Genomic DNA, 72,089 nt, shown 5'->3' with positions numbered 1-72,089 from the left:
ATAGTCATAGTCATGGAACTGTAGATAGTAGTCACAGTTTATTGTACAGCTTTTCTGTGTTTTAACGTCCTTAATTTGCAGATTGAGCCGGAGTCACAAACGCAACTTCTGGATGCCACTATGAATATGGAAGGTGTTCTACTAGCTGGTGTTCCTGGAGCCGGTGGCTTTGACGCAGTTTTCTCACTGACCTTAGGTGAAGCAAGTGGTGCTGTAGCAAATGCTTGGAGCTCGGTCGGTGTCCTCCCACTACTTGTTCGAGAAGACTCTCGGGGTGTTTCACTGGAAGCTGGCGATCCAAGAACAGAGGAGGTGTCAACCGCTGTGTCGTCCATACAGATTGGCTGATACTATTTGTTGATAAATTCTGTAACTTTTCTATGGTGTATCTTTGGTATCTCATTCATTTAGGAGTAGCACAACCAGACAAATTTTGAACACTCTCATGGTTAGAATAAGTGCTGAGCACGGAGCAAAGATGGTACGATGTAGTTTGAGGACAATGCAAGAGTGGAAAATGGGAAGCCCTTGTAACTCCCATGGAATGGAAGTATTGCCTGTGGCCATGAAAATGGACGTGGCGTGATGTGTAGCTTTTTCAATAAACTCGGGACCTGAATTTTGGTACATTTTGAAACTCGTTATTACAGTTCGCCATGGTATGTGTTGGAAATGGAGGTAATTTGTGGCAAATTTAATCGTGCTTTTGTTGTGGAAAGGATGAGAGCATAATTGTGAAAGGATCACGACAAGAGAACTGGAGTATCTAATAAAGTTGGCTTGTCTTTTCGGAAATGTCCAGGGTCATGGAATATTTCATAGCGTGCTCTTCCTTCGGCCAAGTATTCACCGGCCAATTTGTTCATATAGTAATGAAGATATTTGCTATTGCATAGGTCAGTGGCATCAAGGATCAAGACTAGAGGCGGCAGAAACCCAGTGGCACTAACAAATTGCTCCTTTTTGCATTGCAACCGTGAGAGCGTGAAAGTCACTCTCTTTGAAACTATTCAGGATGGGAAAATATCAGGTGCTTCCACGCCCCATGCTCCCTTGACACGGGAGCTTTTGGAATCCAACGAGCGCAGGGGAGCTTGCGTAAAATTGAGAAAACCCTTCGAAGAGGTCTGAAATTTCGGTCCATAGGCTGCGACGCTCATCGTTCAATTCATGATTCTAACGGCCCAGGAGCTCCGTATCGTGGGTGCATGGGAGTGCTAGGAGCAAAATCTATTATTATAAACAAGGAAATTCTATGAATCTAGCTGAAAGAAGTGGTCACGGTCTCCTTAATAAAAATCACAACCGCACTCTCGTCCTGTAGGCTGCAACACTTTGTAGCCGAAGCAAAAGGGAGTAATTTCTGCTAACGAACGATCATGAGCTTATCATGCTCCAAATGAACAAAGCCGTTTTTCTGCTCGCTAAGCTTACCAATCTTAATAAGCCGACCAACTTGTTAATCCACCAACATTTCTAGCTTCCGCTCCGCTCCTATCTTTTTTTTTTTTTTGCGAATACGCTCCTACCTTTTCTCTATTTCTAGTTGAGCACACTCATTTCTAGTTGAGCACACTCTTGAGTGAGGGAGACAAATGTGTGGGTCCGGGTTAGTGGTCAAAACAATGCGACCTAATCACTCTCACGCCTCCTCTTTTTTTTTTGGCCCTCAAAGAGTGCCCTTGATTTTATTTATTTGCAACCCAAACAGTGTACAGAGATAAACTTTCCAAAAGGAAAGGAGATAGAGTTTAAAGCTTGTTGAGCTTTACATCCAGAAGATTTGCTGCATAAGATTGAAGAACTAGAGACAACTCTTTGCATAAAAGCTTTCTTAGCTAGGGAATGAGCAATGACATTCCCATTCCTAGGTATAGACCTGACTTCACATGATGAAAGAAAAGAAGTGTGATTAAGAAATTCAGCAAGCATAGGTCTTATCCTCCAATCTCCTGAACTCTCTAAAAGGTTTCTTGCTTTAGCCACCTGGACAAGATTCCTACAATCAGATAAGAAAATAGCAGTATTCCATCCTAGAGCTTTAACCACCTCAGCCGACAGTGATAATCCAATAGCTTCAGCCTGCAAAACAGAGCAAACATTTTTTGCAGCAGCTTGAACAAATACAGTATGGTTGTTACTAACATTTCTAAGAAGAACTCCAAGACCAGCTTCTTCTTTTGCAATTTCCGGATTGTACGCAGCATCACTGTACGCCAAAAGACCTGCATTTTGGAACTGTATATTTTGAACGTGAAAAGGAGAAATATTATTGTTTGCAGGGTTGATGTGAGCCGCCGCCTTCTCCTCCATTAGCTCCGCATTTAGCATAGCGTTTGTAGCATATATAACCTGCATAATACTCCATTTTTTCTTATTAAAAAGAAGATCATTCCTCGCTTTCCAAATATTCCAAAGCAACGTGAAACTGGTATCCAGATCTAAGTCAGCATGATGAGAAGATAAAATCCTTTGAATCACATCAGAAGGATATAAGTTATGATTGAACTCATCAGACTTAAGACCAAATAGGAACCAAATAGCTCTAGTGAAATTGCAAGTAAAGAAAAGATGCAAGTCTGTCTCCGTCTCGCCGCACCTGCAACATTCCTTTTTAATGTGAGTAGAATACCTGGATCCCCTAAGCCCTGAAGCTAAAGCTCTTCTTAGAATTCTCCATGCAAAGGTTTTGACTCTTGGAGCCAGGTTTTTGCTTTTCCAAACCTGATTGAGAATAGAAATTTCAGAATCTAAAATAGTGTGACTTTGAGATTGTAACTTGGGTTGGGCCTCCTGCATCAAAGCTTTATAAGCACTTTTAGTGGTACACTCCGCATTAGGGGTATGAATCCAACATAAAGTATCGTCCATATTAGCATTAATGATAGGAGTTTGTAAAATATTTCTCTTGAAATTATCATCGAAAAAGATATTAATTTTATCCTCATCCCAACTCTTACAATTTGGTTTCCAAAGATCACTAACAACTTTAGGACAAGGGATACCTAGATTAGGTTTAAGGTGATCATAAATATTGTCCCAATCATTGCACCAAGGACTAGTCCAAATACAAGTATTACCATTAGCAATTTGAGTATGACTAGCCTTGCTAATGAAAGGAAGAACTTTGAGAATAGAGGACCAGAAAGCAGATTTAGGAACATTGCCATTCACTTTCCAAATTGAAGAGTTATGAAAATATTTGGCTTTGAGAACTTTCATAACAAGAGAATTAGGACTCTTAATAACTCTCCAAGCCATCATAGCAACCATAGACTTATTCATCATATAAAGATCTCTAATGCCTAGACCACCTTGATGCATAGGTTTGCAAATATCATCCCAAGCCCTAAAGCAGATAGGTTTGGAAGCATTATCCTTATCAATACCTGTCCACCAGAATTTTCTAATTATGGAAGTGAGTTTATTAATGGGGGATTTACTTAAAAGGATATTAGACATGTAATACACAGGAAGGGAAGCAAAAACAGATTTAATAAGAGTGAGTCTTCCTGCATGAGACAACCTGTTAGCCTTATAGCAATTAAGTTTAGCTCTAAACTTATCAATAATAAAATTATAAGCTGCAGGTCTATTTTTACCAGGTAAAATAAGAGGATGGCCAAGATGAGTAGTATTACAATCCATATTAGGAGCAGGAAAGATATTCTTAATTTGGTTCCTCAAATTATCATCAGTATTTTTACTAAAAAGTATGGCAGATTTATTCCAATTAGGAGTTTGACCAGAAACAGCACAAAACTGATTAATAATAAAAGCAGTCGTATTGGCATCATTATTATCTGCTCTGCCACAGACAATCAGGTCGTCCGCAAACATGAGAGAGTGGATAGGGGGGCAACCTGGGCCTAATTGGATACTGCTGAAATGATTGGCATTTAAAGCCTCCTGCATTGAAAGCGACAATTCATTGACTGCAAGAATAAAAAGATACGGTGACAGGGGACAACCTTGTCGAATGCCTTGGGATCCCTTAAAACTGCCAAACGGTTGCCCATTAATGTTAACAGAAAAGGTGGCAGAGGAGATACATTCCATGATTAAATCTATGAAATGACAATGCAGCCCTTTTCGGAACAATGCCCTTCTGATAAAGCACCATTCAATTCTGTCAAAAGCTTTGGCCAAATCTATTTTAAGCATAAAGGCTTTGTGCTTCCAGGATTTAAGCAGAAAGGAGTGAGTGATTTCTTGAGCAATAACAATATTATTAGTAACCCTCCTGCCTTGTATGAAAGCTTGCTGAGACTCATGGATATAATCAGGTAGAAGATCTTTGAGTCTATTGGCCAAAGTTTTGGTGATAATTTTATAAACTACATTACAAAGACTAATGGGCCTGAAATCTTGAGGAATTTTAGCATTTTCTTTCTTTGGAATTAAAGTGATACAGGTTTTATTAAGCTGAGGATGAAGCTTACGCCTCCTCTTGTTAGCTCGCTTTGATTTCGATCTAGGACCGGTCCGAGGGGAAAATAAATCGGAGCAAACCGCCTCCCTACCATGAGTAGTTGCTTGGTTGGTGGATCCGAGGTGTCAGAAACACTCTCAAATGTCCTAGTAATTCACAAGATAGTTGGAGTTCCATTATAAAATTCTCTTCGGCTGTGTTTCTGTGAAACCCTAAACCCAGTAGTTTTGATTTTAAGATAGTTGCCCCCAGCTGGAGCTCACTATAACCGCGGATGGTTGGACAACAGGGTACCTCACATGTTTTAAGGTAGAGTGTATATATTTTTTGATAAAGGGCATTTCATTGAATTGAAATATCGAGGTGATACAATCGCATCGTAAGAAAGCCCGGCCTCTGCATAACCAGATGCACACAGCCAACAAGTCCACAAGTCCGAAAAAGCAAAAAAGTAGCTAAGGAAAAAACATAAGCCAATCTAGAACGTGACAGATCTTATCCGAAGATCACACCGCCATCCATGGGGGTAAAAAACCTCCCTGGCCGTACGCTCCAGCCGTGTAGACACCATCATAAAAAGGTTCCTGTCCTCCGGTCTCTGCAAGATAGACCAAGTATGGAGCCATCGCGAGCATGCATGGATAACCTGCATAGGAGATGAAACACTTTTATTATTAAACACTACATCATTCCTGGTAAGACACAATGCCTGACATAAGGCAACAACCCCCACTAGAATGTGTGCAGAAAATTGTTTTTGAATACCCCTCAACTAATTGCCGAATATATTCAGCGCAGTACGTGCTGGGTAAAGATTTGAGGCTATTTGAGCAACAGACCACACAGACCGAGCAAACTTACACTCAAAAATTAAGTGTTTAATAGACTCGTCGTGCTGACAGAAGACACATTTTTTGCTCCCTTGCCAGTTGCGCCGTGCCAAATTATCCCTAGTTAATATGACCGCTCTATTAAGAAACCAGAGAAAAATCTGAAGGAAATATGCCCTAGAGGCAATAATAAAGTTATTATTTATTTCCTTATATCATGATAAATGTTTATTATTCATGCTAGAATTGTATTAACCGGAAACATAATACATGTGTGAATACATAGACAAACAGAGTGTCACTAGTATGCCTCTACTTGACTAGCTCGTTGATCAAAGATGATTATGTTTCCTAACCATAGACATGAGTTGTCATTTGATTAACGGGATCACATCATTAGGAGAATGATGTGATTGACTTGACCCATTCCGTTAGCTTAGCACTTGATCGTTTAGTTTGTTGCTATTGCTTTCTTCATAACTTATACATGTTCCTATGACTATGAGATTATGCAACCCCCGTTTACCGGAGGAACACTTTGTGTGCTACCAAACGTCACAACGTAACTAGGTGATTATAAAGGTTCTCTACAGGTGTCTCCAAAGGTACTTGTTGGGTTGGCGTATTTTGAGATTAGGATTTGTCACTCCGATTGTCGGAGAGGTATCTCTGGGCCCACTCGGTAATGCACATCACTATAAGCCTTACAAGCAATGCAACTAATGAGTTAGTTGCGGGATGATATATTACAGAACGAGTAAAGAGACTTTCCGGTAACGAGATTGAACTAGGTATTGAGATACCGACGATCGAATCTCGGGCAAGTAACATACCGATGACAAAGGGAACACCGTATGTTGTTATGCAGTTTGACCGATAAAGATCTTCGTAGAATATGTGGGAGCCAATATGAGCATCTAGGTTCCGCTATTGGATATTGACCCGAAACGTGTCTCGGTCATGTCTACATTGTTCTCGAACCCGTAGGGTCCGCACGCTTAAAGTTCGATGACAGTTATATTATGAGTTTATGTGTTTTGATGTACCGAAGGTAGTTCAGAGTCCCGGATGAGATCGGGGACATGACGAGGAGTCTTGAAATGGTCGAGACATAAAGATTGATATATTGGACGACTATATTCGGACATCGGAAAGGTTCCGAGTGATTTGGGTATTTTTTGGAGTACCAGAGAGTTACGGGAATTCGCCGGGGAGTATATGGGCCTTATTGGGCTTTAGAGGAAAGAGAGAGGAGAGGCTGCACCCCCCCAATGCCTAGTCTGAACTGGACTAGGGGGAGGGGCTGCACCTCCTCCTTCCTCGCTTCCCTCTTCCCTTTCCTTGACTCCTACTCCTACTACTTGGAAGGGGAGGAATCCTACTCCCGGTGGGAGTAGGACTCCTCCAGGGCGCGCCATAGGGGCCGGCCATCTCCCCCTCCTCCACTCCTTTATATACGTGGCCAGGGGGCACCCCATAGAGACACCAATTGATCTCTTGATCTCTTAGCCGTGTGTGCCCCCCTCCATCATAATCCACCTCGATCATATCGCAGCGGTGCTTAGGCGAAGCCCTGCATCGGTAGAACATCATCATCGTCACCACGCCGTCGTGCTGACGAAACTCTCCCTCAACACTCGGCTGGATCGGAGTTCGAGGGACGTCATCGAGTTGAATGTGTGCAGAACTCGGAGGTGCCGTGCGTTCGGTACTTGATCGGTCGGATCGTGAAGACGTACGACTACATCAACTGCGTTGTGCTAACGCTTCCGCTTTCGGTCTACGAGGGTACGTGGACACACTCTCCCCTCTCATTGCTATGCATCACCATGATCTTGCGTGTGCGTAGGAATTTTTTTGAAATTACTACGTTCCCGAACAGTGGCATCCGAGCCAGGTTTTATGCATTGATGTAATTTGCAGGAGTAGAACACAAGTGAGTTGTGGGCGATATAAGTCATACTGCTTACCAACATGTCACACTTTGGTTCGAAGGTATTGTTGGATGAAGCGACCCGGACCGACATTACGCGTACGCTTACGCGAGACTGGTTCTACCGCCGTGCTATGCACACAGGTGACTAGCGGGTGTCAATTTCTCCAACTTTAGTTGAACCGAGTGTGGCTACGCCCAGTCCTTGAGAAGGTTAAAACATCACTAACTTGACAAACTATCGTCGTGGTTTTGATGCGTAGGTAAGAACGGTTCTTGCTCAGCCCATAGCAGCCACGTAAAACTTGCAACAACAAAGTAGAGGATATCTAACTTGTTTTTGCAGGGCATGTTGTGATGTGATATGGTCAAGACATGATGAGATATAAGTTGTTGTATAAGATGATCATGTTTTGTTGAAGTTATCGGCAACTAGCAGAAGCCTTATGGTTGTCTCTTTATTGCATAAGATGCAAGCGCCAAATAATTGCTTTACTTTATCGCTATGCGATCAATAGTTGCAAGAGCAATAGTTGGTGAGACGACCATGTGACGACACATTGATATAGATCAAGATGATGGAGATCATGGTGTCATGCCGGTGACGATGGAAATCATGACGATGCTTTGGAGATGGAGATCAAAGGCACAAGATGATGATGGCCATATCATGTCACATATTTTGATTGCATGTGATGTTTATCTTTTATACATATTATTTTGCTTAGTTCGATGGTAGCTTTATAAGATGATCTCTCACTAATTATCAAGGTACAAGTGTTCTCCCTGAGTATGCACCGTTGCGAAAGTTCTTCGTGCTGAGACACCACATGATGAATGGGTGTGATAGGCTCTACGTTCAAATACAACGGGTGCAAAACAGTTGCACATGCGGAATACTCAAGTTAAACTTGACGAGCCTAGCATATAACAGATATGGCCTCGGAACATGGAGACCGAAAGGTCGAGCATGAATCATATAGTATATATGATCAACATAGTGATGTTCACCATTGAAACTACTCTATCTCACGTGATGATCAGACATGGTTTAGTTGATATGGATCACGTGATCACTTAGAGGATTAGAGGGATGTCTATCTAACTGGGAGTTCTTAAGTAATATGATTAACTGAACTTAAATTTATCATGAACTTAGTCCTGGTAGTATTAGCATATCTATGTTGTAGATCAATAGCTCACGTTTAGCTCCCCTGTTTTATTTTTGATATGTTCCTAGAGAAAACTAAGTTGAAAGATGTTAGTAGCAATGATGCGGATTGGATCCGTGATCTGAGGACTATCCTCATTGCTGAACAAAAGAATTATGTCCTTGATGCACCGCTAGGTGACAGACCTATTGCAGGAGCAGATGCAGACGTTATGAACGTTTGGCTAGCTCAATATGATGACTACTTGATAGTTTAGTGCACCATCCTTAACGGCTTAGAATCGGCGCTTCAAAGATGTTTTGAACGCCATGGAGCATATAAGATGTTCCAAGAGTTGAAATTGGTATTTCATACTCATGCCCGTGTCGAGAGGTATGAGACCTCTGACAGTATTTGCCTACAAAATGGAGGAGAATAGCTCAACCAGTGAGCATGTGCTCAATTTGTCTGAGTACTACAATTGCTTGAATCAAGTGGGAGTTAATCTTCCAGATAAGAGAGTAATTTACAAAGTTCTCTAGTCACTATCACCGAGTTACTAGAACTTAGTGATGAACTATAATATGCAAGGGATGACAAAAGTAATTCCCAAGCTCTTCGTGATGCTGAAATCGACGAAGGTAGAAATCAAGAAAAGCATCAAGTGTTGATGGTTTACAAAAACCACTAGTTTCAAGAAAAGGACAAAGGGAAGAAGGGGAACTTCAAGAAGAACGGCAAGCAAGTTTCCACTCAAGTGAAGAAGCCCAAATCTGAACCTAAGCCTGAGACTGAGTGCTTCTACTGCAAAGGGACTGGTCACTAGAAGCGGAACTGCCCCAAGTATTTGGCGGATAAGAAGGATGGCGAGGTGAACAAAGGTATATTGAATGTACATGTTATTGATGTGTACTTTACTAGTGTTTATAGAAACCCCTCGGTATTTGATACTAGTTCAGTTGCTAAGAGTAGTAACTTGAAACAGGAGTTGCAGAATGAACAGAGACTAGTTAAGGGTGAAGTGACGATGTGTATTGGAAATGGTTCCAAGATTGATATGATCATCATCGCACACTCCCTATACTTCCGGGATTAGTGTTAAACCTAAAATAAATGTTATTTAGTGTTTGTGTTGAGCATGAATATGATTGGATCATGTTTATTGCAATACGGTTATTCATGTAAGTTAGAGAATAATTGTTGTTCTGTTTACATGAATAAAACCTTCTATGGTCATACACCCGATGAAAATGGTTTGTTGGATCTTGATCGTGGTAATACACATTTTCATAATATTGAAGCCAAAAGATGCAAAGTTAATAATGATAGTGCAAGTTATTTGTGGCACTGCCATTTAGGTCATATTGGTGCAAAGCGCATGAAGAAAATTCATGCTGACGGGCTTTTGGAATCACTTGATTATGAATCAGCTGATGCTTGCGAACCATGCCTCATGGGCAAGATGACTAAGACTCCGTTCTCCGGAACAATGGAGCGAGCAACAGACTTGTTAGAAATCATACATACTGATGTATGTGGTCGATGAATATTGAGGCTCGTGGCAGGTATCATTATTTTCTGATCTTCACAGATGATTTGAGCAGATATGAGTATATCTACTTGATGAAACACAAGTCTGAAACATTTGAAAAGTTCAAAGAATTTCAGAGTGAAGTGGAGAATCATTGTAGCAAAAATAAAAGTTTCTACGATATGATCGCAGAAATAAAATATTTGAGTTACGAGTTTGATCTTCAGTTAAAACAATGTGAATAGTTTCACTACTCACGCCACCTGGAACACCACAGTGTAATGGTGTGTACGAACCTCGTAATCGTACTTTATTAGATATGGTGCGATCTATGATGTCTCTTACCGATTTACCACTATCGTTTTGGGGTTATGCATTAGAGACAGCTACATTCACGTTAAATAGGGCACCATCTAAATCCGTTGAGACGATACCGTATGAACTATGGTTTGGCAAGAAACCTAAGCTGTCGTTTCTTAAAGTTTGAGGTTGCAATGCTTGTGTGAAAAAGTTTCAACCTGATAAGCTCAAACCCAAATCAGAGATGTGCGTCTTCATAGGATACCCAAAAGAAAATGTTGGGTACACCTTCTATCACAGATCCGAAGGCAAGATATTCATTGCTGAGAATGGATCCTTTCTAGAGAAGGAGTTTCTCTCGAAAGAAGTGAGTAGGAGGAAAGTAGAACTTGATGAGGTAACTGTACCTGCTCCCTTATTGGAAAGTAGTTCATCACAGAAATCTGTTCCTGTGACTACTACACCAATTAGTGAGGAAGCTAATGATGATGATCATGTAACTTCAGATCAAGTTACTACCGAACCTCGTAGGTCAACCAGAGCACGTTCCACACTAGAGTGGTATGGTAATCCTATTTTGGAGGTCATGTTACTTGACCATGACGAACCTACGAACTATGAAGGAAGCAATGATGAGCCCAGATTCCGCGAAATGGTTTGAGGCCATGAAATCTGAGATAGGATCCATGTATGAGAACAAAGTGTGGACTTCGGTTGACTTACCCAATGATCAGCAAGCCATTGAGAATAAAAGGATCTTCAAGAGGAAGACGGACACTGATAGTAGTATTACTATCTACAAAGCTCAAATTGTCGCAAAAATGTTTTCGACAAGTTCAAAGTGTTGACTACGATGAGATTTTCTCACTCGTAGAGATGCTTAAGTCTGTCCGAATCATGTTAGCAATTGCCACATTTGATGAAATCTGGCAAATGGATATCAAAACTGTATTCCTGAATGGATTTCTGGAAGAAGAGTTGTATATGATGCAACCAGAAGGTTTTAACGATCCAAAGGGTGCTAACAAAATGTGCAAGCTCCAGCGATCCATCTATGGACTGGTGCAAGCATCTCGGAATTGGAATATACGTTTTGATGAGTTGATCAAAGCATATAGTTTTATGCAGACTTGCGGTGAAGCCTGTATTTACAAGAAAGTGAGTGGGAGCTCTATAGCATTTCTGATATTATATGTGGATGACATATTGCTGATTGGAAATGATATAGAATTTCTAGATAACATAAAAGGATACTTGAATAAAAGTTTTTCAAGGAAAGACCTCGGTGAAGCTACTTACACATTGAGCATCAAGATCTATAGAGGTAGATCAAGACGCTTGATAAGTTTTTTCAATGAGTACATACCTTGACAAGATTTCGAAGTAGTTCAAAATGGAACAGTCAAAGAAGGAGTTCTTGCCTGTGTTGCAAGGTCTGAAGTTGAGTAAGACTCAAAACCCGACCATGACAGAAGATAGAGAGAGAATGAAAGTCATTCCCTATGCCTCAGCCATAGGTTCTATAAAGTATGCCATGATGTGTACCCTGCCCTGAGTTTGTCAAGGGAGTACAATAGTGATCTAGGAGTAGATCACTGGACATTCATCAAAATTATCCTTAGTGGAATAAGGATATGTTTCTCGATTATGGAGGTGACAAAAGGTTCATCGTATAGGGTTACGTCGATGCAAGTTTTGACACTGATCCAGATGACTCTAAGTCTCAATCTAGATACAGATTGAAAGTGGGAGCAATTAGCTAGAGTAGCTCAGTGCAGAGCATTGTTGACATAGAAATTTGCAAAATACATACGGATTTGAATGTGGCAGACCCGTTGACTAAACTTCTCTCACAACCAAAACATGATCACACCTTAGTACTCTTTGGGTATAAATCACATAGCGATGTGAACTAGATTATTGACTCTAGTAAACCCTTTGGGTGTTGGTCACATGACGATGTGAACTATGGGTGTTAATCACATGGTGATGTGAACTATTGGTATTAAATCACATGGCGATGTGAACTAGATTATTGACTCTAGTGCAAGTGAGAAACTGAAGGAAATATGCCCTAGAGGCAATAATAAAGTTATTATTTATTTCCTTGTATCATGATAAATTTTTATTATTCATGCTAGAATTGTACTAACCGGAAACATAATACATGTGTGAATACATAGACAAACAGAGTGTCACTAGTATGCCTATACTTGACTAGCTCATTGATCAAAGATGGTTATGTTTCCTAACCATAGACATGAGTTGTCATTTGATTAACGGGATCACATCATTAGGAGAATGATGTGATTGACTTGACCCATTCCGTTAGCTTAGCACTTGATCGTTTAGTTTGTTGCTATTGCTTTCTTCATGACTTATACATGTTCCTATGACTATGAGATTATGCAACCCCCGTTTACCGGAGGAACACTTTGTGTGCTACCAAACATCACAACGTAACTAGGTGATTATAAAGGTTCTCTACAGGTGTCTCCAAAGGTACTTGTTGGGTTGGCGTATTTCGAGATTAGGATTTGTCACTCCGATTGTCGGAGAGGTATCTCTAGGCCCACTCGGTAATGCACATCACTATAAGCCTTACAAGCAATGCAACTAATGAGTTAGTTGTGGGATGATGTATTACGGAACGAGTAAAGAGACTTGCCGGTAACGAGATTGAACTAGGTATTGAGATACCAACGATCGAATCTCGGGCAAGTAACATACCGATGACAAAGGGAACAACGTATGTTGTTATGCGGTTTGACTGATAAAGATCTTCTTAGAATATGTGGGAGCCAATATGAGCATCCAGGTCCCGCTATTGGTTATTGACCAGAAACGTGTCTCGGTCATGTCTACATTGTTCTCGAACCCGTAGGGTCCGCACGCTTAAAGTTCGATGACAGTTATATTATGAGTTTATGTGTTTTGATGTACCGAAGGTAGTTCGGAGTCCCGGATGAGATCGGGGACATGACGAGGAGTCTCGAAATGGTCGAGACGTAAAGATTGATATATTGGACGACTATATTCAGACATCGGAAAGGTTCCAAGTGATTTGGGTATTTTTCGAAGTATCGGAGAGTTACGGGAATTCGCCGGGGAGTATATGGGCCTTATTGGGCTTTAGAGGAAAGAGAGAGGAGAGGTTGCGCCCCCCCCAATGCCTAGTCCGAATTGGACTAGGGGGAGGGGCTGCGCCCCCTCCTTCCTTCTCTTCCCTCTTCCCTTTCCTTGACTCCTACTCCTACTACTTGGAAGGGGAGGAATCCTACTCCCGGTGGGAGTAGGACTCCTCCAGGGCGCGCCATACGGGCCGGCCCTCTCCCCCTCCTCCACTCCTTTATATACGTGGCCAGGGGGCACCCCATAGAGACAACAATTGATCTCTTTATCTCTTAGCCATGTGCGGTGCCCCCCTCCACCATAATCCACCTCGATCATATCGCAACGGTGCTTAGGCGAAGCCCTGCATCGGTAGAACATCATCATCGTCACCACGCTGTTGTGCTAACAAAACTCTCCCTCAACACTTGGCTGGACCGGAGTTCGAGGGACGTCATCGAGTTGAACGTGTGCAGAACTCGGAGGTGCCGTGCGTTTGGTACTTGATCGGTCGGATCGTGAAGACGTATGACTACATCAACCGCGTTGTGCTAACGCTTCCGCTTTCGGTCTACGAGGGTACGTGGACACACTCTCCCCTCTCGTTGCTATGCATCACCATGATCTTGTGTGTGCGTAGGAATGTTTTTGAAATTACTACGTTCCCCAACTAAATCTTCACTCTTAGAGGTATTTTGAGCTTCCACAATTTTCTGTTGTCAACCGGAACCTCATTATGAACCAGTGCATCATACATGGATTTGACTGAAAACATGTCATTCTAATGCATCTTCCATCGAAATATGTCTGGTTCATCCAGCAGATGAATAACCTTCAGACGGGTCCCTACGAAAAGAAATATCCGGGTTTGCCTGTCCCAACACTTGTTTGATTGTAACAAATATATGTGTGACAATCTTGTACAAGTTTGGGTATTGCACATTGAGCGGGGTGGTCCTTAGCCAGGTGTCTTCCTAGAATCAGAACTGAGACCCATCCCTGACCGAGAAGGTTCCGAATTGGAAAAAGAATTCCTTAGCCTTGATAACCCACAAGTATAGGGGATCGCAATAGTTTTCGAGGGTAAAGTATTCAACCCAAATTTATTGATTCGACACAAGGGGAGCCAAAGAATACTCTCAAGTATTAGCAGTTGAGTTGTCAATTCAACCACACCTGGAAACTTAATATCTGCAGCAAAGTATTTAGTAGCAAAGTAATATGATAGTAGTGATAACGGTAACAAAAGGTAACGGTAATAAAAGCAATGTTTTTGGTATTTTGTAGTGATGATAGCAAGCAACGGGAAAGTAAATAAGCGAAGAACAATATGTGGAAAGCTCGTAGGCAATGGATCGGTGATGGAGAATTATGCCGGATGCGGTTCATCATGTAACAGTCATAACCTAGGGTGATACAGAACTAGCTCCAGTTCATTGATATAATGTATGCATGTATTCCGAATATAGTCATACGTGCTTATGGAAAAGAACTTGCATGACATTTTTTGTCCTACCCTCCCGTGGCAGCGGGGTCCTTACAGAAACTAAGGGATATTAAGGCCTCCTTTTAATAGAGAACCGGAACAAAGCATTAACACATAGTGAATACATGAACTCCTCAAACTACGGTCATCACTGGTAAGTATCCCGATTATTGTCACTTCAGGGTTAACGGATCATAACACATAATAGGTGACTATAGACTTGCAAGATAGGATCAAGAACACTCATATATTGATGAAAACATAATAGGTTCACATCTGAAATCATGGCACTCGGGCCCTAGTGACAAGCATTAAGCATAGCAAAGTCATAGCAACATCAATCTCAGAACATAGTGGACACTAGGGATCAAACCCTAACAAAACTAACTCGATTACATGATAGATCCCATCCAACCCATCACCGTCCAGCAAGCCTATGATTGAATTACTCACACACGGCGGTGAGCATCATGAAATTGGTGATGGAGGATGGTTGATGATGATGATGGCGACAGATTCCCCTCTCCGAAGCCCCGAACGGACTCCAGATCAGCCCTCCCGAGAGGTTTTAGGGCTTGGCGGCGGTTCCGTATCGTAAAACGCGTTTATTTCTTCTTCCTTATTTTTTCTCCCCGAAACTCAATATATGGAGTTGGAGTTGGAGTCGGAGAGGCAACAGGGGGCCCACGAGGTAGGGGGCGCGCCCCCACCCTCGTGGGCAGGTGGTGGGCCCCCTGGCCTTCATCTTTTACAGGTATTTTTCTTATTTTCTGAAAAGTGGCTCCGTGAAGTTTCAGGTCATTCCCAAAATGTTTGCTCCTGCACATAAATAACACCATGGCAATTCTGCTGAAAACAGCGTCATTCCGGGTTAGTTCCATTCAAATCGTGCAAGTTAGAGTCCAAAACAAGGGAAAAAGTGTTTGGAAAAGTGGATACGTTGGAGACGTATCAACTCCCCCAAGCTTAAACCTTTGCTTGTCCTCAAGCAATTCAGTTGACAAACTGAAAGTGATAAACAAAAACTTTTACAAACTCTGTTTGCTCTTGTTGTTGTAAATATGTAAAGCCAGCATTCAAGTTTTCAGCAAAGATTATAACTAACCACATTCACAATAACGCATAGATCTCAAGTTTACTCATATCAATAGCATAATCAACTAGCGAGCCATAATAATAAATCTCGTATGACAACACTTTCTCAAAACAATCATAATATGATATAACAAGATGGTATCTCGCTAACCCTTTCTGAGACCGCAAAACATAAATGCAGAGCACCTTTAAAGACCAAGGACTGACTAGACATTGTAATTCATGGTAAAAGAGATCCAGTCAAGTCATACTCAATGTAAACTAACAGTAATGAATGCAAATGACAGCGGTGCTCTCCAACTGGTGCTTTTTAATAAGAGGATGATGACTCAGCATAAAAGTAAATAGATAGGCCATTCGCAGAGGGAAGCAGGGATTTGTAGAGGTGCCAGAGCTCAGTTTTGAAACATAGGTGAATAATATTTTGAGCGGTATACTTTCATTGTCAACATAACAACCAAGAGATGGCGATATCTTCCATGCTACACACATTATAGGCGGTTCCCGAACAGAATGGTAAAGTTTATACTCCCCCTTCCACCAACAAGCATCAATCCATGGCTTGCTCGAAACAACGAGTGCCTCCAACTAACAAGAGTCCTAGGGGGAGTTTTGTTTGCAATTATTTTGATTTAGTTTGCATAAAGCATGGGACTAGGCATCCCGGTGACCAGCCATTTATCTCGTGAGTGAGGAGCGGAGTCCACTCCTCTTGAGAATAACCCGCCTAACATGGAAGATACAGATAACCCTAGTTGATACATGAGCTATTCGAGCATACAAATAGGATATTTATTTGAAGGTTTAGAGTTTGGCACATACAAATTTACTTGGAACGGCAGGTAGATACCGCATATAGGTAGGTATAGTGGACTCATGTGGAATAACTTTGGGGTTTAAGGGATTGGATGCACAAGCAGTATTCCCGCTTAGTAGAGGTGAAGGCTAGCAAAAGACTGGGAAGCGACCAGCTAGAGAGCGACAACAGTCATGAACATGCATTAAAATTAATCAACACCGAATGCAAGCATGAGTAGGATATAATCCACCATGAACATAAATATCGTGAAGGCTATGTTGATTTTGTTTCAACTACATGCGTGAACATGCGCCAAGTCAAGTCACTTAAATCATTCAGAGGAGGATACCACTGAAGGAAATATGCCCTAGAGGCAATAATAAAGTTATTATTTATTTCCTTATATCATGATAAATGTTTATTATTCATGCTAGAATTGTATTAACTGGAAACATAATACATGTGTGAATACATAGACAAACAGAGTGTCACTAGTATGCCTCTAGTTGACTAGCCTGTTGATCAAAGATGGTTATGTTTCCTAGCCGTAGACATGAGTTGTCATTTGATTAACGGGATCACATCATTAGGAGAATGATGTGATTGACATGACCCATTCCGTTAGCTTAGCACCTGATCGTTTAGTATGTTGCTATTGCTTTCTTCATGACTTATACATGTTCCTGTGACTATGAGATTATGCAACTCCCGTTTGCCGGAGGAACACTTTGTGTGCTACCAAAAGTCACAACGTAACTGGGTGATTATAAAGGAGCTCTACAGGTGTCTCCAAAGGTACATGTTGGGTTGGCATATTTCGAGATTAGGATTTGTCACTCCGATTGTCGAAGAGGTATCTCTGGGCCCTCCCGGTAATGCACATCACATAAGCCTTGCAAGCATTGCAACTAATGAGTTAGTTGTGAGATGATGTATTACGGAACGAGTAAAGAGACTTGCCGGTAACGAGATTGAACTAGGTATTAAGATACCGACGATCGAATCTCGGGCAAGTAACATACCGATGACAAAGGGAACAACGTATGTTGTTATGCGGTCTGACCGATAAAGATCTTCATAGAATATGTGGGAGCCAATATGAGCATCCAGGTTCCGCTATTGGTTATTGACTGGAGACGTGTCTCGGTCATGTCTACATTGTTCTCGAACCCGTAGGGTCCGCACGCTTAAGGCTTCGATGACAGATATATTATGAGTTTATGAGTTTTGATGTACCGAAGTTAGTTCGGAGTCCCGGATGTGATCACGGACATGACAAGGAGTCTCGAAATGGTTGAGACATAAAGATTGATATATTGGACGGCTATATTCGGACACCGGAAGTGTTCCGGGGAAGTTTTGGATAAAACCGGAGCACCGGGGGGTTACCGGAACCCCCCGGGGGGTTAATGGGCCTCATGGGCCTAAAGTAGAGAAGAGGAAGGGGCTGCCAGGGCAGGCCACACGTCCCCTCTCCCCCTAGTCCGAATTGGACAAGGAGGGAGGGGCGGCGCCCCCCCTTTTTCCTTCTCTCCTTCCCCCTCTCCTACTTGGACAAGGAAAGGGAGGGGAGTCCTACTCCCGGTAGGAGTAGGACTCCTGCGCGCCTCCTACTATGGCCGGCCGCACCCCCCTTGGATCCTTTATATACGGAGGCAAGGGGCACCCCTAGACACACAAGTTGATCCACGTGATCATATTCTTAGCCGTGTGCGGTGCCCCCTTCCACCATAATCCTCGATAATATTGTAGCGGTGCTTAGGCGAAGCCCTGCGACGGTAGTACATCAAGATCGTCACCACGCCGTCGTGCTGACGGAACTCTTCCCCGACACTTTGCTGGATCGGAGTCCGGGGATCGTCATCGAGCTGAACGTGTGCTAAAACTCGGAGGTGCCGTAGTTTCGGTGCTTGATCGGTCGGGTTGTGAAGACGTACGACTACATCAACCGCGTTGTGCTAACGCTTTCGCTGTCGGTCTACAAGGGTACGTAGATCACACTCTCCCCTCTAGTTGCTATGCATCACCATGATCTTGCGTGTGCGTAGGAATTTTTTTGAAATTACTACGAAACCCAACAGTGGTATCAGAGCCTAGGTTTTATATGTTGATGTTATATGCACGAGTAGAACACAAGTGAGTTGTGGGCGATATAAGTCATACTGCTTACCAGCATGTCATACTTTGGTTCGGCGGTATTGTTGGACGAAGCGGCCCAGGCCGACATTACGCGTACGCTTACGCGAGACCAGTTCTCCCGACGTGCTTTGCACAAAGGTGGCTAGCGGGTGACGGTTTCTCCAACTTTAGTTGAACCGAGTGTGGCTACGCCCGGTCCTTGCGAAGGTTAAAACAGCACCAACTTGACAAACTATCGTTGTGGTTTTGATGCGTAGGTAAGATTGGTTCTTGCTTAAGCCCGTAGCAGCCACATAAAACTTGCAACAACAAAGTAGAGGACTTCTAACTTGTTTTTGCAGGGCATGTTGTGATGTGATATGGTCAAGACATGATGCTAAATTTTATTGTATGAGATGATCATGTTTTGTAACCGAGTTATCGGCAACTGGCAGGAGCCATATGGTTGTCACTTTATTGTATGCAATGCAATCACGCTGTAATGCTTTACTTTATCACTAAGCGGTAGCGATAGTCGTGGAAGCATAAGATTGGCGAGGCGACAACGATGCTACGATGGAGATCAAGGTGTCGCGCCGGCGACGATGGTGATCATGACGGTGCTTCGAAGATGGAGATCACAAGCACAAGATGATGGTGGCCATATCATATCACTTATATTGATTGCATGTGATGTTTATCTTTTATGCATCTTATCTTGCTTTGATTGACGGTAGCATTATAAGATGATCTCTCACTAATTATCAAGAAGTGTTCTCCCTGAGTATGCACCGTTGCGAAAGTTCTTCGTGCTGAGACATCACGTGATGATCGGGTGTGATAGGCTCTACGTTCAAATACAACGGGTGCAAAACAGTTGCACACGCGGAATACTCAGGTTATACTTGACGAGCCAAGCATATACAGATATGGCCTCGGAACGCGGAGACCGAAAGGTCGAGCGTGAATCATATACTTCCTCTGTTCCGAAATGTAAGTCGTTTAAGGGTTTGACGTGTAAATTTCGTAACGCTACGAGAATTTTTCACTTTCCAGAAATGCCCTCCCACCACCGCTCGCTCTCACCCACTCAAGCTCACTCTCTCGTTCCCCTCTCACCCACCCGGCCACCCCTCTCTCGCTCCCCTCCAGATCCCCGTCGTCGCCGGCCTCTCCTCGCCATCGTCACCGCTAAGCCACCCCGCTTCCTCTCTTTCTCCGCACCATCGAGCCACCCCGTTTCCTCCCACCGCCAGAAATCCACCACCCGTAGGTCAAAAGCTTGATTTTTTAGGCGCCGGCGATGAGCTTCTGGCCGGCGGAGGCGCTGGATCCGCGTGCTTCGACGCCGGCGACGAAGCGACATGGATCCGGGCGGGATGCTGCTGGAGGACTTCGGGCTGTGGGTGGACCTGGTGCGGCGCATCCGCGAGGTGCTGGCCAACTACCCGGAGGGCACCACCGCGCTGCGGGACGCCGGGAGCTCATCCAGAACGCCGACGATGCCGGGGCCTCGTGCGTCCGCCTCTGCCTCGACCGCCGCGCCCATGGGTCCCGCTCGCTGCTCGCCCCCGCGCTTGCGCAGTGTACGCCAGCAACGACGCCGCCTTCACCGACGAAGAGTTCGCCAGCATCCCCCGCATCGGCGGCCGCAAGAAGTCCTCCCAGGCCTGGAAGACCGGCAGCAAGATGGGCGCTAGCTACACTCTCTATCGCTGCTGAGCTCTGCTTCGAGCTGCTGCTCTTTCAATTTGAGCTGCGCTAGCTAAGCTCTTTCAATCTGAACCAGTACGTGTTCATTTTCTACTCGTACGAATGTTGCTGCTGTTTTGTGTTGTCACCTACGAATGCTGCTGCTAATTTGAGTTCTACTGTTAATTTGAGAACAATATGCTTAGCAAGGACCCACTGTTAATTTGGAGTAGCAACTGTACTCCATTGAAGTACTGTTACTGTTAATTTGCAAACTGAATTTGGAGTAGCAGCATACTGAATTTTGTATACTGAATTTGGAGTAGCAATTTGGAGTATGAAGCAGCTGTATGGATTACTGTTAATTTTGCATACTGAATTTGAGTAAAATGGAGTAGCTCTGTCACTGAATTTGGTTGGTAAAGATGCAGTAGCAGTAGGAGTTTTTACTGCACCTAACTAAGGTAGCTGCTGGGGTTAATTAGTTACCGCGCCTAATTAATTATCATGTGTAATCTGAACTGGTGTGTGTACCAAGTGATGATGGTTCTTAAGTTTAGCATGCATCACCAAGTTAATTGGGCGCCTAATTGCCAACTCTTTTGTGTCAGGAACATATATTCATAATGGAATAAAAACAACTTGCCAAGTTCTTTTGTGACTGGAACATATTCAGAATGGAATAAAAACAACTTGCCAAGTTCTTTTGTGACTGGAACATATTCAGAATTTATTTCTTCTCCAGTTCAGTTGCTTAATTTTCTTGGAGTACATTTGCTTAATTTGCTTGGAGTACATTTAACTTGGAGTACTTCAATACTCCAAGATTTGCTTAATTTGTGAACAGGAGTAGTTTTCAGAATGGAATGAAAACTAATGGCAGTACATTTGCTTAATTTGCTTTGAGTACATTTAACTTGGAGTCCTCTCGTACTCCAAGATTTGCTACTCAAACAAATTTTGAGTACTTGCACTTGCACACAACACTACTCAGCAATTTTCAATTAATTTTCTTGGATTACTCCATCTTGCTCTGTTAGGTTATCTTGCATTTTCTGTTAATTACTCCATCTTGGATACTTGGAGCACTGATGATGATTGCTGCTGTTATGTTAGGACTTGCAAGCAGTAGTTTTAGTACTTTAGTGTAGGACTTGCAACAAGAGGAGAGCTACTGTAGTATACTCCTCTTGTGCCCTCCATATTCTTGATCTCTTCTTTTCTCTTCTCTCTTCTACAGTAAATATGAGCCCTACAATAATATGATTTGTGACCTTGAATGTTTTTTTCCATCAGATTGTTTTAAAGAAGGGCTAATGAAAAAAGATGTGTGAGGGTATCAGTCATTCTCATGCCGGCATGCTGCACTTTTCAGCTAGCAGGTTGGTATCTCAACATTTCTCCATTCAAGTCATTTCCCATAGTGTTTTTTCGAAGCACTAACTGCAGATTTGCATACTAAGAATGGCTGGAGTATTTTATTTACATCAAATTATGTCAAACAGTTTAGATTGTTCAGTCATACCATAGTGTTTAAAATTTTGGACATTCTGAAGATTCAAATAAAAATAGACATGTGCACAGTTTACTTGATCATGTCAAGTTACAGGTGAAAGTGACCCTCTTATGGGAATAATGAAGTACAGAAATGAGATCGAGTTCAAAGTAAGGCTGGGGTAAAATTTTCAAAGGCCATGATGTACTCCTTCCTGATATTCATGCTCCTGATATTCCTACTCCTATTCCTACTCAATTTTACCTTAAATGAGAGTAGCAATTATTTCTGCCCGTTAATTCATACTCCTACTGATTTGGAGTACTGATGAAACTAAGTCCAAACCTGTTCTAAATTGACAGTACTTGTTCATCTTTTCTATTGACAGTACCGGTCCAAACCTGTTCTAAATTGACAGTACTTGTTCATCTTTTCTATTGACAGTACCGGTCCAAACCTGTATTGATAGTACATGTTCTACTCAGTGTTCATCTTTCACTGTTCAGTTTCAGTGTTAAATTTCAGTATTACTCCAAGATTGTACTGCATGCAATTATTCAAGACAAATGATTACAACAAGTTTATGATCATCAAATTGTTTACTCAGATGCAGAGCGAGTACTGGGCGAGGAGATGAACCTAGGCGAGCAAAATTGAGAACTCCGGCTGGAGCAGCTCCTGTCCAGCGGCGAGGACTTCAGCGGCAGCAGCACCTGTGCGTGGGGAGGAACAACACCTGGGCGCGTGCAGGCGGCAGCTCGCCTCCAACAGTGGGCGGCAGCAGAGCACCAGCTCGCCACCACCAGGGGCCGGCAGCAGAGCACCAGCTCGCCTCCACCAGCGGGCGGCAGCAGAGCACCACCTGGGCACGCGCGGGCCAGGAGGGGCCCCTGGGCGTGGGAGAGGAGGAGCGCCTGGGCAGGGGTGGAGGTGGAGGGCGGGGGAGGAGGCGGAGGTGGAAGGCAGGGATGGAGGCGGAGGTGGAAGACGCCGAGGAAGAAGACGGGCTGATTCAAAGTTTGAACTGGGGGCATAAAGGTCCATTTGCCCATTTTCACCTGGTCGGAACATATTCCCCAGCGACTTACATTTCGGAACGGAGGGAGTAGTAGATATGATCAACATAGTGATGTTCACCAATGAAGCTACTCCATCTCACGTGATGATCGGACATGGTTTAGTTGATTTGGATCACATAATCACTTAAATGATTAGAGGGATGTCTATCTAAGTGGGAGTTCTTAAGTAATATGATAAATTGAACTTAAATTTATCATGAACTTAGTCCTGGTAGTATTTTGCAAATTATGTTGTAGATCAATAGCTCGCGTTTTTGCTTCCCTGTGTTTATTCTGATATGTTCCTAGAGAAAATTGTGTTGAAAGATGTTAGTAGCAATGATGCGCATTGGATCTGTGATCTGAGGTTTATCCTCATTGCTGCACAGAAGAATTATGTCCTTGATGCACCGCTAGGTGACGGACTTATTGCAGGAGCAGATGCAGACGTTATGAACGTTTGGCTAGCTCAATATGATGACTACTTGATAGTTTAGTGCACCATGCTTAATGGCTTAGAATCGGGACTTCAAAGACATTTTGAACGTCATGGAGCATATGAGATGTTCCAGGAGTTGAAGTTAATATTTCAAGCAAATACCCGAGTTGAGAGATATGAAGTCTCCAACAAGTTCTATAGCTAAAAGATGGAGGAGAATCGCTCAACTAGTGAGCATGTGCTCAGATTGTCTGAGTAATACAATCGCTTGAATCAAGTGGGAGTTAATCTTCCAGATAAGATAGTGATTGACAGAATTCTCTAGTCACCATCACCAAGTTAGTAGAACTTCGTGATGAACTATGATATGCAAGGGATAACGGAAACGATTCCCAAGCTCTTCGTAATGCAAAAATTAACGAAGGTAGAAATCGAGAAAAACATCAAGTGTTGATGGTAGACAAGACCACTAGTTCCAAGAAAAGGGCAGAGGGAAGAAGGGGAACTTCAAGAAGAACAGCAAGCAAGTTGCTACTCAAGTGAAGAAGCCCAAGTCTGGTCCTAAGCCTGAGACTAAGTGTTTCTATTGCAAAGGGACTGGTCACTGGAAGCGGAACTACCCCAAGTGATTGGCAGATAAGAAGGATGGCAAAGTGGACACAAGTATATTTGATATACATGTTATTGATGTGTACTTTACTAGTGTTTATAGCAACCCCTCAGTATTTGATACTAATTCAGTTGCTAAGATTAGTAACTCGAAACGGGAGTTGCAGAATAAACAGAGACTAGTTAAGGGTGAAGTGACGATGTGTGTTGGAAGTGGTTCCAAGATTGATATGATCATCATCGCACACTCCCTATACTTTCGGGATTAGTGTTGAACCTGAATAAGTGTTATTTGGTGTTTGCGTTGAGCATGAATATGATTTGATCATGTTTATTGTAATACGGTTATTCATTTAAGTAAGAGAATAAATTGTTGTTCTGTTTACATGAATAAAACCTTATATGGTTACACACCCAATGAAAATAGTTCATTGGATCTCGATCGTAGTGATACACATAATCATAATATTGAAACCAAAAGATGCAAAGTTAATAATGATAGTGCAACTTATTTGTGGCACTGCTGTTTAGGTCATATTGGTGTAAAGCGCATGAAGAAACTCCATGCTAATGGGTTTTTGGAATCACCTGATTCTGAATCAGTTGATGCTTGTGAACCATGCCTCATGGGCAAGATGACTAAAACGCCGTTCTCCGGAACTATGGAGCGAGCAACTGACTTATTGGAAATAATACATACTGATGTATGAGATCCGATGAGTGTTAAGGCTCGCGGCGGGTATCATTATTTTCTGACCTTCATAGATGATTTGAGCAGATATGGGTATATCTACTTAATGAAACACAAGTCTGAAATATTTGAAAAGTTCAAAGAATTTCAGAGTGAAGTGGAGAATCATCGTAACAAGAAAATAAAAGTTTCTACGATATGATCGTAGAGGTAAAATATTTGAGTTACGAGTTTGGCCTTCAGTTAAAACAATGTGAAATAGTTTTACTACTCACGCCACCTGGAACACCACAGCATAATGGTGTGTCCGAACATTATAACCGTACTTTATTAGATATGGTGTGATCTATGATGTTTCTTATCGATCTACCACTATCGTTTTGGGGTTATGCATTAAAGACAACTGCATTCACGTTTAAAAGGGCACCATCTAAGTCCGTTGAGACGACACAATCTGAACTGTGGTTTGGCAAGAAACCAAAGTTGTCGTTTCTTAAAGTTTGGGATTATGATGCTTATATGAAAAAGTTTCATCCTGATAAGCTCAAACCCAAATCGGAGAAATATGTCTTCATAGGATACCCAAAGGAGACTGTTGGGTACACCTTCTATCACAAATCCGAAGGCAAGACTTTTTTTGCTAAATTCGGAGTTTTTCTAGAGAAGGAGTTTCTCTCGAAAGAAGTGAATGGGAGGAAAGTAGAACTTGATGAGGTAACTGTACCTGCTCCCTTATTGGAAAGTAGTTCATCACAGAAATCTGTTCTTGTGACTACTACACCAACTAGTGAGGAAGCTAATGATGATGATCATGTAACTTCAGATCAAGTTACCACCGAATCTCGTAGGTAAACCAGAGTGAGATCCGCACCAGAGTGGTACAGTAATCCTGTTCTGGAAGTCATGTTACTAGACCATGACGAACTTGCGAACTATGAGGAAGCGATGATGAGCCCAGATTCCGCGAAATGGTTTGAGGCCATAAAATCTGAGATATGATCCATGTATGAGAACAAAGTATGGACTTTGATGGATTTGCCCGATGATCGGCAAGCCATAGAAAATAAATGGATCTTCAAGAGGAAGACGGACGCTGATAGTAGTGTTACTATCTACAAAGCTAGAATTGTCGCAAAAGGTTTTCGACAAGTTCAAGGTGTTGACTACGATGAGATTTTCTCACTCGTATATATGCTTAAGTCTGTCCGAATCATGTTAGCAATTGCCGCATTTTATGAAATCTGGCAAATGGATAAACAAAATTGCATTCCTTAATGGATTTCTTAAAGAAGAGTTGTATATGATGCAACCAGAAGGTTTTGTCAATCCTAAAGGTGTTAACAAAATATGCAAGCTCCAACGATCCATGTATGGACTGGTGCAAGCATCTCGGAGTTGGAACATACGCTTTGATAAGTTGATCAAAGCATATAGTTTTATACAGACTTACGGTGAAGCCTGTATTTACAAGAAAGTGAGGGGGAGCACTACAATATTTCTGATAAGTATATGTGAACAACATATTGTTGATCGGAAATAATGTATAATTTTCTGAAAAGCATAAAGGAATATTTGAAAGGAGTTTTTCAAAGAAAGACCTCGGTAAAGCTGCTTACATATTGAGTATCAAGATCTATAGAGATAGATCAAGACGCTTGATAAGTTTTTTCAATGAGTACATACCTTGACAAGATTTTGAAGTAGTTCAAAATGGAACAGTCAAAGAAAGAGTTATTGCCTGTGTTACAAGGTGTGAAATTGAGTAAGACTCAAAACCCGACCACGGCAGAAGATAGAAAGAGAATGAAAGTCATTCCCTATGCCTTGGCCATAGGTTCTATAAAGTATGCCATGCTGTGTACCAGATCTATTGTATACCCTACACTAATTTTAGCAAGGGAGTACAATAGTGATCTAGGAGTAGATCACTGGACAGCGGTCAAAATTATCCTTAGTGGAATAAGGATATGTTTCTCGATTATGGAGGTGACAAAAAGGTTCGTCGTAAAGGGCTACGCCGATGCAAGTTTTGACACTAATCTAGATGACTCTAAGTCTCAATCTAGATACATATTGAAAGTGGGAGCAATTAGCTAGAGTAGCTCCGAGCAGAGTATTGTTGACATAGAAATTTGCAAAATACATATGGATCTGAATGTGGCAGACCCGTTGACTAAAATTATCTCACAAGCAAAACATGATCACACCTTAGTACTCTTTGGGTATTGATCACATAGCGATGTGAACTAGATTACTGAATCTAGTAAACCCTTTGGGTGTTGGTCACATGGCGATGTGAACTATGGGTGTTAATCACATGATGATGTGAACTATCGATGTTAATCACATGGTGATGTGATCTAGATTATTGACTCTAGTGCAAGTGGGAGACTGAAGGAAATATGCCCTAGAGGCAATAATAAACTTATTATTTATTTCCTTATATCATGATAAATGTTTATTATTCATGCTAGAATTGTATTAACTGGAAACATAATACATGTGTGAATACATAGACAAACAGAGTGTCACTAGTATGCCTCTACTTGACTAGCCTGTTGATCAAAGATGGTTATGTTTCCTAGCCGTAGACATGAGTTGTCATTTGATTAATGGGATCACATCATTAGGAGAATTATGTGATTGACATGACCCATTCCGTTAGCTTAGCACCTGATCGTTTAGTATGTTGCTATTGCTTTCTTCATGACTTATACATGTTCCTATGACTATGAGATTATGCAACTCCTGTTTGCCGGAGGAACACTTTGTGTGCTACCAAACGTCACAACGTAACTGGGTGATTATAAAGGAGCTCTACAGGTGTCTCCAAAGGTACATGTTGGGTTGGCGTATTTCGCGATTAGGATTTGTCACTCCGATTGTCGGAGAGGTATCTCTGGGCCCTCTCGGTAATGCACATCACATAAGCCTTGCAAGCATTGCAACTAATGAGTTAGTTGTGAGATGATGTATTACGGAACGAGTAAAGAGACTTGCCGGTAACGAGATTGAACTAGGTATTAAGATACCGACGATCGAATCTCGGGTAAGTAACATACCGATGACAAAGGGAACAACGTATGTTGTTATGCGGTCTGACCGATAAAGATCTTCATAGAATATGTGGGAACCAATATGAGCATCCAGGTTCCGCTATTGGTTATTGACTGGAGACGTGTCTCGGTCGTGTCTACATTGTTCTCGAACCCGTAGGGTCCGCACGCTTAAGGTTTCGATGACAGATATATTATGAGTTTATGATTTTTGATGTACCGAAGTTAGTTCGGAGTCCCGGATGTGATCACGGACATGAAGATGAGTCTCGAAATGGTCGAGACATAAAGATTGATATATTGGACGGCTATATTCGGACACCGGAAGTGTTCCGGGGAAGTTTTGGATAAAACCGGAGCACCGGGGGGTTACCGGAACCCCCCGGGGGGTTAATGGGCCTCATGGGCCTAAAGTAGAGAAGAGGAAGGGGCTGCCAGGGCAGGCCGCGCGCCCCCTCTCCCCCTAGTCCGAATTGGACAAGGAGGGAGGGGCGGCGCCCCCCCTTTTCCTTCTCTCCTTCCCCCTCTCCTACTTGGACAAGGAAAGGGAGGGGAGTCCTACTCCCGGTAGGAGTAGGACTCCTCCTGCGCGCCTCCTACTAGGGCCGGCCGCACCCCCCCCTTGGATCCTTTATATACGGAGGCAAGGGGCACCCCTAGACACACAAGTTGATCCACGTGATCATATTCTTAGCCGTGTGCGGTGCCCCCTTCCACCATAATCCTCGATAATATTGTAGCGGTGCTTAGGCGAAGCCCTGCGACGGTAGTACATCAAGATCGTCACCACGCCGTCATGCTGACGGAACTCTTCCCCGACACTTTGCTGGATCGGAGTCCGGGGATCGTCATCGAGCTGAACGTGTGCTAAAACTCGGAGGTGACGTAGTTTCGGTGCTTGATCGGTCGGGCCGTGAAGACGTACGACTACATCAACCGCGTTGTGCTAACGCTTCCGCTGTCGGTCTACAAGGGTACGTAGATCACACTCTCCCCTCTCGTTGCTATGCATCACCATGATCTTGCGTGTGCATAGGAATTTTTTTGAAATTACTATGAAACCCAACAACCACCCTATCATACCACATCATAACCATTTTAATAGCATGTTGGCATGCAAGGTAAACCATTATAACTCATAGCTAATCAAGTATGGCACAAGAAACTATGATCTCTAATTGTCATTGCAAACATGTTTATTCATAATAGGCTGAATCAAGAACGATGAACTAATCATATTTACAAAAACAAAAGAGGTCGAGTTCATACCAGCCTTTCTCATCTCAGTCAGTCCATCATATATCATCATAATTGCCTTTCACTTGCACGACCGAACGATGTGAATAATAATAATAATAGTGCACGTGCATTGGACTAAGCTGGAATCTGCAGGCATTCAATAAACAGGAGAAGACAAGGCAATATGGGCTCTTTTTGTCAGATAAACAATAATGCATATAAGAGCCACTTCAACAATTTAATTATGGTCTTCTCCTATCGACCCCCAAAGAAAAGAAAAGAAATAAAACTATTTACACGGGAAAGCTCCCAACAAGTAAAAGAAGAACATGAAATATTTTTGGGTTTTTCTTTTTAATTACTACTACAAGCATGGAAATTGAACTGATTAAAAGCTACAACTATTTTTTTGGGGTTTTCTTAAGGTTTATTAAACACACAAGAAGAAAACATAAAAAGGGAATTAAATTAGCATGGATGATACAATGAAAAAGTATGAGCACCGACATCTAGCAATGAGTGTGTAAACATGAATGTAATGTCGGTGGGAAATACGTACTCCCCCAAGCTTAGGCTTTTGGCCTAAGTTGGTCTATGACACGGCTAGCCTGGCGGATATCCATAATAATAGTTGGGGTCGTACTGAGAAGAAGAAGAGGAAGACTCTGATTGCCACTGGCTGACAATCATCTCCGGATCCCACTGATAATTAGACTGTCGTGAAGGATCAACTTGTGGTTCCGGTTCTGGCTCCACGGCTGGTGCAGGGTTCCGGTAGGCGTGAATAGCCTTCAACGGAACAAGGTACGTGCCTACAGATAAATCAAACAAAGAAGGATCAGGCAGGGTAATAGTCTCAGGATGATGTTTATTAAAGAACAATTGATATTTAAGCTCTCCTTCCTTATTATTAACAATAAAATCATGTGCCACCATACTTTTATAATCTAAATAAACACGAGGCAGCACTTTTTCTTCCTTCTCATAATGCCTAACAGGTATGTTAAAATGTGCAGCTAGGCGTGAAACGTAGATGCCTCCAAAGATGGGGCCCTTTGTACGGTTCAGACTTAACCGTTTAGCAATAATGCCACCCATACTAACAGAGTTATCACCATATAAACCATGGAGCAAAATAATAATATCAGGTATACTAAGGTTTCCACAGTTTCCGCGACCAATTAAACAACGACTAGCAAATAATGCAAAGTTAACGTAAAACAGGAAAATGTATGCTAGTGTTTCGTGCATCGGAAACCTTCCTTGTTTCTCCTACAGTGATAGTGTCAATAAACCCCTCCACATCATCATGATGTGGTTCTTTTGTCTTTCCCTCAAAAGGGACTAAACAAACCCGACAAAAATCATAAAGTGACATCTCCTTATGCTCATCATATAAATGGAACTCCACCGTAGGTGGTGAGCTCCTAGAATGGAAATGAAAGTTTTGCACAAAGGTATTTGTGAGTAAGAGATACTGATCGCATTGGTCATGGAGGAAAGCAGTGAGGCCTGCATTTTTAGCCAATTCATGAAAATCTTCATAAATACCGGCTGCTCTCAAGAAATCATCGGAAGGCCATTCACACACCCGAACCTCCGCGGTGCGAGGCAGATTATACTTAGGCTTTGGCGCCTTTTCCTTCGAGCTTTGGCTCCATGAGCCCCTCAAAAGTCTCCTCATCATTTTCTGAAAAATCCTGAATTTTTTAGTAACTTCAAAATAAAAGTAAACCAAACTCAATAATATTGATAACAACTACTCCTACAAGTGCCTAGGGCCTATATCATGCATCCAAACTACTTTTGACCATATAAATTTGACATGCAAGCTCAATAACAGGGTCACCTAAGCAGCAACAATTTGCAATGAATAAAGCACTAGAACAAAAATTAATCAGACCAATGGAGGAGTCACATACCAAGGAACAATCTCCCCAAGCGGTTTTGTGAGAGGTGCTTTGGGCAAGGAGATCGAAAATGGCAGCAAAACGAGCTTGGACTCGGGTTTGAGCTGGATATTCGTGTTTGGGGGAGGAAGAAGGAGTGTATGGGTGAAAGGATAAGTGGAGGAGGGCCACCGTGGGCCCACGAGGCAGGGGGCGCGCCCAAGGGGGTAGGGCGCGCCCTCCACCCTCGTGGGCAGGTGGTTGGCCCCCCATGTTGTGTTCTTTGTGCCAAATATTCTCAAATATTCTGGAAAAATTACATTTAAATTTCAGGGCATTTGGAGAACTTTTATTTTCGAAGTATTTTCATATTGCACGGATAATCAGATAACAGACAGAAAAATATTTATTTTTATTTTATTTAATATAAATAACACAAAGTAAAAGTGGGGTACAGAAGGTTGTGCCTTCTAGTTTCATCCATCTCATGATCATCAAAAGGAATCCACTAACAAGGTTGATCAAGTCTTGTTAACGAACTCATTCCGAATAACATGGAACCGGAGAAATTTCGAATAACACTATGTTACCTCAACGGGGATATGCACATCCCCAATAATAAGAATATCATATTTCTTCTTGACAGTAGGAAGAGGAAATTCAAAACCTCCAAATATAATCGATGAAAATTTTCCAATAGAATTGATACTGTGAACTTGAGGTTGTTTCCTCGGAAAGTGTACCGTATGCTCATTACCATTAACATGAAAAGTGACATTGCCTTTAGTGCAATCAATAACAGCCCCTGCAGTATTCAAAAAGGGTCTTCCAAGAATAATAGACATACTATCGTCCTCGGGAATATCAAGAATAACAAAGTCCGTTAAAATAGTGACGTTTGCAACTACAACAGGCACATCCTCACAAATACCGACAGGTATAGCAGTTGATTTATCAGCAATTTGCAAAGATATTTCAGTAGGTGTCAACTTATTCAAATCAAGTCTATGATATAAAGAGAGAGGCATAACACTAACACCGGCTCCAAGATCACATAAAGCAGTTTTAACATAGTTTCTTTTAATGGAGCATGGTATAGTGGGTACTCCTGGATCTCCAAGTTTCTTTGGTATTCCACCCTTAAAAGTATAATTAGCAAGCATGGTGGAAATTTCAGCTTCCGGTATCTTTCTTTTATTCGTAATAATATCTTTCATGTACTTAGCATAAGGATTGGTTTTAAGCATATTAGTTAATCACATACGCAAAAAGATAGGTCTAATCATTTCAGCAAAGCGCTCAAAATCCTCATCATCCTTTTTCTTGGATGGTTTGGGAGGAAAGGGCATGGGTTTCTGAACCCATGGTTCTCTTTCTTTACCATGTTTCCTAGCAACAAAATCTTTCTTATCATAACATTGATTCTTTGATTGTGGGTTATCATGATCGACAGCAGGTTCAATTTCTATGTCATTATCATTACTAGGTTGAGCATCATTGTGAACATTATCATTAACATTACCACTAGTTTCAGGTTCATTACCAGATTGAGTTTCAGCATCAGAGATAGAAATATCATTTGGATTCTTAGGTGTTTCAACAATAGGATCACTAGAAGCATGCAAAGTCCTATCATTTTTCTTTTTCTTCTTTTTAGAAGAACTAGGTACATCTATATTATTTCTCTGAGAATCTTGCTCAATTCTCTTAGGGTGGCCTTCAGGATACAAAGGTTCCCGAGTCATTCTACTAGTTCTAGTAGCCACTCTAACAACATTATCATTATTCTTACTATTCAATCCATTGAGCAAATCATTTTGAGCTTTAAGTACTTGTTCTACTTGAGTGGTAACCATAGAAGCATGTTTACTAATAAGTTTAAGTTCACCTTTAACATTAGCCATATAATCACCCAAGTGTTCAAGCATATTTGAATTGTTTTTCAATTTTCTACCAAAATAAGCATTAAAGTCTTCTTGCTTAGCCATAAATTTATCAAACTCATCTAAGCATGGGCTAGCAAATTTAGTAAATGGGGTTTCAGCTTTATCATATCTATAGAGACAATTTACCTTTACTACATTTGTCGGGTTATCAAGACCATGAGTTTCTTCAATAGGAGAAGGATTTGGATTATATGTTTCTTCAACAGGCGGTAAATTAAGACCATGTATTTCTTCAATAGGAGGTAAATTCTTAACATCTTCAGCATTAATACCTTTTTCTTTCATAAATTTCTTTGCCTCTTGCATATCTTCAGGACTGAGAAATAGAATACCCCTCTTCTTCGAAGTTGGCTCAGAAATAGGCTCAGGAATTGGCTCCGGAGGTGTCCAATTATTTTCATTTGTCAACATATTATTCAATAGAATTTCAGCTTCATCCGCTGTTCTTTCCCTTAAAATAGAACCAACACTATTCAATAGAATTTCAGCTTCATCCAGTGTTCTTTCCCTTAAAACAGAACCAGCACAACTATCCAGGTAATCTCTGGAGGCATCGGTTAGTCCATTATAAAAGATATCAAGTATTTCATTTTTCTTAAGAGGATGATCAGGCAAAGCATTAAGTATTTGGAGAAGCCTCCCCCAAGCTTGTGGGAGACTCTCTTCTTCAATTTGCACAAAATTATATACATCCCTTAAAGCAACTTGTTTCTTATGAGCAGGGAAATATTTAGCAGAGAAGTAATAAATCATATCCTGGGGACTACGCACACAACCAGGATCAAGAGAATTAAACCATATCTTAGCATCACCCTTTAATGAGAATGGAAATATTTTAAGGATATAAAAGTAGCGAGTTCTCTCATCTTTAGTAAACAGGGTGGCTATATCATTCAATTTAGTAAGATGCACCACAGCAGTTTCAGATTCATAACCATGAAAAGGATCAGATTCAACCAAAGTAATTATATCAGGATCGATAGAGAATTCATAATCCTTATCAGTAACAAAGATAGGTGAAGTAGCAAAAGCAGGGTCAGGTTTCATTCTAGCATTTAGAGATTGCTTACTCCATTTAGCTAATAACCTTTTGAGTTCATTTCTATTTTTACAAGCTAAAATAGCTAAAGAAGCTTCTTGATCAAAAACATAACCCTTAGGAATAACAAGTGATTCTTCATCATCACTTTCATCAATATCATCACATTCAATATTTTCAATTTCTCTAGCACTAGCAAGTTGTTCATCAAGAAAATCACTAAGTGGCATAGTAGTATCAGGCATAGATGTAGTTTCATCATAAGTATCATGCATAGCAGAAGTGGCATCATCAATAACATGCGACATATCAGAACGAATAGCAAAAGCAGGTGTAGGTGTCGCAAGCTTACTCAAAACAGAAGGTGAATCAAGTGCAGAGCTAGATGGCAGTTCCTTACCTCCCCTCGTAGTTGAGGGATAAATCTTAGTTCTTGGATCTTTCAAGTTCTTCATAATGATAAGCAGACATATATCCCAAGTGACTCAAAGAATAGAGCTATGTTCCCCGGCAACGGCGCCAGAAAATAGTCTTGATAACCCACAAGTATAGGGGATCGCAACAGTTTTCGAGGGTAAAGTATTCAACCCAAATTTATTGATTCAACACAAGGGGAGCCAAAGAATACTCTCAAGTATTAGCAGCTAAGTTGTCAATTCAACCACACCTGGAAACTTAATATCTGCAACAAAGTATTTAGTAGCAAAGTAATATGATAGTAGTGATAACGGTAACAAAAGGTAACAGTAATAAAAGCAATGTTTTTGGTATTTTGTAGTGATGATAGCAATAGCAACGGGAAAGTAAATAAGCGAAGAACGATATGTGGAAAGCTCGTAGGCAATGGATCGATGATGGAGAATTATGCCGGATGCGGTTCATCATGTAACAGTCATAACCTAGGGTGACACAGAACTAGCTCCAGTTCATTGATATAATGTAGGCATGTATTCCGAATATAGTCATACGTGCTTATGGAAAAGAACTTGCATGACATCTTTTGTCCTACCCTCCCGTGGCAGCGGGGTCCTTACGGAAACTAAGGGATATTCAGGCCTCCTTTTAATAGAGAACTGGAACAAAGCATTAACACATAGTGAATACATGAACTCCTCAAACTACGGTCATCACCGGTAAGTATCTCGATTATTGTCACTTCGGGGTTAACGGATCATAACACATAATAGGTGACTATAGACTTGCAAGATAGGATCAAGAACACTCATATATTGATGAAAACATAATAGGTTCACATCTGAAATCATGGCACTCGGGCCCTAGTGGCAAGAATTAAGCATAGCAAAGTCATAGCAACATCAATCTCAGAACATAGTGGACACTAGGGATCAAACCCTAACAAAACTAACTCGATTACATGATAGATCCCATCCAACCCATCACCGTCTAGCAAGCCTATGATGGAATTACTCATGCACGGCGGTGAGCATCATGAAATTGGTGATGGAGGATGGTTGATGATGACGATGGCGACGGATTCCCCTCTCCGGAGCCCCGAACGGACTCCAGATCAGCCCTCCCGAGAGGTTTTAGGGCTTGGCGGCGGTTCTGTATCGTAAAACGCGATTATTTCTTCTCCCTGATTTTTTTCTCCCTGAAACTCAATATATGGAGTTGGAGTTGGAGTGGGAGAGGCAATAGGGGGCCCACGAGGTAGGGGGCGCGCCCTAGGGGGGCAGGCGCCCCCCCACCCTCGTGGGCAGGTGGTGGGCCCCCTGGCCTTCATCTTTTGCAGGTATTTTTCTTATTTTCTGAAAAGTGGCTTCATGAAGTTTCTGGTCATTCCGAGAACGTTTGCTCCTGCACATAAATAACACCATGGTAATTCTGCTGAAAACAGCGTCAGTCCGGGTTAGTTCCATTCAAATCATGCAAGTTAGAGTCCAAAACAAGGGCAAAAGTGTTTGGAAAAGTGGATACGTTGGAGACGTATCAAGCCTTCATCACCCCACTCCAAAAATGTGAATTGCCAGGTTTCCAATAAACTTGAGAAATCGCTTTGGAACCCACATACTTATTACGAATGATTTCCTGCCACACACCATTCTGAGTGAGTAATTTGTACACCCATTTGCTGAGAAGAGCAATGTTTTTAATCTCAAGGTCCTGGATCCCCAGTCCCCCTTGGCTTTTAGGTTGACATAATACATGTTAGGGATCGTAGCAGAAATTTAAAATTTTCTACGCATCACCAAGATCAATCTATGGAGTCATCTAGCAACGATAGAGAGAAGAGTGCATCTACATACCCTTGTAGATCGCGAGTGGAAGCGTTCGAGAGAACGGGGTTGATGGAGTCGTACTCGTCGTGATCCAAATCACCAATGATCCTAGCGCCGAACAGACGGCACCTCCGCGTTCAACACACGTACGGAGCAGAGACGTCTCCTCCTTCTTGATCCAGCAAGGGGGGAGGAGAAGTTGATGGAGATCCAGCAGCACGACGGCGTGGTGGTGGAAGCAGCGGGATTCCAGCAGGGTTTTGCCAAGCACTACTGGAGGAGGAAGAGGTGTCACGGGAGGGAGAAGGATGCTCCAGGGCTTAGGGTCCGGCTGCCCTCCCTCCCCTCCACTATATATAGGGGCTAGGGGGGCGCATGCTCCCTTGGAGATCCCATCTAGAGGGGGGGCGGCGCCCCCTCAGGGGGCAACGGCCCCCTTAGCGTTTCCAACCAGGGGGGCGCATGCCCCCTTGGGGGGCAATGCCCCCCTAGGGTTTCCAACCCTAGGCGCTTTGGGCCCTTGGGTGGGGTGCACCAGCCCACCAGGGGCTGGTTCCCATGCCACTTCAGCCCATGGGGCCCTCCGGGATAGGTGGCCCCACCCGGTGGACCCCCGAACCCTTCTGGTGGTCCCGGTACAATACCAGTAACCCCCGAAACTCTTCCGGTGGCTGAAACTCTACTTCCTATATATAAATCTTTACCTCCGAACCATTCCGGAACTCCTCATGACGTTCGGGATCTCATCCGGGACTCCGAACAACTTTCGGTTAACCGCATACTAATATCTCTACAACTCTAGCGTCACCGAACCTTAAGTGTGTAGACCCTACGGGTTCGGGAGACACGTAGACATGACCGAGACAACTCTCCGGTCAATAACCAACAGCGGGATTTGGATACCCATGTTGGCTCCCACATGCTCCACGATAATCTCATCGGATGAACCACGATGTCGAGGATTCAATCAATCCCGTATACAATTCCCTTTGTCTATGGGTACGATACTTGCCCGAGATTCGATCGTCGGTATACCGATACCTTGTTCAATCTCGTTACAGCAAGTCTCTTTACTCGTTCCCGTAACACATCATACCGTGAACAACTCCTTGATCACATTGAGCTCATTATGATGATGTCCTACCGAGTGGGCCCAGAGATACCTCTCCGTCATACGGAGTGACAAATCCCAGTCTCGATTCGTGCCAACCCAACAAATACTTTCGGGGATACCCGTAGTGTACCTTTATAGCCACCCAGTTACATTGTGATGTTTGGCACACCCAAAGTACCCTTACGGTATCTGGGAGTTGCACAATCTCATGGTCTAAGGAAAGGATACTCAACATTAGAAAAGCTTTAGCAGACGAACTACATGATCTTGTGCTATGCTTAGAATTGGGTCTTGTCCATCACATCATTATCCTAATGATGTGATCCCGTTATCAATGACATCCTATGTCCATGGTTAGGAAACCGTAACCATGTATTGATCAATGAGCTAGTCAACTGCTCACTAGGGACATGTTGTGGTCTATGTATTCACACATGTATTACGATTTCCGGATAACACAATTATAGCATGAACAATAGACAATTATCATGAACAAGGAAATATAATAATAACCATTTTATTATTGCCTCTAGGGCATATTTCCAACAGTCTCTCACTTGCACTAGAGTCAATAACCTAGTTACATTGTGATGAATCGAACACCCATAGAGTTCTGGTGTTGATCATGCTTTGCACATGGAAGAGGTTTAGTCAACGGATCTGCGACATTCAGGTCCATATGCACTTTGCAAATCTCTATGTCTCCATCTTGAACATTTTCACGAATGGAGTTGAAGCGACGCTTGATATGCCTGGTCTTCTTGTGAAACCTGGGCTCCTTGGCAAGGGCAATAGCTCCATTGTTGTCACATAAGAGAGTCATCGGGCCCGACGCATTGGGAATAACTCCTAGGTCGGTAATGCACTTATTCATCCAGATTGCTTCATGTGCTGCCTCCGAGGCTACCATGTACTCCGCTTCACATGTAGATCCCGCCACGACGCTTTTCTTGCAACTGCACCAGCTGACTGCCCCACCATTCAAAATATACACGTATCTGGTTTGTGACTTGGAGTCATCCAGATCTGTGTCGAAGCTAGCATCAACGTAACCCTTTACGACGAGCTCTTCATCACCTCCATAAACGAGAAACATATCCTTAGTCCTTTTCAGGTTCTTCAGGATATTCTTGACCGCTGTCCAGTGTTCCATGCCAGGATTATTTTGGTACCTTCCCACCAAACTTACGACAAGGTTTACATCAGGTCTGGTACACAGCGTGTCATACATAATAGACCCTATGGCCGAGGCATAGGGGATGACACTCATCTTTTCTCTATCTTCTGCCGTGGTCGGGAATTGAGTCGTGCTCAATCTCACACCTTGCAATACAGGCAAGGTTTACATCAGGTCTGGTACACAGCGTGTCATACATAATAGACCCTATGGCCGAGGCATAGGGGATGACACTCATCTTTTCTCTATCTTCTGCCGTGGCCGGGAATTGAGCCGTGCTCAATCTCACACCTTGCAATACAGGCAAGAACCCCTTCTTGGACTGATCCATATTGAACTTCTTCAATATCTTGTCAAGGTACGTGCTTTGTGAAAGACCAATGAGGTGTCTCGATCTATCTCTATAGATCTTGATGCCTAATAGTAAGCAACTTCTCCAAGGTCCTTCATTGAAAAACACTTATTCAAGTAGGCCTTTATGCTTTCCAAGAGTTCTATATCATTTCCCATCAATAGTATGTCATCCATATATAATATGAGAAATGCCGGAGAGCTCCCACTCACTTTCTTGTAAACACATGCTTCTCCATAAATCTGCGTAAACCCAAACGCTTTGATCATCTCATCAAAACGAATGTTCCAACTCTGAGATGCTTGCACCAGCCCATAGATTGAGTGTTGGAGCTTGCATACCTTGTCAGCGTTCTTAGGATCGACAAAACCTTCCGGCTGCATCATATACAATTCTTCATTAAGGAAACCATTAAGGAATGCCGTTTTGATGTCCATTTGCCATATCTCATAATCATAGAATGAGGCAATTGCTAACACGATTCGGACAGACTTCAGCTTCGCTACGGGTGAGAAGGTCTCACCGTAGTCAACCCCTTGAACTTGTGATAACCCTTAGCGACAAGCCAAGCCTTATAGATGGTTACATTACCATCCGCGTCTGTCTTCTTCTTAAAGATCCATTTATTTTCTATGGCTCGCCGATCATCAGGCAAGTCAGTCAAAGTCCATACTTCATTTTCATACATGGACCCTATCTCGGATTTCATGGCTTCAAGCCATTTGTCGAAATCCAGGCCCGCCATCGCTTCTTCATAGTTCGAAGGTTCACCATTGTCTAACAACATGATTTCCAGGACAGGGTTGCCATACCACTCTGGTGCAGAACGTGCCCTTGTGGACCTACAAAGTTCAGTAGCAACTTGATATGAAGTTTCATGATCATCATCATTAACTTCCTCTCAAGTCGGTGCAGGCACCACAGAAACATTTTCTTGAGCTGCGCTACTCTCCGGTTCAAGAGGCAATACTTCATCAAGTTCTACTTTCCTCCCACTTACTTCTTTCGAGAGAAACTCTTTCTCTAGAAAGGATCCATTCTTGGCAACAAAGATCTTGCCTTCGGATCTGAGGTAGAAGGTATACCCAATAGTTTCCTTAGAGTATCCTATGAAGACGCATTTTTCTGATTTGGGTTCGAGCTTTTCAGGTTGAAGTTTCTTGACATAAGCATCACATCCCCAAACTTTCAGAAACGACAGCTTAGGTTTCTTCCTGCACCACAATTCATACGGTGTCGTCTCAACGGATTTCGACGGAGCCCTATTTAAAGTGAATGTGGCAGTCTCTATAGCATAACCCTAAAATGATAGCGGTAGATCGGTCAGAGACATCACAGATCACACCATATCCAATAGAGTGCGATTACGACGTTCGGACACACCATTACACTGAGGTGTTCCAGGCGGCGTGAGTTGTGAAACAATTCCACATTTCCTTAAGTGCGTGCCAAATTCATGACTCAAATATTCCCCTCCACGATCTGATCATAAGAATTTTATTTTCCTGTCACGTTGATTCTCATCCTCACTCTGAAATTCCTTGAACTTTTCAAAGGTCTCAGACTTGTGTTTCATCAAGTAGACATACCCATATCTACTTAAGTCATCAGTGAGGGTGAGGACATAATGATAACCACCACGAGCCTCAACACTCATTGGACCGCACACATCAGTCTGTATGATTTCCAATAAGTTGGTTGCTCGCTCCATTGTTTCGAAGAACGGAGTCTTGGTCATTTTGCCCATGAGGCATGGTTCGGACGTGTCAAATGATTCATAATCAAGAGACTCCAAAAGTCCATCTGCATGGAGTTTCTTCATGCGTTTGACACCAATGAGACCAAGGCGGCAGTGCCACAAGTATGTGGGACTATCATTATCAACTTTACATCTTTTGGCATTCACACTATGAATATGTGTAACATCACGCTCGAGATTAAATAAGAATAAACCATTAACCAGCGGGGCATGACCATAAAACTGTTGGGGAACGTAGTAATTTCAAAATTTTCCTACGCACACGCAAGATCATGTGATGCATAGCAACGAGAGGGGAGAGTACTATCTACGTACCCTAGTAGATCGACAACGGAAGCGTTTGGTTGATGTAGTCGTACGTCTCCATGGCCCGACCGATCAAGCACCGAAACTACGGCACCTCCGAGTTCTAGGACACGTTCAGCTCGATGACGATCCCCGGACTACGATCCAGCAAAGTGTCGGGGAAGAGTTCCGTCAGCACGACAGCGTGGTGACGATCTTGATGCACTACTGCTGCAGGGCTTCGCCTAAGCACCGCTACAATATTATCGAGGACTATGGTGGCTGGGGGCGCCGCACACGGCTAAGAATAAGAGCACATGGATCAACTTGTGTGTCTCTGGGGTGCCCCTGCCTCCGTATATAAAAGACTAAAAGGGGGGGGGGTGCGGCCGGCCTAGGGGAGGCGCGCCAGGAGAGTCCTACTCCCTCTGGGAGTAGGATTCCCCCCCAATCCTAGTTGGAATAGGATTCACGAAGGGGGGAAAAGAGAGAGAGGGGCCGGCCTGGATGCCCACAATGTAGACATGACCGAGACATGTCTCCGGTCAATAACCAATAGCGGGACCTGGATGCCCATATTGGCTCCTACATATTCTACAAAGATCTTTATCGGTCAGACCACACAACAACATACATTGTTCCCTTTGTCATCGGTATGTTACTTGCCCGAGATTCGATCATCGGTATTCCAATACCTAGTTCAATCTCGTTACCGTCAAGTCTCTTTACTCATTCTGTAATACATCATCCCGCAACTAACTCATTAGTTGCAATGCTTGCAAGGATTAAGTGATGTGCATTACCGAGAGGGCCCAGAGATACCTCTCCGACAATCGGAGTGACAAATCCTAATCTCGAAATACGCCAACCCAACATGTACCTTTGGAGACACCTGTAGAGCTCCTTTATAATCACCCAGTTACGTTGTGACGTTTGGTAGCACACAAAGTGTTCCTTCGGCAAACGGGAGTTGCATAATCTCATAGTTATAGGAACATGTATAAGTCATGAAGAAAGCAATAGCAACATACTAAACGATCAGGTGCTAAGCTAATGGAATGGGTCATGTCAATCAGATCATTCACTTAATGATGTGATCCCATTAATCAAATAACAACTCCTTGTTCATGGTTAGGAAACATAACCATCTTTGATTAACGAGCTAGTCAAGTAGAGGCATACTAGTGACACTCTGTTGTCTATGTATTCACACATGTATTATGTTTCCGGTTAATACAATTCCAGCATGAATAATAAACATTTGTCATGATATAAGGAAATAAATAATAACTTTATTATTGCCTCTAGGGCATATTTCCTTCAGTCTCCCACTTGCACTAGAGTCAATAATCTAGATTACACAGTAATGATTCTAACACCCATGGAGCCTTGGTGCTGATCATGTTTTGCTCGTGGAAGAGGCTTAGTCAATGGGTCTGCAACATTCAGATCCGTATGTATCTTGAAAATCTCTATGTCTCCCACCTGGACTAGATCCCGGATGGAATTGAAGCGTCTCTTGATGTGCTTGGTTCTCTTGTGAAATCTGGATTCCTTTGCCAAGGCAATTGCACCAGTATTGTCACAAAAGATTTTCATTGGACCCGATGCACTAGGTATGACACCTAGATCGGATATGAACTCCTTCATCCAGACTCCTTCATTTGCTGCTTCCGAAGCAGCTATGTACTCCGCTTCACATGTAGATCCCACCACGATGCTTTGTTTAGAACTGCACCAATTGACAGCTCCACCGTTTAATGTAAACACGTATCTGGTTTGCGATTTAGAATCGTCCGGATCAGTGTCAAAGCTTGCATCAACGTAACCGTTTACGATGAGCTCTTTGTCACCTCCATATACGAGAAACATATCCTTAGTCCTTTTCAGGTACTTCAGGATGTTCTTGACCGCTGTCCAGTGATTCACTCCTGGATTACTTTGGTACCTCCCTGCTAGACTTATAGCAAGGCACACATCAGGTCTGGTACACAGCATTGCATACATGATAGAGCCTATGGCTGAAGCATAGGGAACATCTTTCATATTCTCTCTATCTTCCGCAGTGGTCGGGCATTGAGTCTTACTCAACTTCACACCTTGTAACACAGGCAAGAACCCTTTCTTTGCTTGATCCATTTTGAACTTCTTCAAAACTTTGTCAAGGTATGTGCTTTGTGAAAGTCCAATTAAGCGTCTTGATCTATCTCTATAGATCTTAATGCCTAATATGTAAGCAGCTTCACCGAGGTCTTTCATTGAAAAACTCTTATTCAAGTATCCCTTTATGCTATCCAGAAATTCTATATCATTTCCAATTAGTAATATGCCATCTACATATAATATCAAAAATGCTATAGAGCTCCCACTCACTTTCTTGTAAATACAGGCTTCTCCAAAAGTCTGTATAAAACCAAATGCTTTGATCACACTATCAAAACGTTTATTCCAACTCCGAGAGGCTTGCACCAGTCCATAAATGGATCGCTGGAGCTTGCACACTTTGTTAGCTCCCTTTGGATCGAAAAAACCTTCTCGCTGCATCATATACAACTCTTCTTCCAGAAATCCATTCAGGAATGCAGTTTTGACATCCATCTGCCAAATTTCATAATCATAAAATGCAGCAATTGCTAACATGATTCGGACAGACTTAAGCATCGCTACGGGTGAGAAGGTCTCATCATAGTCAATCCCTTGAACTTGCCAAAAACCTTTTGCGACAAGTCGAGCTTTGTAGACAGTAATATTACCGCTAGCGTCAGTCTTCTTCTTGAAGATCCATTTATTCTCAATTGCTTGCCGATCATCGGGCAAGTCAACCAAAGTCCATACTTTGTTCTCATACATGGATCCCATCTCAGATTTCATGGCTTCAAGCCACTTTGCGGAATCTGGGCTCACCATCGCTTCTTCATAGTTCGTAGGTTCATCATGATCTAGTAGCATGACTTGCAGAACAGGATTACCGTACCACTCTGGCGCGGATCTTACTCTGGTTGATCTACGAGGTTTAGTAGTATCTTGTTCTGAAGTTTCATGATCATCATCATTAGCTTCCTCACTCACTGGTGTAGGTGTCACAGAAACAGTTTTCTGTGATGTACTACTTTCCAATAAGGGAGCAGGTACAGTTACCTCGTCAAGTTCTACTTTCCTCCCACTCACTTCTTTCGAGAGAAACTCCTTCTCTAGAAAGTTTCCGAACTTAGCAACAAAAGTCTTGCCTTCGGATCTGTGATAGAAGGTGTATCCAATAGTCTCCTTTGGATATCCTATGAAGACACATTTCTCCGATTTGGGTTCGAGCTTATCAGGTTGAAGCTTTTTCACATAAGCATCGCAGCCCCAAACTTTCAGAAACGACAACTTTGGTTTCTTGCCAAACCACAGTTCATAAGGCGTCGTCTCAACGGATTTTGATGGTGCCCTATTTAACGTGAATGCGGCCGTCTCTAGAGCGTATCCCCAAAACGATAGCGGTAAATCAGTAAGAGACATCATAGATCGCACCATATCTAGTAAAGTACGATTACGACGTTCGGACACACCATTGCGTTGTGGTGCTCCGGGTGGCGTGAGTTGCGAAACTATTCCATAATTTTTCAAATGTACACCAAACTCGTAACTCAAATATTCTCCTCCACGATCAGATCGTAGAAACTTTATTTTCTTGTTACGATGATTTTCAACTTCACTCTGAAATTCTTTGAACTTTTCAAACGTTTCAGACTTATGTTTCATTAAGTAGATATACCCATATCTGCTTAAGTCATCTGTGAAGGTGAGAAAATAACGATATCCGCCATGAGCCTCAATATTCATCGGACCACATACATCTGTATGTATGATTTCCAACAAATCTGTTGCTCTCTCCATAGTATCGGAGAACGGTGTTTTGGTCATCTTGCCCATGAGGCACGGTTTGCAAGTACCAAGTGATTCATAATCAAGTGGTTCCAAAAGTCCATCAGTATGGAGTTTCTTCATGCGCTTTACACTGATATGACCTAAACGGCAGTGCCACAAATAAGTTGCACTATCATTATCAACTCTGCATCAACATTATGAATATGTGTGTTACTACTATCGAGATTCAGTAAGAATAGACCACTCTTCAAGGGTGCATGACCATAAAAGATATTACTCATATAAATAGAACAACCATTATTCTCTGATTTAAATGAATAACCGTCTCGCATCAAACAAGATCCAGATATAATGTTCATGCTTAACGCTGGCACCAAATAACAATTATTTAGGTCTAATATTAATCCCGAAGGTAGATGTAGAGGTAGCGTGCCGACTGCAATCACATCGACTTTGGAACCGTTTCCCACGCGCATCGTCACCTCGTCCTTAGCCAATCTTCGCTTAATCCGTAGTCCCTGTTTCGAGTTGCAAATATTAGCAACAAAACCAGTATCAAATACCCAGGTGCTACTGCGAGCATTAGTAAGGTACACATCAATAACATGTATATCACATATACCTTTGTTCACCTTGTCATCCTTCTTATCCGCCAAATACTTGGGGCAGCTCCGCTTCCAGTGGCCAGTCTGCTTGGAGTAGAAGCACTCAGTTTCAGGCTTAGGTCCACACTTGGGTTTCTTCTCTTGAGCAGCAACTTGTTTGCTGTTCTTCTTGAAGTTCCCCTTCTTCTTCCCTTTGACCTTTTTCTTGAAACTAGTGGTCTTGTTTACCATCAACACTTGATGCTCCTTCTTGATTTCTACCTCCGCAGCTTTCAGCATTGCGAAGAGCTTGGTAATAGTCTTATTCATCCCTTGCATATTATAGTTCTTCACGAAGCTCTTGTAGCTTGGTGGCAGTGATTGGAGAGTTCTGTCAATGACGCAATCATCTGGAAGATTAACTCCCAATTGAATCAAGTGATTATTATACCCAGACATTTTGAGTATATGCTCACTGACAGAACTGTTCTACTCCATCTTGCAACTATAGAACTTATTGGAGACTTCATATCTCTCAATCCGGGCATTTGCTTGAAATATTAACTTCAACTCCTGGAACATCTCATATGCTCCATGACGTTCAAAACGTCGTTGAAGTCCCGATTCTAAGCTGTAAAGCATGGCACACTGAACTATTGAGTAGTCATCAGCTTTGTTGTGCTAGACGTTCATAACATCCGTCGTTGCTCCTGCAGCAGGCCTGGCACCCAGCGGTGCTTCCAGGATGTAATTCTTCTGTGCAGCAATGAGGATAATCCTCAAGTTACGGACCCAGTCCGTGTAATTGTTACCATCATCTTTCAACTTTGCTTTCTCAAGGAACGCATTAAAATTCAACGGAACAACAACACAAGCCATCTATCTACAAATAAGCATAAACAAGCAAGATACTTATCAGGTACTAAGTTTCATGATAAATTTAAGTCCAGTTAATTTACTTAAAGAACTCCCACTTAGATAGACATCCCTCTAATCCTCTAAGTGATTACGTGATCCAAATCAACTAAACCATGTCCGATCATCACGTGAGATGGAGTAGTTTCATTGGCGAACATCACTATGTTGATCATATCTACTATATGATTCATGCTCGACCTTTCGGTCTTCGTGTTCCGAGGCCATATCTGTATATGCTTGGCTCGTCAAGTATAACCTGAGTATTCCGCGTGTGCAACTGTTTTGCACCCGTTGTATTTGAACGTAGAGCCTATCACACCCGATTATCACGTGGTGTCTCAGCACGAAGAACTTTCGCAACGGTGCATACTCAGGGAGAACACTTCTTGATAATTGGTGAGAGATCATCTTATAATGCTACCGTCAATCAAAGCAAGATAAGATGCATAAAAGATAAACATCACATGCAATCAATATAAGTGATATGATATGGCCATCATTATCTTGTGCTTGTGATCTCCATCTCTGAAGCACCGTCGTGATCACCATCGTCACCGGCGCGACACCTTGATCTTCATCGTAGCATCGTTGTCGTCTCGCCAAGCTTGTGCTTCCACGACTACCGCTACCGCTTAGCGATAAAGTAAAGCATTACATCGCGATTGCATTGCATACAATAAAACGACAACCATATGGCTCCTGCCAGTTGCCGATAACTCGGTTACAAAACATGATCATCTCATACAATAAAAATCAGCATCATGTCTTGACCATATCACATCACAACATGCCCTGCAAAAACAAGTTAGACGTCCTCTACTTTGTTGTTGCAAGTTTTACGTGGCTGCTACGGGCTTAAGCAAGAACTAATCTTACCTACGCATCAAAACCATAACGATAGTTTGTCAAGTTGGTGCTGTTTTAACCTTCGCAAGGACCGGGCGTAGCCACACTCGATTCAACTAAAGTTGGAGAAACTGTCACCCGCAAGCCACCTCTGTGCAAAGCACGTCGGGAGAACCGGTCTCGCGTAAGCGTACGCGTAATGTCGGTCCGGGCCGCTTCATCCAACAATACCGCCGAACCAAAGTATGACATGCTGGTAAGCAGTATGACTTATATCGCCCACAACTCACTTGTGTTCTACTCGTGCATATAACATCAACATATAAAACCTAGGCTCGGATGCCACTGTTGGGGAACGTAGTAATTTCAAAATTTTCCTACGCACACGCAAGATCATGTGATGCATAGCAACGAGAGGGGAGAGTATGATCTACGTACCCTAGTAGATCGACAACAGAAGCATTTGGTTGATGTAGTCGTACGTCTCCACGGCCCGACCGATCAAGCACCGAAACTACGGCACCTCCGAGTTCTAGCACACGTTCAGCTCGATGACAATCCCCGGACTCCGGTCCAGCAAAGTGTCGGGGAAGAGTTCCGTCAGCACGACAGCGTGGTGACGATCTTGATGCACTACTGCTGCAGGGCTTCGCCTAAGCACCGCTACAATATTATCGAGGACTATGGTGGCTGGGGGCGCCGCACACGGCTAAGAATAAGATCACGTGGATCAACTTGTGTGTCTCTGGGGTGCCCCTGCCTCCGTATATAAAGGACTAAAGGGGGGGGGTGCGGCCGGCCTAGGGGAGGCGCGCCAGGAGAGTCCTACTCCCTCTGGGAGTAGGATTCCCCCCCCCCCAATCCTAGTTGGAATAGGATTCGCGGAGGGGGGAAAAGAGAGAGAGGGGCCGGCCCCCTCTCCTTGTCCTATTCGGACCAAGGGAGGGGAGGGGCGCGCGGCCCATGTTGGGCTGCCTCTTCTCTTTTCCACTAAGGCCCATTATGGCCCATATAGCTCCCGGGGGGTTCCGGTAACCTCCCAGTACTCCGGTAAAATCCCGATTTCACCCGGAACACTTCCGATATCCAAACATAGGCTTCCAATATATCAATCTTTATGTCTCGACCATTTTGAGACTCTTCGTCATGTCCGTGATCACATCCGGGACTCCGAACAAACTTCGGTACATCAAAATGCATAAACTCATAATATAACTGTCATCGTAACCTTAAGCGTGCGGACCCTACGGGACATGACCGAGACATGTCTCCGGTCAATAACCAATAGCGGGACCTGGATGCCCATATTGGCTCCTACATATTCTACGAAGATCTTTATCGGTCAAACCGCACAACAACATACATTGTTCCCTTTGTCATCGGTATGTTACTTGCCCGAGATTCAATCGTCGGTATTCCAATACCTAGTTCAATCTCGTTACCGGCAAGTCTCTTTACTCGTTCTGTAATACATCATCCCGCAACTAACTCATTAGTTGCAATGCTTGCAAGGCTTAAGTGATGTGCATTACCGAGAGGGCCCAGAGATACCTCTCCGACAATCGGAGTGACAAATCCTAATCTCGAAATACGCCAACCCGACATGTACCTTTGGAGACACCTGTAGAGCTCCTTTATAATCACCCAGTTACGTTGTGACGTTTGGTAGCACACAAAGTGTTCCTTTGGCAAACGGGAGTTGCATAATCTCATAGTTATAGGAACATGTATAAGTCATGAAGAAAGCAATAGCAACATACTAAACGATCGGGTGCTAAGCTAATGGAATGGGTCATGTCAATCAGATCATTCACTTAATGATGTGATCCCGTTAATCAAATAAAAACTCCTTGTTCATGGTTAGGAAACATAACCATCTTTGATTAACGAGCTAGTCAAGTAGAGGCATACTAGTGACACTCTGTTTGTCTATGTATTCACACATATATTATGTTTCCGGTTAATACAATTCTAGCATGAATAATAAACATTTATCATGATATAAGGAAATAAATAATAACTTTATTATTGCCTCTAGGGCATATATCCTTCAAAAACATGTCTCTCATATAAATAGAACAACCATTATTCTCAGATTTAAATGAGTAGCCATCTCGCATTAAACGAGATCTAGATACAATGTTCATGCTCAAAGCTGGTACTAAATAACAATTATTGAGGTTTAAAACTAATCCCGTAGGTAAATGTAGAGGTAGCGTGCCGACGACGATCACATCGACCTTGGAACCATTCCTGACGCGCATCGTCACCTCGTCCTTCGCCAGTCTCCGCTTATTCCGCAGCTCCTGTTTTGAGTTACAAATATGAGCAACTGCACCGGTATCAAATACCCAGGAGCTACTACGAGCGCTGGTTACGTACACATTAATAACATGTATATCACATATACCTTTGGTATTGCCGGCCTTCTTATCCGCTAAGTACTTAGGGCAGTTCCGCTTCCAGTGACCGTTTCCCTTGCAATAAAAGCACTCAGTTTCAGGCTTGGGTCCATGCTTTGCCTTCTTCCCGGCAACTGGCTTACCGGGCGCGGTAACTCCCTTGCCGTCCTTCTTGAAGTTCTTCTTACCCTTGCCTTTCTTGAACTTAGTGGTTTTATTCACCATCAACACTTGATGGTCCTTTTTGATCTCTACCTCCGCTGATTTCAGCATTGAATATACCTCAGGAATGGTCTTTTCCATCCCCTGCATATTGAAGTTCATCACAAAGCTCTTGTAGCTAGGTGGGAGCGACTGAAGGATTTTGTCAACGACCGCATCATCCAGGAGATTAACTCCCAGCTGAGATAAGCGGTTGTGCAACCCAGACATTTTGAGTATGTGCTCGTTGACAAAACTATTCTCCTCCATCTTACAACTGTAGAACTTTTTGGAGACTTCATATCTCTTGACCCGGGCATGGGCTTGGAAAACCATTTTCAGCTCTTGGAACATCTCATATGCTCCGTGCTGCTCAAAACACTTTTGGAGCCCTGGTTCTAAGCTGTAAAGCATGCTGCACTGAACCAGGGAGTAATCATCACTACGCGACTGCCAAGCGTTCATAACGTCTTGAGTTGCTGGGAAAACAGGTGCATCACTTAGCGGTGCTTCAAGGACATATGCTTTCTTGGCAGCTATGAGGATAATCCTCAGGTTACGGACCCAGTCCGTGTAGTTGCTACCATCGTCTTTCAGCTTGGTTTTCTCTAGGAACGCGTTGAAGTTGAGGGCAACATTAGCGTGGGCAATTTGATCTACAAGACATATTGCAAAGTTTTAGACTATGTTCATGATAATTAAGTTCATCTAATCAAATTATTTAATGAACTCCCACTCATATAGACATCCCTCTAGTCCTCTAAGTGATACATGATCCGAGTCAACTAGGCCGTGTCCGATCATCACGTGAGACGGACTAGTCATCATCGGTGAACATCTTCATGTTGATCGTATCTTCTATACGACTCATGTTCGACCTTTCGGTCTTTCGTGTTCTGATGCCATGTCTGTATATGCTAGGCTCGTCAAGTCAACCTAGTGTATTGCGCGTGTAAATCTGGCTTACACCCGTTGTATGCGAACGTTAGAACCTATCACACCCGATCATCACGTGGTACTTCGGAACAATGGACCTTAGCAACGGTGCACAGTTAGGGGGAACAGAATTCTTGATATTTTAATGAGAGATCATCTTATTTATGCTACCGTCGTTCTAAGCAAATAAGATGTAAAAACATGATAAACATCACATGCAATCAAATAGTGACATGATATGGCCAATATAATTTTACTCCTTTTGATCTCCATCTTCGGGGCACCATGATCATCATCGTCACCGACATGACACCATGATCTCCATCATCATGTTCTCCATCATCGTGTCTTCATGAAGCTGGCTCGCCAACTATTACTTCTACTACTATAGCTAATGGTTAGCAATAAAGTAAAGTAATTACATGGCGTTTTCATTGACACACAGGTCATACAATAAATTAAGACAACTCCTATGGCTCCTGCCGGTTGTCATACTCATCGACATGCAAGTCGTGATTCCTATTACAAGAACATGATCAATCTCATACATCACATATATCATTCATCACATCCTTTTGGCCATATCACATCACATGGCATATGTTGCAAGAACAAGTTAGACGTCCTCTAATTGTTGCTATAAATTTTTACGTGGCTGCTATAGGTTTCTAACAAGAACGTTTCTTACCTAAGCCAAAACCACAACGTGATATGCCAATTTCTATTTACCCTTCAGAAGGACCCTTTTCATCGAATCCGATCCGACTAAAGTGGGAGAGACAGACACCCGCTAGCCACCTTATGCAACTAGTGCATGTCAGTCGGTGAAACCTGTCTCACGTAAGTGTACGTGTAAGGCCGGTCCGGACCGCTTCATCCCACGATGTCGCCGAATCAAGATAAGACTAGAAACGGCAAGTAAATTGACAAAATCGACGCCCACAACAACTTGTGTTCTACTCATGCATAGAAACTACCCATAGACCTAGCTCATGATACCACTGTTGGGGATCATAGCAGAAATTTAAAATTTTCTATGCATCACCAAGATCAATCTATGGAGTCATCTAGCAACGAGAGAGAGAGAGAGAGGAGTGCATCTACATACCCTTGTAGATCGCGAGCGGAAGCGTTCAAGAGAACGGGGTTGATGGAGTCGTACTCGTCGTGATCCAAATCACCGATGATCCTAGCGCCGAATGGACGGCACCTCCGCGTTCAACACATGTACGGAGCGGAGACGTCTCCTCCTTCTTGATCTAGCAAGGGGGGGGGAGGAGAAGTTGATGGAGATCCAGCAGCACGACGACGTGGTGGTGGAAGCAGCGAGATTCCAGCAGGGCTTCGCCAAGCGCTACTGGAGGAGGAAGAGGTGTCACGGGAGGGAGAGGGAGGCGCCAGGGATTAGGGTCCGGCTGCCCTCCCTCCCCTCCACTATATATAGGGGCTAGGGGGGCGCATGCCCCCTCGGGGGGCAACGACCCCTAGGGTTTCCAACCCTAGGTGCCTTGGGCCCTTGGGTGGGGCGCACCAGCCCACCAGGGGCTGGTTCCCACGCCACTTCAGCCCATTGGGCCCTCCGGGATAGGTGGCCCCACCCGGTGGACCCTCGGGACCCTTCCGATGGTCCCGGTACAATACCGGTGACCCCCGAAACTCTTCCGGTGGCTGAAACTGGACTTCCTATATATAAATCTTTACCTCCGAACCATTCCGTAACTCCTCGTGACGTCCGGGATCTCATCCGGGACTCCGAACAACTTTTAATTAACCGCATACTAATATCTCTACAACTCTTGCGTCACCGAACCTTAAGTGTGTAGACCCTACGGGTTCGAAAGACACGTAGACATGACCGAGACAACTCTCCGGTCAATAACCAACAGCGGGATCTGGATACCCATATTGGCTCCCACATGCTCCACGATAATCTCATCGGATGAACCACGATGTCGAGAATTCAATCAATCCCGTATAGAATTCTCTTTGTCTATCGGTACGATACTTGCCCGAGATTCGATCGTCGGTATACCGATACCTTGTTCAATCTCGTTACGACAAGTCTCTTTACTCGTTCCCGTAACACATCATCCCGTGAACAACTCCTTGATCACATTGAGCTCATTATGATGATGTCCTATCGAGTGGGCCCAGAGATACCTCTCATACGGAGTGACAAATCCCAGTCTCGATTCGTGCCAACCCAACAGATACTTTCGGGGATACCCGTAGTGTACCTTTATAGCCATCCAGTTACTTGTGACGTTTGGCACACCAAAAGTACCCTTACGGCATCCGGGAGTTGCACAATCTCATGGTCTAAGGAAAGGATACTTGACATTAAAAAAGCTTTAGCAGACAAACTACACGATCTTGTGCTATGTTTAGGATTGGGTCTTGTCCATCACATCATTATCCTAATGATGTGATCTCGTTATCAATGACATCCTATGTCCATGATTAGGAAACCGTAACCATCTATTGATCAACGAGCTAGTAAACTAGAGGCTCACTAGGGATATGTTGTGGTCTATGTATTCACACATGTATTACGATTTCCGGATAACACAATTATAGCATGAACAATAGACAATTATCATGAACAAGGAAATATAATAATAACCATTTTATTATTGCATGTAGGGCATATTTCCAACAATACATTCCACCGAGCCGGTCGATATTTTTTGGTTTCATTATCACTCTGCCAAAAAAATCTGGATCTAAAGTAATCTAGTCGCTGAAGAACTCCTTTTGGAAGGTGGAAGAAAGATAGAGTGTATATATATACATGTGAATACAAACATTGTACATTACTTACCTTGAAAGCAATTAAAAGTTGAAACGAATCCAGGAAGGACAATTATTTTCTCATTCCCCGAGACCGCGAAACTTCGGTCACTCATCACAGCCCGCGGGACATTCATGCTCGATTGATTTGCTTACGTAGAGGAGGAATATATGGTGCCTAGCTTTAGTTTGGCACGTACAATACGTGGAAAGCTACAAACGAACGGATGCAGCGGCATTGCTGGTTACGCTCTGCCCTTTGTTATGGTGAGCTCCAAGAGTCAGTCATCTTTTTCTTTTCTTTTTTGCGGGGAAGAGTTCATCTTGTTTACTGCATTATTGTAAGCCACTAGGTTCATAGAATTTCCCATCTCCGGTGTATAGCATGAGCACTGGAAGTATTTGGAGGACTACAACAAAACTATGATGATTGAACTCGGAGCCTGGGCTCATCTACACCTGGTGAACATTAAAATTAAAATAAATAATAAAAAATATGAAACTTTTTGCATGAAAGATGCTATAGGGCGTAGGTGCGTGCAAAAATTCATGGGCAAACGACATTCGAGGAGCTCGCGCCAAACATGAGAAAATCAGCTATGAACAGTGTGGTTTTTAAACTTTCTTACATGCCTGAAATTTGTCCTTTTTACCACAAGCTCCTCAATTGTCCAAACTCCACCAAATTTGGCCCAGGCATCACACATTTGACTCACCACAAAAAGACTTGAATTTTTTTAATAATTTTAAACCATTTTACTATTCACGCCCGAGAGCATCTAGACCTGTGTGCAGAAACCCCCGTCATCTACACCCGATGATTTCTGCAAATGTAGAGATACATGCAGTTAGGCGACAACACACATGTACACGAGGGATGCTGTTAGGCGACAGCACAGCATGCAAGTAGAGACATATGCGTCGGTACATTATTTGAGATACTCCCTTCATTTTTGTATACAAGGTCACAAACACATATTACAAGTACCAAGGCAAAAGTAAATGTGTGCTTAAGTCAATATTGCAAGCTAGGTTGTCTCCTTGTTTGTCGTGTTAATTAATGCATATTTTTCTGTCCCACCTACAACAAGTCAATGCTCTCACTTTTTTTGGTTGATTAATGAGGCGCATGCAAGGGATAATTAATGTTCTCCTTTGCTAGTACTACCTCTCTCTCAGTTTATAGGGCGTGCGCGTGCCCCTAGGTTGTCAATTTGACCAACCTAATACAAGTCATATATTACAAAAAATTATACCAATATAAACTTCAAATGTTCTATTTTCAAACCATATAATTTTTGTGTTATATAGTTTATATTAAGGTGATAAAATTGGCAACCTAAATATACGCGTAGGACTTGTAAACTGAAACGAAGGTAGTACGAGACGAACACCATCAATTTTGTCTCGATTAGTGTTTGTGGCCTTGTATAGTTGCAAATTGTAATTTTGATTGTGACCTTGTATATAAAAATGAAGGGAGTAACTTTCTTATAAAAGATTCTCTCATAGAGAGATTGGGACGACAGAAGTAATTATTACCATGCCAACATTTACAATGGGTTGAAATATATATTCAGTCGCCGAAAACAGTTGTAGATGCTGATGCAACGCACAAAATCTAGTTGCCGGGGCATCTAATCTTTGGGCGTGTGCCCACAGAATTTGGAGAAGAAATCTAGCATTATAGAGGACGGTGAATTCAGTGCATGGCATGTATATTCTCACCTTTCTCGGTCTAGGAGCTTCCAAGACATACTTGCCACCTTTCTCCCGTTGGTGGTACGTAGAATTGTTTCTTCAGATAACTTGGACCAATTGTTGTACACTCTCGTGGAGCTTCTTTCTCTGATTCTTCTGACCTCTAGCTACCTGGAGAATACGTCACTATTCACTGATCAAGTGTGTGATTCGTGAATTAGCTATAACTAGGTTTCAACCGGCGCGGTAGTTGCGTTCGGTTGGGAAGTTCCTTTTACTGGAATCATATATGATACTCAAAATTAACACAGCACTAGCCAAATTTAAAAACTTGGTATATAGGTAGCTGAATCTGCCCGACTTAGACAGTAGAGCACTAATCAACTGAAAGCACATCACTGATCACTATCTTACAACAATAACGATAGTCCCTTCCAAGCCAGGCGTGCGCACCGTACTCCTGGCCTCTCACGCAATGACGCAACTACCCAGGAAACTATGGTTTCTCGGCCTCCCGTCGGGGCCGTCATCAATTCGCCTCGTCTTTGATGGCTTTAGAGTCATGAAGGCGCGATGGATCTTGGACCATGCCGGTGGAAGGGGCCTGGTTTGTTTTTAGATGTTTTTGTATGGTCGATTAGAGTTTGTATCTTGCTTAGAAAGACGAGGCAACGACAGCTCCCCGAAGTGGGAATAACGTCCTTCTGTTCTAGCCCCCGTTTTAATAGTGTGTCTAGTATTGTCGGAGGGCATGTGGATGTGTCTCTGACGGATCTCATGGAAATCGGTCGGCGTTGGTCTTAGGCGGATTCTCATGGATCCAGTCTTCGTTCGTGTGTCTTCAGATTAGATTCATTCAGTCTACGCTTCTCTTCATCGACGAGGGTTGATGTTTTGGTACCTTGTCGTGTGGGGTCTTAGCACGACGACTTCCTCACTGTCTACCACAACAAATGTTGTCTAGCTTCGGTGAGGGAGTGGCGATGGCGGCCGCGCACCTTCGCCTTGCTCTAGTGCTTGTAGTCGTAGCTAGGGGTCTATAAATTTAGATATAATTTTTATTATTTCTGGTGTTTCTTGTGCTGTCACGACGAATGATGGATAGATCGGATTAAAAAAAAAGCAACAAGGACTAGTCGTCGAGGCACCACTCGTGGTGGCAGCATATGCATGCGTAGTTACAGGCCGGGAGGCTACCCTATAGCTAGCCAACTATGCATGATGTCCAAAGCCCAGTGACACCATCATTACAAACAGAGACACGATTCCTGGATTCCAAATAATATATGCTACCTGGTGCGTGATTATCTCATATATGAAGTGCAATAATAATCCACTTGCGACGTTGTTAATGTTCCATAGTGTTGAAGGGAATCGATGGCACTTGCGCTAGATATTACAGATTAACAATGGGCGCATCATTCCTTGTCATTTGCATGCTTTGCTTTCTGTCCATGGCCTCCGAACGAGTAATCTCGGGGCCTAAAGCTGGGTGTAGGCCGTGCCGTAGTATGCTTGTTAAATGTTGGGCATAAAGTCGGCTGGCCAACTTGGCCCATTTCCCATCTTCTTTTCTGTGATGGAACCTCCTCTGTGTGTGCCGGTCATGGGCCATGCCAAATTTGTGGGATCGTACATGATTGGCTCATCTTCTTTTCAATATCAGGCAAGCAATCCAGGATGCAGATCTAGCTAGCTCCTTGGAATTTTTTGCTTTTTATGGTCCTGACCTAAGAAAAGATAAAAGTTGTTTTGTAGAGGAGAAAATTCTAGACTATCCAGTTCCATCCATGCATCTACTAGCGCCGTGGTGCCGACTGCCGACCACGATCTCGGGCTATTGCCTGTGCAAACACTAATTCACAGTCGATCATGTACACAGTGTCAGAATGCTCTTAGCTCGCTATCCCAGGATGAGAAATTGGCATCGATCCCGCTGATCTGGAAACCAATTAACCCTCCAGACCATTAACAAATCGAGCCAAGCAAGAGGCGGTTAAAATAAGGAGCTAATTGGCGCCCAAAGCAGCGATGCTTTCCTACGTACGTTGGCCCGGTCGAATAAAACGCATCCCCCAATCGCTGGCCGGCGCGCGCGCGCGCACGCTCTCTGTCTATGGCTAGGCATTCCTCGTAGCCGCCCGGCGATGCGCGCGGCGACGTCGGAGTCGCCTTTGCCTGTCTGCCTAGTGCAACTTGCATCGGAACGCTTTAGCGAACGCTAGCTCGCTAGCCTCGATAGTTTAATGGAGCGGCACTGCTCTGCTGCGCCATTTGCGGCAGTTTTTATTAGATCCATGTTGCCGCGAAGCCAACGGCTTTCGTCCCCGGCCCTATAAATATGGATCCATTGAGTACTCCTCCGGCAGTAGCAACCCACAGGTCGATCCATCCATTGGTCGCCACAAGAAGCCAAACTAGTCAGGGCGAGCTAGGATTAGGAAGTGTAGCGAGAGAGCTTTGAGGTAGAGATAAGGTCGTGGAGATGGCGTGGAGCGATGCCGAGAACGAGAGGTTCGAGCGCGCGCTGGCCACGTACGGCCGCGACACGGCCGGCCTCTGGGAGCGCGTGGCGGCGGCGGTCGGCGGCGGCAAGACGGCCGACGACGTCAGGCGCCACTACGACCTGCTGACGCAGGACATCGGCGACATCGAGTCCGGGCGCTACGGTTACCCCAACGGCGGCGCCAACGGCAACACCAACCGCAACAACGGCAGGAACAGGTACGCATACACGTGTACGATCATGAGTGATTTTCGATATTTATATATGCACTTCCGATCAGTAGACTAAGTACTCACTTGATTAACTTTGCCCCGCCGCATGCAGGGCCAACCGGCCCCAGACATGATGGGATCACGCGGTTCACACAGTCGAACCAAGGACACGTACGTACCAAGTACAGTACGAGCAAAGCTAGCTAGCAGCTTATTATGCATGCAAGCTGCCGTGTATATGTACTTCGTATCTACTACTTCCTCTGTTCCGAAATGTAAGTCGTTTAAGGGTTTGACGTGTAAATTTCGTAACGCTACGAGAATTTTTCACTTTCCAGAAATGCCCTCCCACCACCGCTCGCTCTCACCCACTCAAGCTCACTCTCTCGTTCCCCTCTCACCCACCCGGCCACCCCTCTCTCGCTCCCCTCCAGATCCCCGTCGTCGCCGGCCTCTCCTCGCCATCGTCACCGCTAAGCCACCCCGCTTCCTCTCTTTCTCCGCACCATCGAGCCACCCCGTTTCCTCCCACCGCCAGAAATCCACCACCCGTAGGTCAAAAGCTTGATTTTTTAGGCGCCGGCGATGAGCTTCTGGCCGGCGGAGGCGCTGGATCCGCGTGCTTCGACGCCGGCGACGAAGCGACATGGATCCGGGCGGGATGCTGCTGGAGGACTTCGGGCTGTGGGTGGACCTGGTGCGGCGCATCCGCGAGGTGCTGGCCAACTACCCGGAGGGCACCACCGCGCTGCGGGACGCCGGGAGCTCATCCAGAACGCCGACGATGCCGGGGCCTCGTGCGTCCGCCTCTGCCTCGACCGCCGCGCCCATGGGTCCCGCTCGCTGCTCGCCCCCGCGCTTGCGCAGTGTACGCCAGCAACGACGCCGCCTTCACCGACGAAGAGTTCGCCAGCATCCCCCGCATCGGCGGCCGCAAGAAGTCCTCCCAGGCCTGGAAGACCGGCAGCAAGATGGGCGCTAGCTACACTCTCTATCGCTGCTGAGCTCTGCTTCGAGCTGCTGCTCTTTCAATTTGAGCTGCGCTAGCTAAGCTCTTTCAATCTGAACCAGTACGTGTTCATTTTCTACTCGTACGAATGTTGCTGCTGTTTTGTGTTGTCACCTACGAATGCTGCTGCTAATTTGAGTTCTACTGTTAATTTGAGAACAATATGCTTAGCAAGGACCCACTGTTAATTTGGAGTAGCAACTGTACTCCATTGAAGTACTGTTACTGTTAATTTGCAAACTGAATTTGGAGTAGCAGCATACTGAATTTTGTATACTGAATTTGGAGTAGCAATTTGGAGTATGAAGCAGCTGTATGGATTACTGTTAATTTTGCATACTGAATTTGAGTAAAATGGAGTAGCTCTGTCACTGAATTTGGTTGGTAAAGATGCAGTAGCAGTAGGAGTTTTTACTGCACCTAACTAAGGTAGCTGCTGGGGTTAATTAGTTACCGCGCCTAATTAATTATCATGTGTAATCTGAACTGGTGTGTGTACCAAGTGATGATGGTTCTTAAGTTTAGCATGCATCACCAAGTTAATTGGGCGCCTAATTGCCAACTCTTTTGTGTCAGGAACATATATTCATAATGGAATAAAAACAACTTGCCAAGTTCTTTTGTGACTGGAACATATTCAGAATGGAATAAAAACAACTTGCCAAGTTCTTTTGTGACTGGAACATATTCAGAATTTATTTCTTCTCCAGTTCAGTTGCTTAATTTTCTTGGAGTACATTTGCTTAATTTGCTTGGAGTACATTTAACTTGGAGTACTTCAATACTCCAAGATTTGCTTAATTTGTGAACAGGAGTAGTTTTCAGAATGGAATGAAAACTAATGGCAGTACATTTGCTTAATTTGCTTTGAGTACATTTAACTTGGAGTCCTCTCGTACTCCAAGATTTGCTACTCAAACAAATTTTGAGTACTTGCACTTGCACACAACACTACTCAGCAATTTTCAATTAATTTTCTTGGATTACTCCATCTTGCTCTGTTAGGTTATCTTGCATTTTCTGTTAATTACTCCATCTTGGATACTTGGAGCACTGATGATGATTGCTGCTGTTATGTTAGGACTTGCAAGCAGTAGTTTTAGTACTTTAGTGTAGGACTTGCAACAAGAGGAGAGCTACTGTAGTATACTCCTCTTGTGCCCTCCATATTCTTGATCTCTTCTTTTCTCTTCTCTCTTCTACAGTAAATATGAGCCCTACAATAATATGATTTGTGACCTTGAATGTTTTTTTCCATCAGATTGTTTTAAAGAAGGGCTAATGAAAAAAGATGTGTGAGGGTATCAGTCATTCTCATGCCGGCATGCTGCACTTTTCAGCTAGCAGGTTGGTATCTCAACATTTCTCCATTCAAGTCATTTCCCATAGTGTTTTTTCGAAGCACTAACTGCAGATTTGCATACTAAGAATGGCTGGAGTATTTTATTTACATCAAATTATGTCAAACAGTTTAGATTGTTCAGTCATACCATAGTGTTTAAAATTTTGGACATTCTGAAGATTCAAATAAAAATAGACATGTGCACAGTTTACTTGATCATGTCAAGTTACAGGTGAAAGTGACCCTCTTATGGGAATAATGAAGTACAGAAATGAGATCGAGTTCAAAGTAAGGCTGGGGTAAAATTTTCAAAGGCCATGATGTACTCCTTCCTGATATTCATGCTCCTGATATTCCTACTCCTATTCCTACTCAATTTTACCTTAAATGAGAGTAGCAATTATTTCTGCCCGTTAATTCATACTCCTACTGATTTGGAGTACTGATGAAACTAAGTCCAAACCTGTTCTAAATTGACAGTACTTGTTCATCTTTTCTATTGACAGTACCGGTCCAAACCTGTTCTAAATTGACAGTACTTGTTCATCTTTTCTATTGACAGTACCGGTCCAAACCTGTATTGATAGTACATGTTCTACTCAGTGTTCATCTTTCACTGTTCAGTTTCAGTGTTAAATTTCAGTATTACTCCAAGATTGTACTGCATGCAATTATTCAAGACAAATGATTACAACAAGTTTATGATCATCAAATTGTTTACTCAGATGCAGAGCGAGTACTGGGCGAGGAGATGAACCTAGGCGAGCAAAATTGAGAACTCCGGCTGGAGCAGCTCCTGTCCAGCGGCGAGGACTTCAGCGGCAGCAGCACCTGTGCGTGGGGAGGAACAACACCTGGGCGCGTGCAGGCGGCAGCTCGCCTCCAACAGTGGGCGGCAGCAGAGCACCAGCTCGCCACCACCAGGGGCCGGCAGCAGAGCACCAGCTCGCCTCCACCAGCGGGCGGCAGCAGAGCACCACCTGGGCACGCGCGGGCCAGGAGGGGCCCCTGGGCGTGGGAGAGGAGGAGCGCCTGGGCAGGGGTGGAGGTGGAGGGCGGGGGAGGAGGCGGAGGTGGAAGGCAGGGATGGAGGCGGAGGTGGAAGACGCCGAGGAAGAAGACGGGCTGATTCAAAGTTTGAACTGGGGGCATAAAGGTCCATTTGCCCATTTTCACCTGGTCGGAACATATTCCCCAGCGACTTACATTTCGGAACGGAGGGAGTAGTATTTTATGCTTGTGTCTTGGGGAGTATATGTAGTAGTATAGCTCTGTCGCGAGACGAGAGCACGTACGTGTGCGTGTGACAGCAGTGTGCATATATGGGTGTAAACTGTAAAGCTTGCACTACTGTTTTTGTGACGGCATGTTTGCTAATGCTACCGATGAATGAATGATTGAATACGTATCGCTGTTACGCATGCCTGATTCTGATTGGGGATGAAGAACTGCACACATCTATCATGTTCGTCATAAATTATTTGCCGTCCGGCCCATTCCGCATACAATAGTTGTTCGTATATGCTCTCATATTGGTATCCTTTTCCATTGCCCGTTTGGTTTGTTTAACCAAGACAACACTTGCATCTTACCCTATCTCCCCCTTGACTCACAAAGCTAATCTACCATATATCTCTCCCCCCTGCATCAGGACAACAAAAGGAGAGGATGACCGTTAGACTAGACGGCTTGGGTTGTTGAGTATCGTGATTATTAGGAAAATTAAGATAGCGTAGGATATTATTTTATATTGTTTTATACTCTAAGATGATCATGTACTTCTATATATATATATGTGTGTCTATGAGGCTCAAGCAATACAACAACTATTCCACCAATTCCTCTCTCTCCTTTCTAACTTGGTATCAGCCTTATCTCGATCCTAAATCCTAGCCGCCGCCGCTTCCGCCCCCGGGGCGGTCGGCCTTCATGACCGCCGCCGGGGGCCACGCCGCCCGTACCTAGGGTTCTTTCGCCGGTCGTGTTGACCAGCTGCCCTAGAGAGTCTTTTTTTTGAGCCCTTGCTCCGAGTTTTTCTATCTTCCGTCGTTCACCCTTGATTGGCGTTTTCTTTTTGGTTTTCCGATCTAAACTTGATCGGTTTGCATCGCCCGCCGCCGCCGTCGACCCCCGTCGTGCTCCTCTACTCCAACACCAGCGTGACCGGCCGGCCTCTTCACCGACTCGTCGGCCTCGCGCGACAGGCGGCCCCTAACGGCCGTCGTCCGCGCGCCGGCCTGCTCGTCGATCTACGTCGGCCGTCACCGCCCTGTCCCTGAGTTCAGCGCGCCCCTCCATCGATCGAGCAACGGGCTGCCACCGCGTCGCCCCGTCGGGCCGCACCACCCCCGCCCCATGGTTCTCCCCGTGGCTGCACCGATCCCCGCCGCCGTTGCGTCGCTCCTTCGGACCGTAGCGCCATGGCACGTGGTCCCCGCCGTCGCCCTGAGGCCGTTCCCGTGCTTGCACCAACCCGCGTGTTCCCGCTGCGTCGCCCCTTCGGGCCGTAGTGCCGCGGCTTGTGGCAAATTGCCGCCCCAAGGCTGTCTGCTCCGGGCCTCCCCGAGGCTGCACGGACCCTCGGGCTGCCGCTGCATCGCCCCATCGGGCCTTAGCGAACATGACACACGATACCAGCAACCGCCCTGAGGTCTTCCCCGCTGTCGCCCGACCCGCGCGCTGCTACTGCGTCGCCTCTTCGGGCCATAGCGTCGTGGCGCACGGTCCACTCCACCGTCCCCGCACGTCGACTTCTACGTGGTATGCATTGTGCCGCCTCCCTAGGCGCGGGAACGCCAGCGTCCACGCTGGTCCTCATCACGCTGTAGGGTTCTTCCTCACCTACTTCGAGCACCGCGTCGTGCTTCTGACGTAGCCGCCGCCACCGTCTCCCCAGGCCGCCTTCGCCGCCGCTTTTCTTCCCGGTCCACGACGACTACCTCAACACCGGCCACCCCGACTCGACATCGACCACGGCGTGCTTCGCACGGCTACCTCAACAACGGCTACACCACCCTACGCTCTCGGCTATATCGACATCGGCACAAAGGGCTACCGCCTTGCTTGATCAAACTCATCGGTTTCCACTCCAGCCACGACTTCCGCGATGCATCGACCGTGACGACTGGGGGGGGGGGATGTCCGTCGGCTTACCTTCGAATTATTATCCAGTCTCACTGTCTGTGTCGCTACTGATGAAGCTATGTACCTAGGGTAGGGTCATAGGCCTGACCTAAATTACCTCCCCAAGGACATCATCTTAAAGCGAGCAACATTCCAAGGGTACCATCATCCACTCGACCAGAGACATTCCACTCGGAAGAATCAATGTCACTCGACCGTCACGGAAGTCACTCGACGAACAGAAGATCTAAAGCCACTCTGCACAGCAACGGTCGGGCGTTTACTCATAGCCTTAACTACCATTTATAACATTTTAATACGGACATTACCTGTAACGCTCCACCTTTATGTACATTAAACCTCGCATAACGGAGGGGAGCTGGGGTCCTGGCGCACTCTATACAAGCCACCCTCCTCCTCCAGGTCTGGGGTTCGCATCTTTTGTAAACACACACACGCATATAATCCAGTCGACCGCCTCAGGGCATCGAGATGTAGGGCTATTACTTCCTTCGAGAAGGGCCTGAACTCGTAAACTCGTGTGTACAACTACTCCATAGCTAGGATCTTGCCTCCCCATACCTACCCCCCATTCTACTATCAGCCTTAGAACCACGACAATTGGCGCCCACCGTGGGGCAGGTGTCTTAGCAGTTTGTTGGAGAAGTTGTGATTTTTCCGATTCCCGTCATCATGGTTTCCGGCGGAGGATTGGCTGAAGGCCGCGAGATCTGTCTTGGCACGCTTGTCTTCATCGCCGATGACTCCGCTTGGCTTCACGAGGCTCCACTAGACGTCAAGGCACTCCCCGTTCGCGGGGCGACGCACTTCCGCGCATGCGTCTGCGGCGTCCTTCTTCGGCAGCCATCGATTCAGTATCAGTTGGCTCCTACGGCAACCTCGCTTTCCGTTGTTCGTCGGCGCCAGCAATCCGGTCGGTCGCGGCTTTAGCGGTGGGTGAGGCATGCTGTCGGTGTGGAACGACACCTATGGGATCACGAGAATCTCTACTACGGTTGGCGGGGCGCGGGGTCGTGAGAAGAGTGGATCAAGCTGGTAGCACACGGTTCGTTTATTCAGGTTCGGGCCGCAAGGATGCGTAAAACCCTACTCCTGCTTTGGTGGATTGTATATTTGTGTTTTTGAGCTAGCTATGGGGCGTGAGGAGCTCCAAAAAGCCGAATCCCTCTCCTGGTCGCCTCGGGCCTCCTTTTATAGGAAAAGGGGTGGCCACAGTGGCACACAGGAGGTGGAAAGGGAACAGTGATGCGAGGTCATCCCTCGCATTACATGACAAGGCGCATTTAATGTGTCTTGCTTAGGTGTCCTTGCTTTATCGGGGATGGGGGAGAGATCTGTCTCGTTCGTCGCCGCTCCTTCTTGTGTCGACACGCGCCCTGGCCAGCGATGCCTGTGATGCCACGTAGGTAGGCAGGCAGCTGGGGTGGCGCAGCGGCGGGTCTTCACAAAGATCTGCATGCCACCACGCAGGTGCCTGTCCAGCTGGTTGGGTCGGCAGCTGCATGTGAACGGCAGTGGAGGTTTAGTCAGCGTGGGCCTGATGGTGGCCCCGCGGGCGTCCTCGGCAAGGGCCTTGCCGGGGCCCCGGCAAGGGTCTTGCCGAGGCGCCTGCTATCATCCCCGGCAAGGCGCTTGCCGGGGGCCTTGTGGTCTTCCTCGGCTGGGATCCCGCCAAGGATTGTCGTCTCCTTAGTGCGTATCTGATCTTGAATATCTTCATGAAGATCTGCATGCTTCCACGGGGATGTCTCCCGAATCGTTGCCCTTTGGGGGCAGTGGACTCAAGGGTGATTTGCTCCATAGGCGCGGGACGAGTCACCGCGGCAAGGGTCTTGCCGGGGCTGCTAGAACTGTCTCCCGGCAAGGATCTTGCCGGGGGAGTCCGCTTCGTCCCCTTTGCTCTTCGTGGTCTTGGTCTTGGCGTCGCAGTTCTCTCGAGTTTCGGTCTTACCCTGGCTCACCTCCCTTGCCTTGCTTGGTGTGGTGGTGCCCGTGGCTCAGACTGCCCGTGCACAGTTATAGGGGTACAAAAAGTGTACCCCTCTTTTTGTACACCGACAGGAGCCCCCGGGCCTGGGCCACACATATGCGCAACGCGTTGTTGGGCTAGGCCCAAAAACGGTGCGCGGGAAGGCGGGGCGGTTTTTACCGCGGTAAGATTCTTCGCGCGTTGTGCTTCCCATGACTCCCACGCGTGGCGCGGCGTGGGGAGGCGCGTGTGACGTGGGCGGCATGCATGGGGTTGGTTCCCGCGGGCATGTGTCACACCATAGTTAATGTGAAAGGAGGCAGCCCGTGTTTTCCCCCATAAGAAAGGAATAACCGCGGGCGCGCTGCTCACTTTCTCCTCTTTCCTCGCGCCTTTTCAAATCTCAGAGCCGCCATTTCCTCTCTTCCTTCCTTCCTAAGCTTCCGTCGTTGCCCGCCGTTGTTGCTTCGCCACCCCCCTTCCTCAGCCCTCTAAACTTCTTGGTCGCCATGGCGCCCAAATTCGCCAAGGGCAAGGGGGTGGCTAAGGGCGCCGGGACTGTGGAGCCGCCGGAGAGCGCGCTGTCGGGGGACCGGATGAAGTCCGCCTTTTTCTTCCCCTCGATGGTTGATGTTCAAGAGCTCCGGGCCTCCTTCAGGCCCCTATGGGGAGCGAAGACGGGGGGAGAGAATTCGGGACACCCGGCGACGCGCATCATTCCTGCTGCTTGCGCCGATCCTGCTCCAAATCGGTATCCCTTTTTCGTCGATTATCTTTCTTGCGGGTTATACCCCCCTTTCTTCGATTTCTTCTGCGACGTTATGCACACCTTCGGCTTTCGCCTCTTGGATTTTACTCCGAATGCGGTGGCGTGCATGGCTTTCTTCGCGCATCTTTGTGAAGGCTTTGCCGGGGTGCAGCCCAACACGGCGCTCTTCCGCCATTACTTCTTCCCTCGGATCCAGCCGGGAGGTGCCGTCTCTGGTTGCGTCACCTGGATCCCAAGATCCAAGGGCGCGTACCCGGACGGTGCCGTGAAGGAGAGATGGGAGGAATGGCGTGGCCGGTGGTGCTGGATTGAAGATGAAAACCCGTCAGAATTCTGCAAGGTCCGCCGAGTGCCGTCGGTCCGCGGCAGCGATTGGAGTGATGTCGACGTCGCCGACGGGAGGCTCGCCGTCACCACCACCAGGATTCTCCGGCTCACCCGGGCTGGACTCACCCTTGAGATGATCGGGGCGGACTTCATTCGTCGCCAGATCGCCCCGTTGCACAACAAGGGGAGGCCAACCTGGCTTTTTACAAATCCGGCCGACATTATGCGACTCCGCCCCGGCCTCGATCACAACTTCACAGTGCTGGCGCATGCCCACTTCTGCCAGCGGCTTTTCCAGCTTGATGTGGGTCGCGATGGAGAGGTCGAACGGACCGGCAAGGCCGCGAGGGCTGCCGCAAAGGTTGGCAAGGCCCTCAAGGGGCCGTTTTTCAAGCCGCCAGCGGGGGTGGTCCCGTTGTGCAACAATTCGCGTCGGTCCAAGATCATCGCCATGATGCCGGACTGTAATGCGCACGACCCTGTCCCGAGCTGGGAGGAGCCGAAGGACGCGGATGTGCAGCAATTCTTTGACACCCTGATCAAGGTGTACGTCAATGCTGACGCCGAGCGGTGGCTTATCATGGACACCACCCAGGCAGAGCTGGACTACATCGCCACTAGGGCGAGGGAGGCATAGCTTGCCATGGAGGCCGGCAGCGCCGGGGGCGTGGAGGACAAGGCCACAACGGCTGCGGAGGAAGAGGATCTCACCCGGTGGGCGGCGGCCTCCGGGGAGGTCAGCAGCGCCGACACTGGATCTCCGCTCGTCGAAGACGCGGCCGATGAGTCGTCGGAGGAGGAGGACGTGGCGGCGGGCTCAAGGCCAACTAGGGGAAGAGGGCGAATCCTGCGGCGGGCTGGCTCCGGCGAGCCGGTCCGGCCCGGCAGGGCTACGCGGCCTTAATTGACCCTGGAGGGGTCTGGGTGTCACACGAGGGCCACGGCAGCCAAGAGGCTGACGAAGGCCGCTGAGAAGAAGAAGACAACAACCCCTTCTTCATCTGGGCGCGCACAAACCCCGCCGTCTTTGCCTCCTCCGGCAGATGTCAACTCGGATGTTGACGTGGAGGTCACTTTTGATCTCGGGCCTCTCAGCCCGAAGAGGAAAAGGAAAGTGGCGGAGGAAGAGGAGATAGATGACGAGTAAGTACTCCGTCCCTTACTGCCATTTCCATTCCCCTGAATCAAGTCACTTATCTTGATCCGTTTTTGCTTTTGCAGGGATGCAGAGACGTTGGCCCAGAGGGTGAAGAGGGCGAAGGCCTCGGCGAGTAGTCAGCCCCCGGCTGGGGCTTCAAAGATGCCACTGGTGGTGTTGAGCAGCCCGGACAGCAGCCCCCGGCACAGCCCCCAGCGTAAGTTTGTCACCCTCCTCTTACTCGACATGTGGTAGGCGTTCGATGCTATGGTGTTGACCTTGCCGGGTTTGCAGGAGGGGAGCGGCAGTAGGAGGAGCCGCAGAGGGCTACCCCCAACACACCACCCCATCGACTACGCCGCCGCGAGGGGCGTCCCCGGCAAGGGCATCAGGCATGGAGCCCACACCCATGGAGGAAGAGGGGAACTTGGGCGCTGGTGACTCTGCCATGGCGCCGAATGCTGGCGGGGAGGGGACTTCTGCTTCACAGCCTGGCACTGGTGAGTCGCCTGTCCTCCGTCTCTGTTTTTCCCTTATTCTTTTTATTGGATTCCATGCTCCCATTACTACCCAGGCCCTCCTTCAATAGGTATGGATGACGTGGATACTGTTGTTGGGAACATTGATGAGGAGGCCGCCAAGGATGCTGCCGAGGTCGCCAATGGTGGGCCTGCCGGGGAAGCCGGCGAGGCCACCGCCGAGGAAGAGGCGGTTGATGATTAGCCTCCCTCCTCCTCAACCTCGGGCCCCGGCAGGTATCTGAAGGTGGGCGATGATCTTTTCATCCACCTCCAGGGGCGTCAAGTTCCCGGGCGCCCGCCGAAGGGGAAGTCTTTGACGGTGAGGTGCTTGCCGCCACCGGGCTCGAGGTTGTCGGTGAGCCGGGCGTTGGCGGTGATGGTTCTCCAGAAGAGCAGCTTTTCCGCGCTATGGGGGCCAACTTTCGAAAACTCCAGGCGCTCTACCGTGTCCGTCTGGACAAGGTTAAGTCCAGGATGGCAACGGTGGACCAGGCGGAGGTGGATTTCAAGGCGCGCATTGCTGAGACGCAGACCTGGTTCCACCAGACTCGCAAGGAGCAGAGGGCCCTTCAGGAGGAATTGGCCAAGCGCAATGTCGAGCTCACCATGAAGATGGCTGACATCGAGAAGGCCCAGGAAGAGGCGGCGAACTTGGCTGCCGCGGCCGAGGCCGTCCGGAACCAGCATCAAGCCGCACTGGATTCCCAGGAAGAGGACCTCACCGTGCGCGAGGCGAAGCTTGCTGCAGCGCTCCGTGGCAAGGATGAGGAGCTCGAGGCCCTTGTCGCGCGGCGGACTCGCGAGCTGGAGCAGAGGCACAAGGAGGCACTCGATGCCCAGGCTCTGGCCCATGCCGGCAAAGTAAGGGAGTTGGAGGTGGTGTAGGACGAGCTGAAGGAGCAGGCCCTCAAGCTGTCCAACGAGAAGAGCATGCTCAACAGTGCCTTGGTGGAGGCGCAAGGAGCGGTCATCAGCAGGGCTGGGGAGCTCTCCGAAGCCCAAAACTCCGTCAGAGATCTCAAGCTGAAGCTGGAGGATCTCGAGAAGATGTTGTCGGAGAGCAGGGCTCGGGAGGAGACCTTGACTAGGAGTCTGGAGGAGGAGAAGCAGCTATGGGCGAACGAGGCCGCCTCCCACCAGGATTATGTGGCGGGCGAGGACAGATGGATCAGCCGTCTGGAGGAGGTCGCCGACAGGGTCACCTCGCAGTTGGCCACCATGGGGATGCCAAACATGAGGTACGCCCCTGAGCGCAGCAGGACCGTCAACACCAAGCTGACCCTGTTCTTCGAGGGCGTCCTCAGAGCCTTGGCTTATCTTCACTCCAACCGAGCGGCCACATTGGCCGGGGAAGCCCGGCGACTTTGCCGGGGGGTCATGACCAAGGTCCTCACCAAGATGGCGTACTGGAATCCCGACCTCGACTTCGGTGCTGCGATGGATAGCTTGCCAGAGGGTATTGACCGCACGGTGCTCAAAGAGCACATCAAGCCCGTCGTCAGCGGCATCGACGAAATCAAGAGGGTGGAAGGCCAGCGCCGGGATTAGGCATCCCGTTCTTCACCGCGGCTGCAGGTTCACGACCAAGACAAATTTCATCTTTAGTTAGAACCGCAGCAATGATGTGATGTAATATAACTTTGCAGTACTTTTAATTTCATGCACATTATTTCCCAGTTCAATTCCTCTTTGTATGCGTGCCCTACGCCGATTGGGTAGGCTCGCCGGCGCGGAAGCCCCTAGCGGCGTTTTGGGGACGGATCCCCATGGGCCTGCTGGGTACGCGTGCTTCCAGACGAGCCACCTTTCCGTTCTGAACGCGGCCGCTTGAACTGTCAAGCTTGACTCGAGTCAGAATCGAGAGTGTTGTTGATCGCAGAAGGCTACTCTGCGATTCCCGATGCAGCCGCTTGAGCTGTTGAGCAGACTCGAAATAGGGCAAGGGCGTTGCCGATTGTGGGAGAGCCCCCTGGCGTGGAGGTTTCTCATACAAAGGCGTGACATCTCCGGGGGGGGGGGGGAATAACCTCATATAAAAAGGATAGAACAAATAAAGGTTCAGTGCAACTTAGCTTCTGTTTGTAGTCGCTCGAGCGCTGATCTTCCGGCCTCCTTCCCTCTCCAAGAGCCACGAAGACGAAGGAGTGCTGGGCTGACTGCTAGAGCCGATTCTCACAACTGCGCTCCCCTACCTGGCACGCCAGAGATGTCGGTGCGGAACGACACCTATGGGATCACAAGAATCCCTACTACGGTTGGCGGGGCGCGGAGTCATGAGAAGAGCGGATCAAGCAGGTAGCACACGGTTCGTTTATCCAGGTTCGGGCCGCAAGGATGCGTAAAACCCTACTCCTGCTTTGGTGGATTGTATATTTGTGTTTTTGAGCTAGCTATGGGGCGTGAGGAGCTCCAAAAAGCCGAATCCCTCTCCTGGTCGCCTCGGGCCTCCTTTTATAGGAAAAGGGGTGGCCACAGTGGCACACAGGAGGTGGAAAGGGAACAGTGATGCAAGGTTATCCCTCGCATTACATGACAAGGCGCATTTAATGCGTCTTGCTTAGGTGCCCTTGCTTTATCGAGGACGGGGGAGAGATCTATCTCGTTCGTCGCCGCTCCTGCTTGTGTCGACACGCGCCTTGGCCAGCGATGCCTGAGATGCCACGTAGGTAGGCAGGCAGCTGAGGTGGCGCAGTGGCGGGTCTTCACGAAGATCTACATGCCGCCACGCAGGTGCCTGTCCAGCTGGTTGGGTCGGCAGCTGCATGCGAACGACGGTGGAGGTTTAGTCGGCATGGGCCTGATGGTGGCCCCGCGGGCGTCCTCGGCAAGGGCTTTGCCGGGGCCCTGACAAGGGTCTTGCCGAGGCGCCTGTTGTCATCCCTGGCAAGGCGCTTGCCGAGGGCCTTGTGGTCTTCCTCGGCTGGGATCCCGCCAAGGGTTGTCGTCTCCTTAGTGCGTATCTGATCTTGAATGTCTTCACGAAGATCTACATGCTGCCACGGCGATGTCTCCCAAATCCTTGCCCTTTGGGGGCAGTGGACTCAAGGGTGATTCGCTCCATAGGCGCGGGACGAGTCGCCGCGGCAAGGGTCTTGCCGGTGCTGCTAGAACTGTCTCCCGGCAAGGATCTTGCCGGGGGAGTCCGCTTCGTCCCCTTTGCTCTTCGTGGTCTTGGTCTTGGCGTCGCAGTTCTCTCGAGCTTCGGTCTTACCCTGGCTCACCTCCCTTGCCTTGCTTGGTGTGGTGGTGCCCGTGGCTCAGACTGCCCTTGCACAGTTATAGGGGTACAAAAAGTGTACCCCTCTTTTTGTACACCGACACATGCGGTGGCCCGCCAATCGACCACCCCACAAATCGCGGCGGTCGAGCCCGATGAAACTCTCTACGGCCTGTTCGATCTGTCGACTGGCTCCGTCGAGACCGTGTCCGAGTGCGACAGCAGCGACCCCGCGGAGGAAGTCTTGATGGTCAATGGACCATGCAGTCCTCCTGGCTTCCACCGTGAAGACGGGGGCGATGGCGTTGGCGGCCCATCACATGTCCACGAGGAGTACCGCCCTGAACCTCTTGCTTCGCAGCGGAGGGAAGAGCTTCGCCGCCGTAACATGGATGCACTTCACACTCCTATCGTTGGAGAAACCCCCGAGGCACAGGCCTTGGAGGAGGCACGCCTGGCCAACTTGGCTGAGCGCACTCGACTGGAGAACCTCCAGCGTGCACTCGACGAGCGTGCTCAGCAGCGAATTCCTGAATCCAGTCAATGACAACTTTTTCTGCCTCCGACTCAAGTATACCGAACTCCGATCCAGAATCTCACAGCTGCAGCTCGAATAGCAGAGTCAATTCAACTTTCCCAGTCAGAAGCTGGCCGAGGTTTGATGCAGATCCGGGCTTTGCTCCGGGCAGCAGGAGAGCAGAATACAGCAATATCTCAGTCGCGGAATAGGATTCATAGCAGATCTGTGGTGATGGATACTGTCCAATTTGCTCACAGCCCAAGATCTCCTCCGTGGCATGAGGCGCGTGGGCACCGGCAAG

General features: G+C 45.6%; 2 protein-coding genes, 1 long non-coding RNA gene and 2 pseudogenes across 3 annotated transcripts in view; 4 read left to right on the top strand and 1 right to left on the bottom strand.

The window, feature by feature from the left end:
- The window catches only part of LOC123085303 (phosphomevalonate kinase, peroxisomal), a 4,422-nt gene extending 3,749 nt beyond the window's left edge, over positions 1–673 (top strand). Inside the window, exon 10 of the mRNA XM_044506925.1 lies at positions 82–673. Within this exon, the coding sequence (XP_044362860.1) occupies positions 82–348 (267 nt within the window). The 3' untranslated portion in view covers positions 349–673. The remainder of the gene's footprint in view (positions 1–81) is intronic.
- A 19,477-nt stretch (positions 674–20,150) lies between these two features.
- LOC123085300 (sacsin-like) lies at positions 20,151–23,185 on the top strand (annotated as a pseudogene).
- On the bottom strand, positions 20,573–60,909 carry LOC123085302 (uncharacterized). Its single transcript, XR_006439669.1, has 4 exons — positions 60,759–60,909; positions 60,647–60,702; positions 22,375–22,430; positions 20,573–22,318 (listed from the first exon to the last, which is right to left on the bottom strand). It is a non-coding gene; the product is annotated as an uncharacterized lncRNA (long non-coding RNA).
- On the top strand, positions 57,472–61,591 carry LOC123085301 (protein RADIALIS-like 3). Its single transcript, XM_044506924.1, has 3 exons — positions 57,472–57,838; positions 57,945–58,087; positions 61,408–61,591. The coding sequence occupies exons 1-2, from the start codon at positions 57,600–57,602 to the stop codon at positions 57,964–57,966; spliced, it is 261 nt and encodes an 86-aa protein (XP_044362859.1). The 5' UTR covers positions 57,472–57,599; the 3' UTR covers positions 57,967–58,087; positions 61,408–61,591.
- On the top strand, positions 58,097–61,591 carry LOC123085299 (sacsin-like; annotated as a pseudogene).
- Positions 61,592–72,089: the final 10,498 nt, after the last annotated feature.

This window comes from Triticum aestivum, chromosome 4A (genome assembly GCF_018294505.1).
Source record: "Triticum aestivum cultivar Chinese Spring chromosome 4A, IWGSC CS RefSeq v2.1, whole genome shotgun sequence".
Lineage (NCBI taxonomy): Eukaryota > Viridiplantae > Streptophyta > Magnoliopsida > Poales > Poaceae > Triticum > Triticum aestivum.
This window is presented reverse-complemented; position numbering and strand designations above follow the sequence as displayed.

Coding starts and splice junctions, on each gene's coding strand:
- LOC123085301 (XM_044506924.1), top strand. CDS start 57,600: ATGGCGTGGAGCGATGCCGAGAACGAGAGGTTCGAGCGCGCGCTGGCC. Junction 57,839..57,944: donor CGCAACAACGGCAGGAACAG/GTACGCATACAC, acceptor CGCCGCATGCAG/GGCCAACCGGCCCCAGACAT.